The 72,089-nt window shown below is 46.4% G+C and overlaps 1 protein-coding gene and 1 long non-coding RNA gene across 2 annotated transcripts; both read right to left on the reverse strand.

Moving 5' to 3' along the window:
• Positions 1–33,546: 33,546 nt before the first annotated feature.
• On the reverse strand, positions 33,547–37,878 carry LOC120698808 (uncharacterized protein At5g19025-like). Its single transcript, XM_039982547.1, has 2 exons — positions 36,942–37,878; positions 33,547–33,928 (listed from the first exon to the last, which is right to left on the reverse strand). Exons 1-2 carry the CDS (start codon positions 37,679–37,681, stop codon positions 33,889–33,891), a joined length of 780 nt encoding a protein of 259 aa, XP_039838481.1. The 5' UTR covers positions 37,682–37,878; the 3' UTR covers positions 33,547–33,888.
• Positions 37,879–47,513: 9,635 nt separating this feature from the next.
• On the reverse strand, positions 47,514–48,812 carry LOC120701374. Its single transcript, XR_005686067.1, has 4 exons — positions 48,671–48,812; positions 48,361–48,577; positions 48,094–48,271; positions 47,514–48,013 (listed from the first exon to the last, which is right to left on the reverse strand). It is a non-coding gene; the product is annotated as an uncharacterized LOC120701374 (long non-coding RNA).
• Positions 48,813–72,089: the final 23,277 nt, after the last annotated feature.

Consider the following 72,089-nt stretch of genomic DNA (forward strand, 5'->3'; position numbering starts at 1 on the left):
CAGGTATTGGGTATATATAGACATCCCCTCAAAAACTAGCCGTTACACTCTTTTCTGTGAAGTCGCGAACCGTCCGCGGTTCAAAAACCGGACCGTCTGCCGTTATAAACCAGTGAGTTAGAGTGCATTTAATGCATGTCAGAACTAGCCGTTACAGCCCCGGCGGACCGTCCGCGCCCAAGGGGCAGACCGTCCGCAGTTATGTGTTCCACACCACCAACCACCAGAGACGAACATCGTCTTTGGTACTACTTTGAAATTAGCCGGTGGATCGTCTGCGTCCCAGGGGCGGACCGTTCACCGTTCATCCCTGAAAACTACTAGAGACAACAATGTCTCTGGTACAAAATTGAGATAAGTCGGCGGACCGTCCGTGCCCCAGGGGCGGACTGTCCGCAGCACAGATCATAAGCCCAACCAGAGAAAACACCCTCTCTGGTATAATTTGAGTTAGAGCGGCGGACCATCCGCCCACCTGGGCCGGACTGTCCACCAGCCAATTTAAATTCCCACTCGAGTTCAGCAGGCTCTCTAGTACGGGTGCGGACCGTCCGCGCCACAGAGGCGGACTGTCCGCCCTTGTGCAGTCAGCTCTCAAACTTGATCTTTTTCAAATTTTTTCAAAACGTCGTTAGCCCTCATGCATGCATCTAGACATTTTGAGCAAAATGGCACTAAAGACCCATCAAGCACGAGTACACAACCCCTCTTGATAGTACGGCTATCTATCCAACAAATCCGGTGACTTTTCATCCACTAAACGCCTTGTGACCGGTAAAATACAAAAGCCCTATTTTATACCTTTGCCTTGAGCCCGAGCTTTGCATATCATCTCCAAACTTCACACGTTCACAACCAAATCCCTTTCATCCGTGGATCAATCTATGCTCATTATCTCGAATAAAATTGTTAATCCACAAATTGTTGTCATTAATTACCAAAACTCATATTAGGGGCCTAGATGCTTTCAACGACTATGAGTGCTACATCCATGACGAGGATGGTGGTGCTCCTCTGATGCGATCTGATGGTACGGCACTCCCTGTGTTTGATGAAATGTGTCCCTCAGTTGTGGTTTGGGATGGGGACATCGGGCATGAAGTCAACTGCCATGGGGGGCTACTGGATCTGCTAGCTCATGGAGAAGAGCACTTGGTTGATAAGAAAATGATGTCAATTGCCAATCCAGACATCCATCACGAGCCACCTCATGTAAATGGCATCCACTTTCCTTTTGAGCTTGGTGTGGATGCTGCGTATGATAGTTTGAGGGAATGTCTCCTTCACATGTGGTACTGAATGACGAGATGCCGTGTGACCGAGACTTGCACGATGGCTTGCTGCAGCAGGTGGTATGGAGTAGTGAAAGTAAGGGTGACGAGGTTGTCAAGTGGGATGATGAATTGCAGCACGACCTTGAATCATATTGTTTGCTGCAGCACTTGGATCAACATGGAGATTATTTGGTTAGTGAGAAGAAGAAGCTAGCTGTTGAAACATTCACCATTGAATTGCACAGTCGGAACCATGGCATGGTGTTAAATGATGCTACAATAGAAGATACAGCCACATTTAGTGAGTACCATGGAAATTCTGAGGTGCTCCAAATCATCATTGATTTATACAAGAGGATTGGAGCATTGGAGAAGAAGCTGATTGGGTCAGACAGAAAAATATTTTCATTGAGGATAGTAGTTAAAGAATCAGAAAGGAAAGTTCAGCAACAAGAATACCTTGTGGATGAGTTACAGTTCAAATTTGATTGTTCACTATCTCATCCTAGAAGAATGTTCAATACTCTAGGCCAAGCCATCATATTCCTGATTGGTGGTTATAATGGTGTGACCTGGTTATCATCTCTTGATTCTGTTTCTCCAAAGAAAGGCTCCTTCGTGGGTCTCACACCAATGATTTCTCCCTTCTCATATGCATCTACTGTGGTTTTGGCTGGTCATGTATTTGCTTGTAACATGGTCGAGCTCAATGCTAGTGAGGTGCTTACCCATGTTGGGGATAAGATGCACGCCACTCTTTGCATGGATGGGGACTGTACATCTGGACTTGACATACATGCTAATTTATTATTGCAGCAATTAGCCTTGGGTAGAGTGGTCCTTGATTATGAAATGGGAGAGTCTATTACTGAGTCGGTCCTTGGAGATGTTTTCACGTATGATGGCAGCTTAACTGTTACCATTGATTCTGAAATGCAGCTCAATGATCAGGTTTGCAAGTCACAGCTATTTGTCGATGCTTATCTAATTGAAGTGAAACACAAGGAAGCAATCATTTCTAGGAGCCGATGGGATCCTGGAATTTGGAGCTGTCTTGTCATGGGATCGACATTGATATTGGGTGAAATACCAGTCCTAACTATGTTCAGTCCATGGAGCAAACATACTCCTGTCCATAAGCAGCAACAACTTAAGATATATAGGATGCTTGAGAGACAATGGGATCCAGATAACATGGGAAGGATGGAGTTCAGCTTCTTATTGGATAGTTATCTGGTAAATCTTCAACACAAGAAGACACATGTTTGTTTTCGACAGTGGGATCTGGGCATCACGCATTGGACTGGACATGAATATAATTGCTGCAATGACAGTTTTTCATGGATTGCAAACTTCAATGTTTTGTGCAAGCAATTCATGAGCACCACAGCTTGGGGACAAGCTGTGTTTTGCGGCGGGGGTAATGTCATACCCTGCATTATCATGGATTGTGCCCAAGTGCCAGTCCAAGACTAAGGCTACAAAACAACAGGCACACGCACATCATCAGGCATCGAACAAAAGTTAGGAATATTTCCCAAAACGTCGTCCTCTTCCTTGGGAAGGAGTGGCTAGGTGAGCTCGTCGAGATCCTCACGCCTCGGTCCTCACCGCCGGTGGCCACGGGGTGTGACAAGGAGTTGGAGCTAGCCAAAGCCCGAACAAACGGGCCCTTAATGGTCGCCTGTGGTATCTTTTACGGTCTCATGAGGAATTAATGTAATTGATTCATCACCAAATGTATTTCCATATCATTTTGTAGTATTGAGTATGGTAGCATATCATTAGAACTGACGATATGAAGTGTGTATTTGAGAGACTGTTTGATGTCTAGAGCAACTAGAACAATAAGCGTCAAAGAGAAAAGTGGTACTGACAACTCAAGTATTTCTGTGTTTAAACTTTAAACTTATGTAAATGAGGAAAAAAGAATTACATATTGCCATCAATAGATAGCTTGTGTGATGTACTTTCTTTGTTTTGCAATAGTGTAGATAGCTGCCAAAGGATGCTAGCCCAGTTGGTTAGTCACTCCGGCGGCACCCCTCAGGTCCTGAGTTCGACTCCCCGTGGGAGCGAATTTCAGGCTGAGGGTAAACAAATCCCCTCGCTGGCCCCGTGTGCCAAAGCACTGGTTGTGAGACGACCCAGGCCGGCCTGAGGACCCTTACATGGCCCAGGCAGGTAGTTCCCAGGGGTTACGTCTCCCAGTGTCAGGGCGGGGCCAGTGTCCGAGGCTTCTTCTTAAGCTAATACCGGTGGGGCTGTCTTTCCCCACCCGGCCGAGTTCTTTTTTTTTTTGTAGATAGCTTTGAAACTTTGCGTACAGTGACTTTAGAAATATTAAATTGAAACTTCACAAATAAAAATATGTTATAACAAAATTAGTATTGAAAATGGATTTGGGAGACCTAGTGTGCGATGTCATAATCAAAACAATCTTTTATGAACAGAGAAGGGTCAAACACTCCATCCGGGTGCCTTTATCATACCCCTGCCAAGTATGAAACAAAGTTAGTTCTACAATTTGGAATGGAGGGAGTAAAAGCAATTGGTTTCCCGTGATTACAATTTGGAATAGAGGGAGTAGAAACAATTGGGTGATTGGATGCCTGGTTCCAGCACCAACTAGGCTCTACGGATGTAGACTCTGATTGGATGCCTGCGCTAGCAATTGGGCCTGGCTGAACGGATGCAAAAGAAGCGCCTGAGCCTGGCTCCCGGGATGCAGAAGTTTTCCGCGTTTCTGCAGAGTCAGGCCCTCGTATTGCACTGGTGGATCGAGTGGGTATTTGCGTGGTGGCAGAAATTGCTATGCACATGCTACAATCTGATCAACCAAACACCAGCTCGCTCTGACCAGGATATACGTATGCTGTCATCCAAACAAAGCTGACTTGCATGAACTCAGCCAGGCCAGCGGGAGCCTGGTTGCTAGAAACGAGCCAGGCCGGCTAGAGAAGGAAACCAATCAGACCCTTTGAAGTTTGAACTCATCCGGATGTGAAAATGGCGGAGGTAGCATCCTGTTTTATCGTTGCAAAAGATTGGAGAGGCAAGTCTATGATCGTGAACCAGGTGAAGCTGCGAGCCAGCAAGCATTTGTCGAGTGTTCGTGTCGGATGCGCAGAACCAAACATCAGCAATGGGGAGATCTACATTCTGTCAGGGATCAGCTACCAGTCTACCACAGAATGGGCTGATGACAAGCAAGAGGCCAGGAAGCCCAAGGCAATATTCAGAGTATCGGTAGTGCCTGCGTGCTCGTACTTGGGCCCAGCCCATGTAATAGTCTATAATAGTGTTCCGATCGAGAGAAGAGGACATCAGAGATAATGTATGAACAAACACTTCTTCCTCCTCAAGAACAAACGGTCCTTGTGCCGTTCCCTGTCTGCTCCTAATCCCCAATTCTTGCTATTCCTCCCCAATTCCAATTCTCCTTTCTAGTCTCCGCTACCGTGCTGCTAACATCTGGTATCAGAGCATCATAGTGGTGCTACTTCATGAGTTTCTCCACTTCAAATGCTATATGGTTGATCAGATTCCTGATGCTATGATTCCTGCAAGACTAATAGGAAAGTTCAAGTGCGAAACCAACCTGCTTCTGTCAAATTATTTGGTCCTGCTACAACCATGGTCAGTGCTTATGGATTCTCAATTTCCAATGAGTACTAGACATGCAGTTCTGGTTCCACTGAATATTTCAGTTTTGCTTGTCTTCTGGGAGCTACTCCAACGACCTTTTGGTGATTCGTGGTGCAAGATGCCTGGTTCTATCCTTCTGTTGTCTATCAGCTTTCCTCTGACCAAAGTGCAAGTGATAGACTGGCATCCATTGCTAGTTGTCGAATCTATGTTCTGATTGCAAGTGCATCTTCTAGTAGCTGTTTCCTATGTGGTGATTCAGATGACGAATGTGACAAGCACTAAGTACTTGGAATCTTCCTGGGATCCCTGTTGAATTGATATTATGCATCGGCTTGGGGGCAAGCCGAATTTTAAGAAGGGGAGAATGTCAGGGATCAGCTACCAGTCTACCACAGAATGGGCTGATGACAAGCAAGAGGCCAGGAAGCCCAAGGCAATATTCAGAGTATCGGTAGTGCCTGCGTGCTCGTACTTGGGCCCAGCCCATGTAATAGTCTATAATAGTGTTCCGATCGAGAGAGGAGGACATCAGAGATAATGTATGAACAAACACTTCTTCCTCCTCAAGAACAAACGGTCCTTGTGCCGTTCCCTGTCTGCTCCTAATCCCCAATTCTTGCTATTCCTCCCCAATTCCAATTCTCCTTTCTAGTCTCCGCTACCGTGCTGCTAACACATTCCAAAGAGTCAGGAGTTTTTATACATGGAAAAGCCCACAAGACAATGAACACAAGACACTTAAATTAGTGTATCTGCAAACATTCATGTTCCGATTAGAAGTGACTTGTAAAATGTATAGTGGCATCAAAGATGATTATTGCTACCGTGCACCATGTGCGAGCTGGACGAGATGGTGGAATTAATGTTTGAATTATTGCACAAGCAATTTATAGGAGCAGATGAATCCTATTCGCCTTCTAGCTAAGATAAAAGGACAACATACAAGCTATGCGAGTTCATAGGAAGTCGCCAGATCAGGGGGAAACCGGCAGCCGCAGTTTGTGTCTGAAACTCGTAACAGTGACAATAGTTTGCTAGATAGTAATAGACACGGGAGACATCTGGAACATGGGACCAACCCACAATGCTGTGACTGGCGCCACATAAGCAATGTTATCTTTTTTGTGTCACAAGGCTCTCCAACGATATAACCCTATCTGGAGAATATACATAAGACTGGCTTCAACATAGCTATGCTATAGAATAGCTATGTATTGTACTTAGAAATTTTGCTCAATAGACAAATATTTCATCCTCAATATAAGGCAGTCTAGCTATGTACCTGGATAATATCCAAGATGTACCAATTCAGTATCAAGCAATCTAATCACACGCAGCAAACTGAAACTTCTGAAATTTAGTTTGAAAATATAAATGATGACCTGTCAAGCTAACATTAGTCGTTCTCTTTATTCGCTAGTGAATCGGATACATCCAGGACGCTTCTACAGGTGGGTCATGTGAATATTGTATTGCAGATGTATCTTATATCGAATATGGAGTGTTTTCCACTTTACTCCCTCCGTTCCAAATTATAATTCATTTGTTTTTTTTAATCTAAAGTTTGACCACTCGACTTATTCAAAAAATTTGTACAAACAATTAAATTTAAGTCATACTTGAAAAACTTGTATTAATAAAGCAAGCTACAACATATTTTACACAAATTTTGAATAATACAAGTGGTCGAACTTGAGGTCAAAAAAGTCAAACAAATTATAATTTGGAGCAGAGGGAGTACCATACTGTCCACACACGTGTTTCCAAATTTTTGCAAGTGCACAACTTGACATCAGGTAAATGTTCCACATTCATGATTATTGACATAAGGAATTCTGCAAGTTTATTGTAGTTGCCAGTTAATCCACATGGCCAGATTACCTCTAAAATCATCAATTCAATTGTCTGAAAAGTATTGTAATAATACTGTAAGAGATCGACCTATGGATCTTGCTTAGCAATATTTTCTCAAAAGCAAACATGTTACAAAGCCATATTATGTGTCTAGAATGTACAGCAATGTATGGTAAACCAATATTGGCTAAACTTCATCCTCAAAATTTTCAGCTTATCTCAACGTTTTCTTTTTGAGAAACTATTGGCGGTTGAGGGTCCTTACATGAATAATTTTCCATTGATACTAGGAGAGCGGTAAATGGAGGGCGCCAAGCGCCACTACATGGTTGGACCAACCTGATGACTTGGGGAACCTTGTACTTAGTCATTCAAACGTTCCAGATGTCTCCCATATCTATATTCTTCTAAGGAACCGCCCCTTGCATTGGGTTGCCCATCACACGTACGAGTTGCACAAATTGAGATCCCTCTCCACCCATCCGGCCTCCCCGCACTGCCGACTTTCAGCTCATGTTGCTTGCAGCCATCTCTCTTGCTGCCTTTTATATTGCCTGGGCAAAGTGTGCATTAATTCAAGCGTCCCACCATCAGGGTGCGGAAAGCACATCGCGTGAACACCATGTTTGATGCCTCTTTACTTTGCCCAACCTACTGCTGTTCAGAACATGCACAACTCCAGGTACTTCCACAGTTTTGTTTTTGGCAATTAATTAATATTCAGTGTTCTTGGTCTTTTTTATTTGTGCAGTCTGGGCACTTGGGGACTCAGAATTCACGCCTTCCCCGCACTTTGATTCAAATCCATTTTTGCACCACTTTTTTAAGGTTAATCTTACCTTCTTGACCTGTAAAGTACTCACGCCCCTATCTATTTATCGAAAAAAAATTTTTTGACTAAAGCTGCAGCTATTGGCTTGACTTTCCTTAATCCGATAAAGGAATTGAAAGACTACACCAAGCCACGTAGACTATTCCCTTCCACGGACATTCTTTTATAGTCCAGAAGGGAAGTAGCAAAGCTGAACGCCAACACATGCAAATTGCAACTACCTCATCACGATCTTGGAATATCAGAACTCACCTTCCCTGTACTTTGATTCTGCGTGTAGAACGCAGTGGAGTGGAGCTTGCTGGCTTGCAGCTTCACCTGGTTCAAGGTAGACTGCCCCCTTGCCGCTACTTTGTGAGAATGAAATTTGATGCTACCTCCACAAGCATTTGTCGAGTGTTCGTGTCGGATGCGCAGAACCAAGCATTTGTCGAGTGTTCGTGTCGGATGCGCAGAACCAAACATCAGCAATGGGGAGATCTACATTCCAAAGAGTCAGGAGTTTTTATACATGGAAAAGCCCACAAGACAATGAACACAAGACACTTAAATTAGTGTATCTGCAAACATTCATGTTCCGATTAGAAGTGACTTGTAAAATGTATAGTGGCATCAAAGATGATTATTGCTACCGTGCACCATGTGCGAGCTGGACGAGATGGTGGAATTAATGTTTGAATTATTGCACAAGCAATTTATAGGAGCAGATGAATCCTATTCGCCTTCTAGCTAAGATAAAAGGACAACATACAAGCTATGCGAGTTCATAGGAAGTCGCCAGATCAGGGGGAAACCGGCAGCCGCAGTTTGTGTCTGAAACTCGTAACAGTGACAATAGTTTGCTAGATAGTAATAGACACGGGAGACATCTGGAACATGGGACCAACCCACAATGCTGTGACTGGCGCCACATAAGCAATGTTATCTTTTTTGTGTCACAAGGCTCTCCAACGATATAACCCTATCTGGAGAATATACATAAGACTGGCTTCAACATAGCTATGCTATAGAATAGCTATGTATTGTACTTAGAAATTTTGCTCAATAGACAAATATTTCATCCTCAATATAAGGCAGTCTAGCTATGTACCTGGATAATATCCAAGATGTACCAATTCAGTATCAAGCAATCTAATCACACGCAGCAAACTGAAACTTCTGAAATTTAGTTTGAAAATATAAATGATGACCTGTCAAGCTAACATTAGTCGTTCTCTTTATTCGCTAGTGAATCGGATACATCCAGGACGCTTCTACAGGTGGGTCATGTGAATATTGTATTGCAGATGTATCTTATATCGAATATGGAGTGTTTTCCACTTTACTCCCTCCGTTCCAAATTATAATTCATTTGTTTTTTTTAATCTAAAGTTTGACCACTCGACTTATTCAAAAAATTTGTACAAACAATTAAATTTAAGTCATACTTGAAAAACTTGTATTAATAAAGCAAGCTACAACATATTTTACACAAATTTTGAATAATACAAGTGGTCGAACTTGAGGTCAAAAAAGTCAAACAAATTATAATTTGGAGCAGAGGGAGTACCATACTGTCCACACACGTGTTTCCAAATTTTTGCAAGTGCACAACTTGACATCATGTAAATGTTCCACATTCATGATTATTGACATAAGGAATTCTGCAAGTTTATTGTAGTTGCCAGTTAATCCACATGGCCAGATTACCTCTAAAATCATCAATTCAATTGTCTGAAAAGTATTGTAATAATACTGTAAGAGATCGACCTATGGATCTTGCTTAGCAATATTTTCTCAAAAGCAAACATGTTACAAAGCCATATTATGTGTCTAGAATGTACAGCAATGTATGGTAAACCAATATTGGCTAAACTTCATCCTCAAAATTTTCAGCTTATCTCAACGTTTTCTTTTTGAGAAACTATTGGCGGTTGAGGGTCCTTACATGAATAATTTTCCATTGATACTAGGAGAGCGGTAAATGGAGGGCGCCAAGCGCCACTACATGGTTGGACCAACCTGATGACTTGGGGAACCTTGTACTTAGTCATTCAAACGTTCCAGATGTCTCCCATATCTATATTCTTCTAAGGAACCGCCCCTTGCATTGGGTTGCCCATCACACGTACGAGTTGCACAAATTGAGATCCCTCTCCACCCATCCGGCCTCCCCGCACTGCCGACTTTCAGCTCATGTTGCTTGCAGCCATCTCTCTTGCTGCCTTTTATATTGCCTGGGCAAAGTGTGCATTAATTCAAGCGTCCCACCATCAGGGTGCGGAAAGCACATCGCGTGAACACCATGTTTGATGCCTCTTTACTTTGCCCAACCTACTGCTGTTCAGAACATGCACAACTCCAGGTACTTCCACAGTTTTGTTTTTGGCAATTAATTAATATTCAGTGTTCTTGGTCTTTTTTATTTGTGCAGTCTGGGCACTTGGGGACTCAGAATTCACGCCTTCCCCGCACTTTGATTCAAATCCATTTTTGCACCACTTTTTTAAGGTTAATCTTACCTTCTTGACCTGTAAAGTACTCACGCCCCTATCTATTTATCGAAAAAAATTTTTTTGACTAAAGCTGCAGCTATTGGCTTGACTTTCCTTAATCCGATAAAGGAATTGAAAGACTACACCAAGCCACGTAGACTATTCCCTTCCACGGACATTCTTTTATAGTCCAGAAGGGAAGTAGCAAAGCTGAACGCCAACACATGCAAATTGCAACTACCTCATCACGATCTTGGAATATCAGAACTCACCTTCCCTGTACTTTGATTCTGCGTGTAGAACGCAGTGGAGTGGAGCTTGCTGGCTTGCAGCTTCACCTGGTTCAAGGTAGACTGCCCCCTTGCCGCTACTTTGTGAGAATGAAATTTGATGCTACCTCCACAAGCATTTGTCGAGTGTTCGTGTCGGATGCGCAGAACCAAGCATTTGTCGAGTGTTCGTGTCGGATGCGCAGAACCAAACATCAGCAATGGGGAGATCTACATTCCAAAGAGTCAGGAGTTTTTATACATGGAAAAGCCCACAAGACAATGAACACAAGACACTTAAATTAGTGTATCTGCAAACATTCATGTTCCGATTAGAAGTGACTTGTAAAATGTATAGTGGCATCAAAGATGATTATTGCTACCGTGCACCATGTGCGAGCTGGACGAGATGGTGGAATTAATGTTTGAATTATTGCACAAGCAATTTATAGGAGCAGATGAATCCTATTCGCCTTCTAGCTAAGATAAAAGGACAACATACAAGCTATGCGAGTTCATAGGAAGTCGCCAGATCAGGGGGAAACCGGCAGCCGCAGTTTGTGTCTGAAACTCGTAACAGTGACAATAGTTTGCTAGATAGTAATAGACACGGGAGACATCTGGAACATGGGACCAACCCACAATGCTGTGACTGGCGCCACATAAGCAATGTTATCTTTTTTGTGTCACAAGGCTCTCCAACGATATAACCCTATCTGGAGAATATACATAAGACTGGCTTCAACATAGCTATGCTATAGAATAGCTATGTATTGTACTTAGAAATTTTGCTCAATAGACAAATATTTCATCCTCAATATAAGGCAGTCTAGCTATGTACCTGGATAATATCCAAGATGTACCAATTCAGTATCAAGCAATCTAATCACACGCAGCAAACTGAAACTTCTGAAATTTAGTTTGAAAATATAAATGATGACCTGTCAAGCTAACATTAGTCGTTCTCTTTATTCGCTAGTGAATCGGATACATCCAGGACGCTTCTACAGGTGGGTCATGTGAATATTGTATTGCAGATGTATCTTATATCGAATATGGAGTGTTTTCCACTTTACTCCCTCCGTTCCAAATTATAATTCATTTGTTTTTTTTAATCTAAAGTTTGACCACTCGACTTATTCAAAAAATTTGTACAAACAATTAAATTTAAGTCATACTTGAAAAACTTGTATTAATAAAGCAAGCTACAACATATTTTACACAAATTTTGAATAATACAAGTGGTCGAACTTGAGGTCAAAAAAGTCAAACAAATTATAATTTGGAGCAGAGGGAGTACCATACTGTCCACACACGTGTTTCCAAATTTTTGCAAGTGCACAACTTGACATCATGTAAATGTTCCACATTCATGATTATTGACATAAGGAATTCTGCAAGTTTATTGTAGTTGCCAGTTAATCCACATGGCCAGATTACCTCTAAAATCATCAATTCAATTGTCTGAAAAGTATTGTAATAATACTGTAAGAGATCGACCTAGGGATCTTGCTTAGCAATATTTTCTCAAAAGCAAACATGTTACAAAGCCATATTATGTGTCTAGAATGTACAGCAATGTATGGTAAACCAATATTGGCTAAACTTCATCCTCAAAATTTTCAGCTTATCTCAACGTTTTCTTTTTGAGAAACTATTGGCGGTTGAGGGTCCTTACATGAATAATTTTCCATTGATACTAGGAGAGCGGTAAATGGAGGGCGCCAAGCGCCACTACATGGTTGGACCAACCTGATGACTTGGGGAACCTTGTACTTAGTCATTCAAACGTTCCAGATGTCTCCCATATCTATATTCTTCTAAGGAACCGCCCCTTGCATTGGGTTGCCCATCACACGTACGAGTTGCACAAATTGAGATCCCTCTCCACCCATCCGGCCTCCCCGCACTGCCGACTTTCAGCTCATGTTGCTTGCAGCCATCTCTCTTGCTGCCTTTTATATTGCCTGGGCAAAGTGTGCATTAATTCAAGCGTCCCACCATCAGGGTGCGGAAAGCACATCGCGTGAACACCATGTTTGATGCCTCTTTACTTTGCCCAACCTACTGCTGTTCAGAACATGCACAACTCCAGGTACTTCCACAGTTTTGTTTTTGGCAATTAATTAATATTCAGTGTTCTTGGTCTTTTTTATTTGTGCAGTCTGGACACTTGGGGACTCAGAATTCACGCCTTCCCCGCACTTTGATTCAAATCCATTTTTGCACCACTTTTTTAAGGTTAATCTTACCTTCTTGACCTGTAAAGTACTCACGCCCCTATCTATTTATCCAAAAAAAATTTTTTGACTAAAGCTGCAGCTATTGGCTTGACTTTCCTTAATCCGATAAAGGAATTGAAAGACTACACCAAGCCACGCAGACTATTCCCTTCCACGGACATTCTTTTATAGTCCAGAAGGGAAGTAGCAAAGCTGAACGCCAACACATGCAAATTGCAACTACCTCATCACGATCTTGGAATATCAGAAGTCACCTTCCCCTGTACTTTGATTCTGCGTGTAGAACGCAGTGGAGTGGAGCTTGCTGGCTTGCAGCTTCACCTGGTTCAAGGTAGACTGCCTCCTTGCCGCTACTTTGTGAGAATGAAATTTGATGCTACCTCCACAAGAAGACGCTGCCACTTTCCATTTACTTGAGCTCAAACTTCAAATGCGTGAAGCAGTAGAGATCGAGCTGGGTTTGAACCATCCAGGGACTGATTATATTGTCTTCTATTAACACTGCAAACATAAATCTTTACATATCTCTACACAATCAAATGTACCCGGACGGTCAATTATCAGAGAATTAATAAGGTACACCATGGAGGAGGTGTTCGAATAATTGTTGAGTATTACGGGGAGTCAGCGCCTTCTAGATTCTATGCATAGAGCATAATCGTTCAAATGGTGCTCTTCAGTCCCTCACCATTTCAAGCAGGACGCCAGATAAGCAGTGATTCCACTTGACGTGTACTCTGCAGCTTCTCCTGCTGCTTAAACATGTATGCAACATATTCCGGGTCAAATCCATGTGCTCATGTTACCTGAAGTCATCTCTCCCGTTGCCATTTTATGCTGTAAAGCCAAAAGGATACTGTCCTATATATGCCGGTGCAATAGTGCAGCACCATCAGCTCAACTGAGCACACGAAGTACAGCCCGTGTATGATACCTATGCGCATGCCAACCTACAGTTCAAAATATGCACAACTCAGCACTTGCGGCCTTGGTGTTTCTTTTGGCATACAATGGTTGAACTGGAGGTTGCTTCCAACGGGAGACACTGCTACTTCGCATCCAGTATCAGTTCAAACTTCAAAACTCAAAGTTGAGTGCAGTGGAGTTGGACCATCCAGTTTCAGATTTTGTATGATAGTGCAAACATACATCAGTATCTCTACACATACAAATGTACACTAGTGCCGAAGCTGACTCTCCCTACCCAGAACTGAACTGTTAATGGTGTCAAACTAGCTGAAAACCAAGATTCAAGCCTGAAGGAGGTGCTCTGTAGTATTATGTGAAGTTAATTGTTTCTAGCTTCCCTGAAGAGGGCATAATTGCTCGATTGCGCTTCTCAGTCCTCACCATTTCAGGGAGGATGCCAGCTCCAGGAGAGATTCCACTTGCCGTATAGTCTGCAGCTTCTCCTGCTGCTTCAGCATGCTCGCAACAGATTCAGGATCATATCCGGTTTCTAGCCTATTCTTTTCTTGCTCAGCCTGAACCTCTTTAAGTAGCTCATCGACTTCCCTGACAAAGTCCACCCTCAGAAGAAGATCATCGTCCTGAGGTGGCAGCTCAATTCGCCCTTCATGCTGGCACAAATAAAAGGAAGTAATATAGAAAACAAAACATTCAGGATGTTTCTGTAGCATCTGAGGACGAAGGCAATATGGAAAAGTAATTGTGAAGGAAACAGTATATCCTGAATCAAACTATTAACTGAAATGGAGATATGGATTTTCTATAGACTCAGCTAATTTTCTGCAGTGGATGTGATAATATTTTCTATATTGGTTATCATAATTTCATGTATGCTTCGCTTCAAAATGAATTTGTGTTGCTTTTGATGTCAATTATTTCAAAAATTTCCAAAAAAAAAAGACTAAGAGATGGGTGGCTTGTATTATGCTTCCACTATATGACATATATATTTTTTTTTAACACAGATAGGACAGATGAGGTGATGTTTCAGCACAAGTTCAAAAAATGAAGGAGCGATGCCTAAGAGCAATAAAGTTGTTGCTTGTTAGTGCCCCTTGCCTAAATTTATTGTGCTCAAGTCTTGACAAATCTATTCTTGAAAGTCTTATGAAGACATGGTAAGATCATTTCTACTGAAATAACATACCTTCTCCATGTTGAAACTAGCAGGAAAGACCACAGTGAATGGGTCCTCTATTGGAAAAACTTCCAGCATGCGCTTTCTACATTTCTTTAACCACTTATCATCATCACCTCCATCGTGGAGATTAAGAAGCTCATTGAGTAATCTCATGGCAGGAGTTGCTTCACTCTTTAGAATCTCCGCCTACGTTCAGATTTCTGATTAGTACATCACACACCAATAAGAGAATTGGAAGCAAAGATGGAATATCTGAATATTCGACTTACATGAACACAAACTCTACGATTGAAGGTACAGCTATGTCACTTACCTCGACCCTTCTATATAAGAGATCAAGACTTCTGATGGCATCCCGCTCATCCTGCAGGTAGAACAGATGTCAGATATCCAAAAAGTACAATCCGTTGTTAACTTACGAGCAAAGGAACATCTTAAGTATCTTTCTACTATGCAGAGAAGTTAGGAAAGCATCAAGATAAACTGGTGAACAAAAAAAAGTTGTATGGAAATGAAATAAATACAGTTTACAAATTAAAATATTTAGTACAATGGTAATGCTACAAAAGTTTAAATGGGTGACAAATGAAATGGTATTTAAGAGCTCCCAACAAATATTCCTATTTAAGAAAATCTTTTAAACTCCAAAATGTAAGAACTTGAACTTTAATAAGGATAAACAATCCATAGAGTCTATAGCTCACGATCTAAAGAGAAATTTTACATACATCACGCCGAGCAACATCAAGTCGATTCCAAATGACCATAAGAACAAGTTCAGTAAGGTCTCCTCTTTCAGCAGCCTTCTCAATTTCCTGCATACGAGTACAGTAGCAGTTCATCAATAAATAAACTTTTCTGAAAATGAATTTTTAGAAAACAGTGTCCTAGATAGCAAACTGCGAGTTTAGGGAACTCTAGTAAATTTCATTTTGGTGGTAGTTTTAATTGCTATAAGAGAATCATGGAACAATACATTGATGCTCAGACCTTGGAGTCAACTTTTGGTAAGTCGGATGGTAAATATATTGACAAGTGAAAGTAGCACAGTTGCATGGATTATTGATTTATTGTGGATGCATTTAGGTGACAGCAGTAGGAAAGTAGGATGTGTGTGCCGCTGCGCCACTAGGGCACGTCCGGCGGCTGCACGCCGCCCCTCCCTCGCCGGTCCAGCTGCGCCGCCTGTGGCCACCGTTGTACCCGCTGGGGTGGCGGCCCGACCTCGCAGAGACAGGGGGAAAAGTGAGGAGGGCGAAAGCTCATCGGGGGCGGAGTGCACCCAAGCGGCGCTCCACTCCGGCGCGCGGACGGGCAGAGAGGAGGGCCGGTGGGGAGGGGTGGCGCTCCGACGGCGCGGCGGCCCGCCACAGAAGGCGGAGAGATGGCGCGGTGGAGCAGGACCAGGCGGGGCGCCGCAGCCCGACGACGACGACAGCAGGCGGCGAGGTCGGGCCGCCACCCCAGCGGGTACAATGGTGGCCACAGGCGGCGCAGCTGGACCGGCGAGGGAGGGGCAGCGTGCGGCCGCCGGACGTGCCCTAGTGGCGCAGCGGCACGGCGCCCCCCGATCTCCTCCGCAGCCGCGGGTTCGCGCGCAAGGGCAGCGACACCGCGCTCTGGGCAGCGGTGGTGACGGCGCTGGAGGAGTAGATGGGGGCACATTGCCAGATGCGCTGGCAGGGACGACGAGGACGGCGGTGCTTGCGGCGTATCCTGGCGACGACCAGCGAGGTGAGTCCCTTTGCTGCTGGTTGACGACGACAGCGGCGCGGATCAGAGGGATCCGCGACGCATCCTAGGAGGGCGCAGCCCCCGGCGGAGATCGATCTCCCCGGGGGCGGCGCGACAGCAGCGGAAGCGGCGGCGGCTAGGTCAGGATCTAAAACCTAGGCGTCTGATGCCAAGTAGGGAAAGTAGGATGCGTGTAATGCGGTAGATGTATTGCATTGAGCCCCTTGGGCGGTATATATAGGAGTACATGGCTTGGAGGGCAAGTAGCCTCTCCTAGAGATAAGGAAGGTTATCCTGAGATTACAATCAATCCTAAACTAATCATATCTGGAGTTGCCTAATATACTCTAATAACAACAGCTACTAAAGAGAATAGATCTTATGAGGCTGGAGCACGGTGCTTGGTGCAGGAATCTGTGAGTTGCAAACTTGCAATGAGTAATCTTTAAGACTTTAGTTTGTGACAGCTGAAATGCCCTATATCAGAATAATTTTCAATTTCAAAGTGTTGTCTAGGTCTCTAGGTCACTGAAACACCCAAGAAATCAAGAGAGCAATATTGTTCGGTCACATTTGTCACACACTGTTACAGTATCGTGCTATTCACTAACAGTGACTACTTTCCATAATTCACCAAAACTACAGTTAGCTGATGTACCATAAAGATAAAGGGACAGAACACGGGATAGTAAATCGTGGGAATTATTTGCATCTTAAAGAAGGCACAATGAGGTGTTTAGCTACCTCCTCGACATCTTCACCAGCTCTTATGAAACTTGAAACTAAAATTCTAGCTTTATGAACTTCTTCCTGTGGGTAAGCTTTCAGGCGCATGCCTATTTCTCGGTATTCACTTGTTATTCTTTCCTCCTCAGCCTCCTCTTTCTGCCGATATGCATGCCATTCCTTAGTCCTCTCCCGCTGACGGGCTTGCCACTCCTGCATACAGAAGTATATGTGACATCTTGTTGCAGAATAATAGTTGTTTCTGAAATTAGGTAAAATCATTGATACCATTCTTCGACAAATATAAAAATAAAAATAAATGAAATACGACAAATGATGCTGTTTAATGAGAATGTATACATTAAACAGATAAGATACATAGTAGCTTTGAGGAAGTAAGCAGTTTTCAGACATCACAGTACAGGTACTGCTTCCAACTATAGGTCACAGGGAATGGAGATGGATGCCTCTGGTAGTTGTAAAGTTATTAAGTCAACTCGACAAAGACTGAGCAACTTGTGAGGAAGACCCATGCCGATGATAAATTGGTCCTACAGGCTAAAAGTTGATGGCAGCAGAATGATTCAGAAACTGTATGCGTTTGGTATACCTACCAAAGACAAAATTGTGATTTTAGTTGTTTGCTAAAGAACAATACTGAGTACTAAGATAATAAGGCTTTTGGCCATCTTTGCTCACAGCTCGCGTTGCCGTTGGGGAACGAACGGGTCATCCATGTTACCGTGGAGGAAGATGACCAAAGACACTGAAGGAAGAGTCTAGATATATATATATATATATATATATATATATATATATATATATGTACAGAGAGGAATATGGGCCATGTTACCGTGGAGGAAGATGACCAAAGACACTGAAGGAAGAGTCTGGATATATATATATATATATATATATATATATATATATATATATATATATATATATATATATATATATATATATATATATATATATATATATATATGTACAGAGAGGAATATGGGCCATGGGCCTAAAGTAGACATGCTGCTTAACACCCCCCCTCAAAATCAAAGCGGAGGTGGAGGATCCGAAGCATTGAGTTTGAGCATATGTAATCGATGTTGCTCTCGAGTTTGTGCTTTAGTAAAGAAATCTGCCACTTGTAGTTCTGAAGGCACATACTGAAGAGCAATCGTGTTTTGGTGACAGTGAGACCGAGTGAAGGAAGCATCAACACTAATATGCTTTGTAAGTTTATGCTTCACAGGGTCTTTGGCAATCTGTATGGCTCTAGTATCATCACATAGAAGAGGTGTGGGAGCATCACAAGAAACGCCAAAATCAGCCAATAGCCATCGAAGCCATATAATCTCAGAAGTGGTGGTAGCAAGGGCCCGAAGTTCTGCCTCGGTACTAGACAGAGAGACAGCTGACTGCTTCTTGGATTTCCATGCTAGAGGAGATGATCCAAGAAAAATACAATAACCAGTGACAGAACGGCGATCAGTTGGATCACTCGCCCAAGTGGCATCGGAATAGGCATGAAGACAAAGCGGACTATTATGAGCATAGAATAAACACTGAGATGATGTCCCCCTCAAGTATCCTAGCACACAAAGCAAATGTCCAAAGTGAACTGACGTTGGGGCACTCACGAACTAACTTAAGATATGTACGGCATGAGCAACGTCAGGTCTGGTGACAGTGAGATAAACAAGACTGCCCACAATATGCCGATATCGAGAGGGATCCTCAAGAGGAACACCATCTGTAGGACGAAGCTGCAGGTGAAGGTCCATGGGTGTGGCAGCTGTTCGACTGTCAGTAATGCCAGAGCGTGCAATAAGGTCTCGTATATACTTGGATTGAGAAAGATAATAGCACTGGGAAGAATGCAAGACCTCAATCCCTAGGAAATAACTGAGAGGGCCCAAGTCAGACATCTGAAATTGATCGCCAAGTTGTTGCTTCACATGAATAATATGATCAACATCATCGCCAGTAATTAGCATATCATCAGCATATAGAAGCAGCAAAGTGCGACCACGTGAGGAGAGATGAACAAATAGGGCAGGATCATGTTCACTTTGTGAAAAACCAGCAGCTCTTATCACTGATACAAAGCGTTCAAACCAAGCACGGGGAGCCTGTTTAAGACCATATAAGGCACGACGAAGACGGCAAACATATCCTGGAGGTGCATTAACACCTGGTGGTGGCTGCATATAAACTGCCTCATGTAAATCACCATGAAGAAAGGCATTTTTAACATCCATCTGCGAGATATTCCAAGACTTAGAAGCAGCCACAACAATGAGAGTACGAACCATGATCATGTGAGCAACGGGAGCAAAAGTCTCATTATAATCACAGCCCTGAGTCTGCTGAAAACCTCTGGCAACCAGACGAGCTTTATATCGCTCAATAAAACCATCAGATTTGGTTTTAACTTTGAAGACCCATTTACATGTGATAGGAACTGTATGAGGTGGTAATGGAACAATATCCCAAGTACCTGTGCGCTCAAGTGCAGCGAGCTCCTCAAACATAGCAGCCTGCCATTTAGGAATGATAGAAGCCTCATGATAAGTGGATTGCTCATCAAGAATAGCACTTGCACGTGGAAATCCCAATTTATCAGGTGGCTGAATATTGGCTCACGTTGATTGTAGCTAGGCCCAACCTGTGACTCATCAGGAGCATTAGAATCAACCAAAACAGGAGCATCGGGACTGGCCGAGGAAGATGGACTAGATGGAGGTTGTAGATGAGTGGCAGAGCGACGCGTGTAAACACGTGTTATGGGTGGTTTACATGGTGGAGAGGGGACTGATGGAGGGTCGTTAGGAGGTGGTGGAGGGTCATCAAGAGGAGCTGGTGTAGACGAAGGTGGATCATCACTAGATAAAATAGGAGGAAGGTAGAGAAAAGATGTAGATTCTGTAGAAGAAGATGAATGGGTAGAAGGGTTATAAAAGAAAGGACGATCTTCAAAAAATGTCACATCACGAGAGATACGCATGCGACGAGTGGAAGGATCATAACAATGATAACCCTTATGCTCAGGACTATATCCTAGAAAAACACATTCAGCCGACTGAGCTGTCAACTTAGTTCGTTCACGAGGTAGAAGCAAAACATAGCAGGTACATCCAAACACTCGAAGATGATCATAGCAAGGAGGAGTGCCAAAAAGAACTTCACCAGGACACTTACCAGAGAGTTTGGATGACGGGTGTCTGTTGATAAGATAAACAGATGTTGAGACCGCTTCCCCCCAAAAGTGAGAGGGAACAAAGGAGGCAATTAGAAGAGTCCGAGCAGTTACAATGATATGACAATGTTTGCGTTCAGCTACATCATTTTGAGTATGGGCTCCAGGACATGACAGCTGAGGAAGAGTACCTTCGGAGACCAGAAACTGGCGAAAAAGATCAGACAAATATTCTCCACCAGAGTCAGAACGAAAAATTTTAATAGAGGTGGAAAATTGAGTATGAACCATGCGAGTAAAAGACTGATAAATAGAATATAACTGGGATCGGTGTTTCATGAAGTAGAGCCAAGTGTATCGAGAATGATCATCAACGAAGATAACATAATATTTATGACCACCTATAGTAGCAAAAGGCGTTGGGCCCCATACATCTGAGTGAATAAGATCAAAGGGTTTAGCAGAGTGAGAGACACTAGAAGGATAGAGAAGTTGAATCTGTTTTCCAAGCTTATAACCCTTACAATGAAAATTAGACTCGACAGATGTATGACCTAAATAGCCCTGATGTATTAACGTCGACAAGCGAGACCCGCAGAGGTGACCAAGTCGATGATGCCACTTCGTGAAGGATGATGGAGATGATGATGAAACAAATGACACACGAGCAGCGGAAGAAGAAAGACGCAAGGTGTCCAAAATGTAGAGGCTAGAAGCACCTCTACGGCGATGGTCAGTCCCAATCACAATCCCGCTTTGACAATCCTGAATAAAACACGATGAGTCATCAAATCCAATAAAATAATTATGATCAGCAATTTGGCCCACTGAAAGAAGATTCATGGATAACTGAGGTACAAATGAGACATCAGGGACAGAAAATTTGGTATTACAAAGAGAACCCCGATGAGTAATATAATAGGATGTACCATCAGCTGTCTGAATAGATGCACCGTCAGTGATTGGCTTGCAAGTAACCAACTGAGACTGATCAGATGTCACGTGAAAGGAGGCCCCGGAATCAAGAACCCAAGCCGGCTGAGAGGCATCAACTGATGAAGCAGCAGCAACAGAGACAACCATCTCGAGTAGTAGAAGAGTGTACCTCGGCTAACAAGACCATCTCGAGTAGTAAAAGAGGTACCACGGCCACGAGCAGCACGAGAAGCTCGACGGGCATGATAGTCAGCTAGCTTCTCAGGATATGCAGAAAAACAATTTGCCGATAGATGAGTAGTCTTGCCACAATGCTTACATGGCTCTGAAGATGTACCTCTAGGTACAGTGATCCGCTGAGAGGCTGCCAGCACACTATGGGGCATTGTCAAAGTGGATAAAGAAGACATCGACTGCAGGCGTGTCTCTTCAGCAAGTAATTCAGCCAAGGCTTGGTCCATGGTTAAAGTAGATGAATTATGAAGCAGCCGAGTACAAATGGAATCAAATTCTGGCTTCACTCCCATGACAAAACGATATGTCAGAAATTTTTCAATGAATTTGTGGGCTGGGCAGTCAGCTGCTGTGCACTCATTCACTATGGAAGTCAATGAACCCATCAAACGATCATAAGCAGAATAATAGTCATCAATAGACATATCACCTTGCTCAATGACATGAATTTGCTGCATGAGATTATGGAGAAAAGCACCACTGTCTTGAACATAACGCTGCTTTATAGCAGACCATATTTGCTTTGCTGTTTTAAACTTTCTGAGACTCATAATCATAGATTGTTTAATACTATTAACCATGGCAGCCATCACCCTCCCATCATTAATTTGCCATGTGTTGACAGCACTAGCATTCTTGCCATCAGTTTCAAGCTCAGGTGGATCATCAGTTAAGTGAGAATAAAGACCGTGACCCCTTAAAGCAGTTTCAACACAAAAGGACCACTCCGGATAATTGGAACCATCAAGAGTGATATTAATAACGATGGGACTGAGCTGAGTCATAGTGAAAATGGCAAGAGCTGAATTGAACAGACAGCAGCAAATAGCAGAGCCACAATTACAAGCACTTGAGCAGCTGCATAAGCGACGGACAGCCAGAACAGAGCAGCAGCAAATAGAGGTGGACGGCAACCACCAGAACAGAGGAGACACACGCCCCCTCCCCCCCTCGACGGCTACCAGAACAGAGGAGCCGCACACCCCCCTGCTGCAAAAAACAGAGGAGGCGGCAGCAGCAACCAGCAGCAGAGGAGTCACGACAGGAGGCTGCGACGGAGGCGCGCGGAGGGACGACGGCCGCGCGATGGGTGCGGCAGATGGAGCAGAGGGTGGCCGCGCGACGGACGGCCGCGACGGAGGATGGGCTCCGCGTGACGGGTGCGAACGGGTCCCCGGCAGCGTCCGCGACGGGCGGACGGCCGCGCGGATGAAGGCCCACGGCCGCGCGACGGGCGGCACGGAAGGCGACGGTGGCGGAGAGGACGACGGCGTGCGCAGGGCAGGCGCGGCGGACGGGCGATGGCCGAAAAAAAAAGAGATCTAGGGTGGATGTGGAGGTGACGCTCCTCACCCTAACCCTACCTGCTCTGATTCCATGTTACCGCGGAGGAAGATGACCAAAGACACTGAAGGAAGAGTCTGGATATGTATATGTACAGAGAGGAATATGGGCCATGGGCCTAAAGTAGACATGCTGCTTAACAATCCACACCCATGGCCGCATATTATCCGTCCCCAATTTATCCATCCCCGTATCAGCGAATAATTATCCAATGGGTACAGGTAATCCATGGGTAAACTCCGTTGCTTCCTGCACTCGTATTGACTCATCGCCGCAAGTGCAAGGCACACGCTCTTGTGCCTGGATCGCTAGACGAAGAGCTTGCATAGTTGTACACGCAACTGAGCCTCGAGCTCGACGTCAAAGTCGTAAGTTCCCGGCGGCCTTGACCCGGCGGATCATCTGGAGAGGGGTGGCGGCGGCGGAGGAGGGGGTGTCGTTGTCGGCGAGGACGGTGCGCGGCAGAGCAGACATGTTCTGTGGAAGCATGGAACAGGCGTATGCGACTCTTGTCGCCGTCGCTGTCTGCGAGCTCCGTGATGCAGATTAATGTCATGAACCAAAAGCCATCTGCTATCCCTGGTTCGTTTGTTGCTTCTGAAGCTGAGCAAGACTTGACTGAAGAAGCTGCGACTCGATGGGCTCCATGCGACCGACGGCCCAACAACAAGTACTTCGGCCCACAGTGGCAGCCCAACTGAGAACGCTGCCGTGCGTGATCTATAACGTGAGCAGAGACGTAGATGAGAGGGCAAGGAAGAACAGAGTGGCCGGCTGCGTCCGGTGGAGTTGGCGGCGGAGATCCTCGGACTCCGATTGTATCGGCCGGTTAATTCTGGTTCTATCGCTGAATTCAGCTACTCGATTGAGAGATCCCTGAAATCTGAGTGAAACCATACACCTACATATCTCAATCGTGTCAATTGGTAATCAGAGCTCTCGATCCCTGGGAGTGGCGGCGTTGATTTTTCTTTAACTCCGACAATCTCGCTATCGATCTTGGCAGAAGTTCCCGATTACCTCTTGCGGCCGCAGTACCAGACGCGGGAACAGAAGAAGCTAGTGCAGATGGAGAAGAGTATCGCCGATCTCACGGCGGTACTGAAGGAGATGCAAGCCGACTGCGTCGAGGAGGAAGACATTCGACTCAGTGTGTCTAGCGCTGGAGGTGAACACAGCTGCGGTGAAGATCTCGGGATGGCGTCCTCAAGTCGAGTCCAAGGTCGACGATCTTCGCTCGGGTCTGCAAGATCTTCAAGGCAAGGTCGATCGACTGGTACTGTCGGGGAAGGAGCCGCATCCGACTGATGGTACGAGCGTCGCGTACAAGGTGTTCGACACCGAGGACATCGACCTCACGAAGCCGACGACCACCCATCTAGTCGTTCCCTCTGCGGAGGCAGCTTCAGGGCAAATTCGCCACGGCTCTGCTCATCATCACCGGGGTTCTGGCTATGGGGTGGTCACCACCCTAACGCCTCCCCCGGTCAAAGGTGAGAGATCGTTTCTTGACCTCACCACTGCACCGTTCTCCCTTGGTAATGCTCCACCTCAAAACTGGAGTTCTCTGTTGCCTCAGCTGAGCTTTCCTCAGTTCGATGGTACTAGTCCCAAGATTTGGAAGAAAAAGTGTGAAAATATCTTTGACATTTACTTAGTGCCTAGTGACATGTGGGTTAAGTTAGCCACCATGTATTTTACTGGTTCAGCAGGCTTTTGGTTGCAAGCCATCGAGTCTAAGACAGCAGATGGCTTCTGGTTCATGACAGTTCATTGGAAATCAGCTAATATTACCACTGCCATCCCAGAGAGCCTTCCCATGAATCTGATTGAGGCCCTATAGATATAATCCAGCACAAAAGGATGAGATTGAACATCAAGTATCTGAGCTGCTCAAGAATGGGATGATTCAGGCTAGCACAAGCCCTTTTGCATCTCCAGCGTTGTTGGTGAAAAAGAAAACTGGAGACTGGAGACTATGTGTGGACTTTAGAAGGCTTAATGCTCTTACCGTCAAAGATAAATTTCCTTTACCTGTCATTGATGAATTCATGGATGAGCTTCATGGTGCAAAATGGTTCACCTCCTTAGATATGAGATCTGGTTTTCATAAGATTAGAATGAAGGCAGCTGATCAGTTTAAAACTGCATTTCAAACCCATCATGGGCATTTTGAATATAAAGTGATGCCATATGGAGTTACTAGAGGACCTGCTAATTTTCAGAGAGTTATGAACAATGTTCTTGCACCACTGCTTAGGATCTGTGTTATAGTTTTTATTGATGACATCCTTATTTATAGCAAATCCCTGGAAGATCATGTGACACATTTGGCAGCAGTGTTCACCATTTTGCAGCAGCATCAGTTCACAATTAAGTTGTCGAAGTGTTCTTTTGCTAAGCAACAATTGCCTTACCTAGGACATCATCAGTGACAAGGGAGTATCAACAGATCCTAGTAAAGTATTGATCGTGCAGAACTGGCCAGCACCACAGTCTACAAAAGATTTGAGGAGTTTCTTGGGGTTAGCAGGCTATTATCGAAAATTTGTCAAAAATTTTGGTATTATATCTAAGCCCCTCACTAACTTATTGAAGAAGCATGAGCAATTTATTTGGACCTCCGTTCATGAAGAAGCCTTTAATGCCCTCAAGTCAGCTTTGGTGTCTGCTCCTGTTTTAGCTCTCCCTGATTTCACGCAACAGTTCATAGTTGAAACTGATGCATCAGACAAAGGAGTGGGGGCAGTCCTTCAACAAAATGGACACCCAATAGCTTTTGTCAGCAAAGCGTCAGGGCCCAGGAATCAAGGCTTATCTATCTATGAAAAAGAGTGTTTAGCCATTTTAATGGCCATTGATCATTGGAGGCAGTATCTGATGCAAGGAGAATTTCTTATATTGACAGATCAGAAAAGCCTCATACATTTAGATGATCAGAAATTAACAACCCCCTGGCAGCACAAGGCCCTAACCAAGATGTTGGGTTTGCAATACAAAATATGCTACAGAAAAGGTCATGACAATAAGGCTGCAGATGCTCTCTCAAGGTTACCTCCCACAGCTGGTCAAGAAGTTATAGCAATGTCTCATGTACAACCAGTTTGGCTCCAACAACTTGCTGATGGCTATCTCTTACATCCTGAAACCAAGAAACAACTTGCAGCATTGTCTCTCAAAAGTCCTATCGATGATTACTCCCTCAAAGATGGTATTATCAGGTATAAATCCAGAATCTGAGTGGCTCACAACCCCACAGCTCAGAATAGTATCTTGCAAGCATTACATTCTAGTCCAGTAGGTGGACATTCTGGTATGCAAGTTACATATATCAGAGTCAAAAATCTTTTTGCTTGGCCAGGATTGAAAAAGATGGTTCAATCTTTTGTTGCCAATTGTCAAATCTGCCAGCAGGCCAAAACTGAAAGGGTCAAGTACCCTGGTTTACTACTGTTATGAATAGCACTTGTATTCATTATGAGGGCTCTAGGCCCAAATATATACATATACAGGTATTAAGAAATATGCACAAAACCCCTTATACAACGGGAAAACTACAAAAGATACATATGCATCTAACACCCCCACTCAAACTCAAGGTGGATCCATGACACTGAGTTTGGAGAGATAAAACCTGTGCTGAACTCTGGTTGTGCCTTAGTAAAGAAATCTGCCAACTGAAGCTCTGAAGACACATACTGAAGAGCAATAACATCATCCTGTACCTGTGCTCGTGTATAAAAAGCATCAACACCAATATGCTTAGTGAGCTCATGCTTCACCGGATCATGAGCAATGCTAATAGCACCTGTACTGTCAGACAAAAGAGGAGTCGGCTCAGAAACAGAAACACCAAAATCCTCAAGTAGCCACCGCAGCCAAGTAACCTCTGCTGTCACAAGAGCCATAGCTCGCAACTCAGCCTCTGCACTCGAACGAGAAACTGCTACCTACTTCTTAGTCTTCCAAGCAATGAGAGAACCACCAAGAAAAACACAATAAGCAGAAAGAGATCGACGATCAGTGGAATCACTAGCCCAAGTAGCATCAGAATATGCATGAAGTCGTAAAGAGCTGGAGCGAGGAAAGAACAAGCGACGAGATATAGTCCCACGAAGATAACGCAGAACACGAAGAAGATGACTATAGTGGATCTGAGTGGGAGCAGAAACAAACTGACTTAGGATATGTACAGCATATGAGATGTCAGGACGAGTAACGCCAAGATAAACAAGACTCCCAACGAGATGACGATAATGAGTGGGATCGGCAAGGGGCTCCCCATCAGTGGCATCATCGTTTGGGACATCTCTGTGGCTCGCGTCTGTCTATGCTCGTTCGTCGTGGTCTTTTAGGGTCAGTCTCTGGTGATGTATCTCTAGAGCAGTGTCAGGGTTGTCGTCTAGGGAAACAGCTCCAGTTTCCTTACTATTCTAGTGAGTCGGTGTCGAAACATCCTTTTGATCTTGTTCATTCTGATGTATGGGGTCCGGCTCCCTTTGTCTCGAAAGGAGGTCATCAATATTATATTGTTTTTATAGATGATTTTTCTCGCCACACATAGGTTTATTTTATGAAAAATCGTGTGAGGCTTTGTCTATCTATAAAAATTTTGCCACTATGATCCGTACTCAGTTTGATACCTCTATTAGGGTCTTTCGTGCTAATTCTGCTGGGGAGTATTTATCTGGAGCCTTACCACATGAGTCTTCTTACCACAATAGTTACAATGAAGACGACCACCCCCACCTCCCTCAGAAGAAGACGCTGCTGGAAGAGGCGCCTGAGGTGGAGGGGCAACAGCTGGAGACGAAGAAGACCGAGCAGCCAATACTGAAGACGAAGAAGAAGAAGACTGCAGTAGACCAGCATTCTGAAGACTCAGCTCCTCATTACGAACAGCAGCAAGAGCCTCCATCAGAGAAACACAAGGCACACGAGAGACCAACTGAGCTCGAAGCTGCTCAAACTCATCACGAAGACGGGTCAAGAAGTCATGAGTGCGCCTAGTCTCGAGAGCAACCTTCTGAGCCTTACACGAGTCACAAGTGTTGGGTGATAGTGGAGGACCAATAGAATCAAGCTGGCGCCACACGGCAGACATCTGAGTATAGAAATCATCAACTGTAGAATCACCTTGGCGCAATAGCTATTCCTGACGTAGAGCAGCAATATAGGTACACTGACCAGTAGGCTCATAATGCTCACGAAGAAAAGCCCACATCTGATGTGCATGGTCAAAACCAACAATATCTGCAGAAAGATGCTCCTTCATACTAGCAGCAAGAACAGCACCAGCACGAGCATCCTCATCCAACCATGTCCTGTAGGCAGCAAACTGAGACACATAAGACTCCATACTAGCATCATACTCATCAAGCAGCTTCGTCTTCTCAGCATCAGTAGCCTTATCCGAAATAATAGGCCTGACAGGAACAGAAGGAGGAGGTGGGCAGGGTATATCACCAATAAGGAACTCCCAAAGACGAAGACCACGCATGTGCCAGCGGAGACGAGGAACCCAGTCGCGATAGTTGGTGCCATTGAAAAGCACCGGACATCACGTAATCTGCACACCACCGGATGACGGAACGGAAGAAGACATCATCCTAAACAGCAATAGTCGATGGCGAGAGTGCAAATGAAAAGCGGCGGGCGACGGCGAGAGCGCAAATAAAAAGCGGCGGCGGCGGCAGCAGTTTTTTTTTTGAGTACCCTACTGATTAAACCGGGACAAAAGAAAGCAACAAAGAGTGTCGCAAGAAAGCCACCAGAATAAAATAGTAGTCCTTTTTTTCTTTTTTCTTTTTTTTTACACGAGGGGCGTTCTCGACTCAGAACAGAGCACCCCGACTCGTGCGTGGAAGACGGCGCGGACCAGGCGGCAGGGCCCGACCAAGCGGCGGCCCGAGGCGGGGGGCGCAACCCAAGGCGAGCGGCGGCCGGAGGCGCGGCCCGGCGGTGCGACCAGAGGCAGGGCGGCAGCGCGACCCGAGGCAAGGCGGCGGCCGGAGGCGATGGACCCGGCCCAAGACAGGGGCACGGCGGCGGCCGGATGAGGCAGCACGGGCCAAGGCAGGGCGACGGCGCAACCACGGGCGGCAGAAGCACGGGCAGCTCGACGTAGCAACGAATCGAGGCAAGAGTGCAAGACGAGGCAGCGGAAACGAGTAACGCCCCCTTCAGCCGATCTGAATCACGATGAGAAAGCCAATTTGCTCAAGATGAAGAGCAATCGGCGGACCGTGAGAGGATCAGTCAGAAAAAAAGGGGACGATGAGCAGGCGCAAGTGCAACGCCGGAAGGAAAAGGAACCCTAATTTTGGCTGTGATACCATGTTATGAATTGCACTTGTATTCATTATGAGGGCTCTAGGCCCGAATATATACATGTACAGGTATTAGGAAATATGCACAAAACCCCTTATACAGCGGAAAAACTACAAAAGATACATATACATCTAACAACTACAACCACTTCCAGTACCTGATTATGCCTGGCAAGTTGTTACACTTGATTTTATTGAGGGTCTTCCTACTTCAAAACATTTTAACTGCATACTGGTGGTTGTAGATAAATTCTCTAAATATGCCCATTTTATCCCTCTATCACACCCATTCACGGCGCTGAAAGTAGCACAAATGTATATGGAATGTGTTCAAGCTGCATGGTCTCCCTCAAGTGCTAATTTCAGACAGAGACAAGATTTTTACTAGCACTCTATGGCAGGAGTTATTCAGATTGTCCGGTACCGATTTGAGGCTTAGTTCTACTTACCATCCTCAAACAGATGGGCAAACAGAGAGAGTGAATCAATGCTTGGAAGCCTACTTGAGATGCTTTGTTCATGGTTGTCCATCCAAGTGGAAAGACTGGTTATCTTTGGCTGAATTTTGGTACAACACTTGCTATCACTCATCTCTAACCAAATCCCCTTTTGAGGTACTATATGGCCATGAGCCTAGACATTTAGGTATTGACAAGATTGAATCATGTGCCGTTGATGATCTCCAGGAGTGGTTGTCTAATAGGAAATTGATGACTCAACTTATGCAGCAACAGTTGGTAAGAGCTCAGCAACGCCAAAAGTATCAGGCTGACAAGAATAGGACTGAAAGAACCTTTGCGGTGGGTGACTCAGTTTTTCTGAAACTTCAACCATACATTCAACAATCTGTCATGCCAAGAGCTAATTACAAGCTGTCTTTCCGTTATTTTGGACCATTCACTATTCTGGAGAAGATTGGTGCTGTTGCATATCGCCTACAGCTGCCTCGTTCATCATCCATACATCCTGTCTTTCATGTTTCGTTACTCAAACGTGCCGTGGGCTCTAACCATCAGGTCAGTCCCACGTTACCTCCCAACTCCAATCAGTTTCAAATTCCCCAAGCTATACTTCAACGTCGCACAATCAAACGTGGCGATGTTCAGGTTCCCCAAGTACTGATACATTGGTCATCTTGGCCTCAATCCATGTTCACCTGGGAGGATGAAATGGAGCTGCAACGTCAATTCCCGGCTGCACCGGCTTGGGGTCAAGCCGGATCTCGTGAAGGGGGAGATGTCATGAACCAGAAGCCATCTGCTGTCCCTGGTTCGTTTGTTGCTTCTGAAGCTGAGCAAGACTTGACTGAAGAAGCTGCGACTCGATGGGCTCCATGCGACCGACAGCCCAACAACAAGTACTTCGGCCCACAGTGGCAGCCCAACTGAGAACGCTGCCGTGCGTGATCTATAACGTGAGCAGAGACGTAGAGGAGAGGGCAAGGAAGAACAGAGTGGCCGGCTGCGTCCGGAGGAGTTGGTGGCGGAGATCCTCGGACTCCGATTGTATCGGCCGGTTAATTCTGGTTCTTTCGCTGAATTCAGCTACTCAATTGAGAGATCCCGTGAAATCTGAGTGAAACCATACACCTACATATCTCAATCGTGTCAATTAAGCACTCCGGCGCCGGCGGCCGGACTGTCATCACCATCGAACGAGGAGAGACAATTGATGATGCGCTCCAATTCCCGCCGGCCCTGGAGCTAGGCGACGCTGGAGACAACGAGGCTGCCGAGGATGGGTATGGGTAAGACGGTTATTACCCGCATTTTATCTACCTTACCCAAGTTTAGATGGGCAAATCCATACCCTACCCAAATACAATGGGTATGGATTTGGGCATGGGTGATGGGTACCCAACGGCAACGGGACTCACAGCCCACAGCACCAGATAGACTAACAGCAGGAAGAGCTGAATGCGGCAACAGAGAGTATCTAGTGGTACCATGAACATTGCAGCCCTAGTGAATTTGACAGCGTATCTAAAGACGAGAGGGAAAAAAACACATTTCTATTTCTCCAGAACGAAAGGAAATGTTTCTAACACTAGCATATGGTCCCTCCGTCCATGTCACATTTCCTGGTTCACAGCAAGCTTGTTGATCCTACATTACAACCACCAATTCATCGTAACGAGATGGAATTAAGCTCGCACATCACCCGCTCGATGAAATGGCTCAGCGAACTAACCATGAAATCCACCCATACACGCGCACAGATGCGCACATACCTCGTCGTAGAACTCGGGCGGCATCCCCTCCAGCTCGGCCTCCTCGGCAGCCGCAGCCTCCTTGGTCTTCTCCACAGCTGCAGCAGACGAGGCGGTCCTTAGTCACCAACTAGGCAAGGCCCGCGACGCGAGCAAAGTACAGAAGTGCAAGCACCAAACGAACCTGAGATGGGGAAGCGGGGCCTCGCGGGGCGGAGAGGGCTCAGGCGCAACGGAGCGGTGCGCCGCCGGCCGAGGACGCTGGGCCCGGGGGAGAGGAGGCAGGGCGACGCCTGCCCCGCCCGGAGAGAGGTGTGCATCGGCAGCGCGGGCGCCACGGCGGCCATAGCGCGCGCGGCGGCGCGACCACCGCCGACGAGTGAGCAGAGAGGGATTTTGGGTCGACGGAGGATTTTGCGGGCGGGCGGGCCGAGCCGGCCAGCACAGTGATTTGTAAGGCGCAAAATTACCGGCCGAGCTCTATCCAACTCCGTACGCTCGTGGGCGGTTTGGCGCTAGCAGAAGGCCCAGCTATGGCCCGTGGGCGGTAATGCGTAGCGGAAGGCCCAGCTATGGCCTGCCACCACTCGCCGCACCATGACAGGGAATCCTATATATCTTCCGGTAGATTTTTTTTCTTCCTCATCTTTTAGAGTTTAAAATTCGTGTAACTATCTACAACCGTTGGATCAATACACCCAAACCCTGACCCCTCACCCTCTCTCTTCCCGTGCCCCCGCTGCCACGCGCCACCCCACACAGGCCCGCGCATGCACCGCGCGCGCGGCCCTCCCTGTCCCGCCGCCGCGCCACCATTGCTCCGCGCGGGCTCGGCGGCCGCCGTTGCCTGCTCGCGCCGCCGCCGGCCCACACCTGCCCGCGCCGCCGCCGGCCCTCCCCTGACCGCGCCGCTCCCCCGCAAGATAGTGGGCCGGAAGTTTCAACTCCTCTGCAGGACCCGGTGGCCAGGGTTAGGGTTCCGGGAGAGTAGCCGCCAGCGAGGGGTGGGAGGTGGGGAGGAGTGGTTGGCGGTGGGCCGGGTGGTGGTCGAGGCAGCGGTTAGGGTAAGGGTTTTAGGTTTTCAGGATTAGAGGCTTCCATGGTCAGTGGCTACAGAGGGGAAGGTCAGGGGTGGGAGCGCCCCGGCGATGGTAACAGTTTGGCTGGTGGCGGAAGCAAGGCGGGAAACGGCGGAGACGAGGTGGGGTCCGACCCCCGGTGGGCAGTTGCCTGGCGACGGGGGCAAGAAGAATGCTGGGGTCAAAGTCGGTGGCACAACAGCCGCTAGTGAGGGCTGTGGACGTGGGGGCGGAGGTGGGGTCATTGGAAGGAGGGAGACGAGGGGAGGTGGAGGAGGCGGTCGGTTTCGTGAAATCTCTTCTGTCTCTTCTGTGATAAATCAGATCGCAGTCACACGCATTGTCCCTAATAGCCCCGCTTTGGGTTTGCCTCGGTGCCTCTGCTTGGCTTGAAGCAAACTTGGCTCGCCAAATCTTTGCACAAAGCAAAATGCTTGGAACTCCTTAGTTCCAAATCATAATTCATTTGATTTTTTGACCTTAAGTTTGAACACTCATTTTATTTAAAAAATTTGTGCAAATATAGTCAAATTTAAGTCATTTTTGAAGAATTTTTATTAATAAAGCAAATCATAATAAAAGAAGTGATATTTTGAACAAATTTTTGAATAAGACGAATGATCAAACTTGAGATAAAAAAACTCAAATGAATTTTAGTTTGGAATGAAGGGAGTAGATCTGATCGATGCTACCATGATTTAGAACATCAGACGTGGCGTAGAACCGAACACCAAATTATTCACAAACCCAATGTTAACAAGATTGAATGGGATTTATTGTTTGATAAAAAAAAAGATATATGCTAGTCACACAAACGCAAAACAATGCATGATTTGATTCCTTAAGATTAGCCTCAGCAGATGAACGAACTGATCTGATACTGATTCGAGGCATAAGAAATGTTTTAGATATTGGCACAAACTCAAAAGCATAACCTTGGCAACAAGTCATTTTAATACTCCAAAGATCTAAAGGAAATTTGCTTCAGAGTTTTTTTTAAAAAAAAACAAAGCTGCCGCATAACTTATTTAATCACAACATGGGGCATATAATATAGTGTTCATGCCATTAAGCTTTAGGCAAATCAACAATGCCCAACCACATGTATCCCTTGCATCCGGTGCGAGAAAAAGAAAGGCAAAAGGGCCCACAACGGGACAAGCATGACAATCACGTCGCCAATGTTTACGCTTTATTGTCCTTTTAACAGTTCTTTATTCTTGCATCGTTTGTCTTGTATCAGTATATCTGTTGGGGTTCAGCGGACCCCCTGTAACAGTACAATCATGGTGCAACCACTTGTAATTGTTGTATCTTTCACCAGAAGTATTATTCAACAGCACGGCAAGTCTAAAGCAACACCGTTGCCATGGGTGCTATCAGACTTCTGTTCACCTCAACCCTCGGTCATGTAAAGAACCTTGCGTGCCCCTGCAAAAATTATAATTCAAAAAACGAGAAAAAAAACAAGCAATTAGTAGTTTGGCAAAACGAAAAAAAATAATGTGTATGTTTGTATCATGCATGCCAATATTAACACAGTAAGCAAAGAGCAATAAGCGATTACATCAAAGGATGAACTCTCATAACATTACTAGAAATGTACAACATTATACTCAAATCAATTTCCCAGAAATGGACTAGCCAATTTGATGTAGAAATATAAGTATATAACATCTGCGGAACAAAACTAAAACAAAAGGACACAATTTCTACTGGGCAGTAAAAATAAAAAGAACAATACTACAGTAACAAATTTTGCAAAGAAAAGGCATTGACAAATTTTCTACTTTCCTGTACAACTTTAGCAATTAGAACTACTAATATACTCATACTTGGAAAAAAAATATACATACACAAACATAAAGACAAACATAACATAATATTTCATAAGATAGAGGAAAGGGAAAGCATGAACAAGCAATGTACTGGAACATAGTGGAATTGGTAAAAAAAAATGCATCATTTAGCCCATGATTTCTTTCTAGAAGCTAAGATGTGATTTATCTGGATATCACTGTCAACACATGTTTCCACAAGAAAAGGCATCATCAAATCAAAAAAAGCAAAAACACTAATACATTAAGTCTAATGGAGGAGGTGATTTACATGTCAAATCAAATCAATTAAAGATTCAGAAAACATAATAACCTAACTAAACACCAACATAGTTTTAACTGAACTAATCTGTCAGAATTCAGAATCAATCAACATAGAAAAATGCATTCTTCTGCAGCAAGAGCTGAAACCAGGATATCACCTCTATTCTATGTGACCTTTTCTTTTAGGTATTAATGAGATGGTCTTATAAATACTTCTTTAAAAACATCAGTACTAGTAAGTTGGCAAAAATTGAAAGATATAGCATATGGTACATAAGCAAACTAAATGAAAAATCTACTGATATCATTTCTACATGATATATCAAACACTTTCATGAATCAATAGCAGAAGATTAAAAGATAATTCCAAATGTAAAACTTTGCCAAAATGCCAACATGGAAAGAATTTTCAAAAGATCAGGAACCCGTGTCCAACAAAATAGTAAGCCTCCTTGCAGATGAAAGCAGGTATTATGCAGACTTTTTTTTAGCAAAGGTATTATGCAGACTTTAGTCAAGCAGAAATGATCATAAGTATTAAGTAAACAGTTTATCTCTTTATCAGCCCAAACACCAAAATACAGCTAGACATTTAAACCATAACCACAAATTATTAAGCATTATAGGAAAAACCTCAGCAAAATGCAACAAGTTGTACAATCAGGCAGGTCTAATATAGGAAAAATGGTATACAGTATCACATCACCACCTGTTAAAAGAACAGATAACAGCAAGTTTGACCCATACCCTTGATTTTCCCAGCCAAATTAAAGAGAAAGAACACAACAACAGTTTAAATATGAACCGAAAGAATCCAAATTTCTCTATTGGTAATTACAATTTTTTAAAATTTTATGGTTTATTCGACAACATTAAGAAGTGCTAAATACATCTCTACAATCCCACACCCAGCATTTCTTAGGCCAGTAGGTAAGTGTATGGTTCACAGGGACAGATAACTCACTGAAACAGATTTCCCAATGAGGTACCACACATCGCAGAGAGCTAAACACCCTTGCGACACAAACAAAGGAAGCTGTCCTATAATTGAGTTCGATGAGATGACAAAGCGTTGATGTCAAATCCCACAATCCCACACCCAGCATTTCAATGTTATCCATATCATACTGCAGTGTGATGTCCCAGTATTCATCTCTACAATCTCTAGCCTAGAAATAACATATTAGATTAATCTAGAACCATTAAGCATAATTCCAAGCTGTTCTCATGGTTCGTCAACTTTCTCGCCTCAATAGGCCTACTGAAGTAACTTCTTCCTATCTGTGATCAAATTATAAAATCACCATGTTGCAAGTCCTGCAGGTCACAAACTATCTATCTTACAGGTGATGCTCAAGCCTTTTAGAGGTAAAGAACCTCCCAAAACCTCTTTAGACTGTAGGTCCCTTCACCTTACATTTTATATCAGCTAAAAAACATCAAAGATAATCAAATTAGAGATCACCCAAGGTCATTTCCGTTAAGAATGCCAACCTCCTTCAACAGCAAAATCAATTCATGTGGAATAAACAGTAGTGCATTTCAATTGAAAAAGCTATTCCATGAGAAAAAAAAATACACCTATCCTATCAAGAGACAAAATAGAACATGGAGGTGGCTCAAAACATCATTGACAAGCCCACCAACTTAGAAAGATAGCTGGTTTCTATTCCATGTCTCTGTCAATTAAACTTAGTCACTTTGACAACTATGGCCTTCATTTGGCTCAGTACCTAACTTCTGGTAACAGCCCATTCACATCTGAAGACGAATTCATTTTCTTGCAAACCCATGACAACCAAGATGTTAGAACGGCAAGCTATGGTACAAAAAGTTGAGAGAATCATGGAAGGAATAGAAGTCAACTGAATTCAGAAAATGAAGCAGTCTAGACTAAAATTCCCACTACTTGCTTCACAGTTAACAAACAGGGTACATCCCTGCTTCCCAGATGAGTCACACAGTTAACACAATACAGTTACCTATTTGCATACAGAGATGTACTGATAGACCGTGATCCATCAAAATGGGAGCATGCTTGATTGTTTGCACATACAGAAACAGATTAACAGGGCAATCAATGGATGAGACGGCCTCAAACTAACAAACATAACTGGCACCACTACGATGGACCAGGGAACACCATGGGTAACTACTGTGTCAGAGAACCGTTAAATTCCTATCATCTGATGAAAATTGCGAGGCAAGACGAAGTTTAGCCGGTGTACTGAAGTCATCGAGAAATTTGCAGTGGTCAATGTTTGCAGCCCTAATATTGCAATTTTTTCGAAGTCATCTGGTAGAATTTGCAATGAAATAAAACATGGTCAACGAGCACTCACTTCTTGTTGCGCCTCTTGCTCTTGGGGGCGCCCCACCCCTCGAGCTTAGCAACAGGGCAGCCACACCTGTTGCGGAAGAGCAGCACGGCGCGGCCGTTGGGCGGCGCCATCCGGCGGAGCTCGGCGCGGAGGCACTCGTAGTCCGGGTTGTTCCCGCCCTGGCCGCCCTTCCACGGCAGCGCCTCGATCTCGCGCCACATGGCCGCGTCGGCGCTGCCGACGGTGCTCCCGGCGCCGGCGCGCACGGCCTCCTCGGTCTGCAGCTGGACGTCGAACTCGAGCGCCTTCCGGAGCCCCCGGCAGCGCGGGTTGCGGCAGCGCCGGCGCGGGAGCCGTCGGCAGGAGAGGAAGGCCGCGGCGGCGAGCACGGCCGCCGCCGCGAGGTAGGGCAGCGCGGCCGCGGCGTCCGCGAGCGCGGCGGCGACGGGGGGCGTGGCGAGCAGCGGGGAGAGCGAGCGCGCGACGTGCGCGACCGAGGAGGCGAGCAGGAAGGACAGCGAGAAGAGCACGAGCAGCATGATGAGGAGATCGAGCGTCGCCGACGACGGCGTGTGCCGGCACGTCGCCCACGCCGACCCCGACACGGAGACGCTGTGCCCGCCGTGGTGGCCGTGGGCCCCGTCTCCACCGGCCGAGGACCGGGAGGAGGACGCGGGCCGCATCGCCGCCGCTGCGGCTGCGGTGGAGGCAGGAGCGGGGGCGGCGGCGGGGCGGTGGGGGGAGAGGAATGGCCGGAGCATGCCCGCGGCCGGCGTCGGGGGGAGGGATTAATCGGTGCGCGGATTTGGGGCGAATTAAATCGGGATCGGATTCGTTGCGTGCCTTGTTTATTGTGGTTTTCTGCCTCCCGGAGCGGGGTTTTGCTGCCGCCGCTTGGACTTTACCCTTTTTTCCCCCTCCTTTCCCCTAATCACGATTAGTCCGAGGCGGCCGGCTGCCGATCGCGTCGAATCGGGTCGATCGGGGAGGAAGTGGACGAGTCGGGGAGTGGGGGGTTGGGTGGGTGGAATCCGGTGGGTCAGGACCCGTCACGCATCAAATCAGCGGGAGAGGATGGGGTGGTGCACAACTTGTATTTGGATGAATGGGATGAGCCACTCTAAATCAAAGCAACCTTGCACTATTTTTTTTACAAATCATGGTCATTCGGAGAGGAGCATGTGTTCAGATCATCATCATTTGTTTTGGGAATCGGTGTGCGTTTCGGCGTTCGGTTTAGTTTAAGAGCAACTCCAATCCACCCCTCTTCGCACCTCCTATTCTGGTTTTAGGAGAGAAAAACCAAAAAAATCCCCTCCAACTCATCTCTCATCACGTTCCTAGCGATAGGAGACCTCTCATCCGCGAGCTCCGACCTCCTACATCTAGGAGCTCCGGTCCGGACTCTCATCCGCGTGGAGGAGCAACCGTCGCCCCTTCCCGCGCCGACTCGGACGCCATTCTCACCAGGTATGCTCCTTCCCGACGTCTCCATCCATTTTTTTGCAATCGACGCAGTGGATCTAGGGTGAGAGAGGAGGGCCGGCACTGCCGGCGGCTGGTCTATCGAGCGGCCTGCGGCCGGATCTGCGCCCCCTGCGGCCGGATCCGCGCGGGCCCTTGCTCTGAAGCGGCTCGTCGGCACTCACTGAGGCCCCTGCAGCGTGCGGGTCCAGGAGATGGCCGGACTTGCGCGAGCGCCGTGCGGGCGCTGGGCCCACCGCCAGGTGCCGCCGCGACCGCCGGGGGCTGCCACGCGGGCGCTGCGCCGGCTTCCCGTGGCATGTTTCCATCGAGATGACGAGGGTGTTTTATGGTTTAAGAACCGACTAGTGGTACCTAAAGACTTGGAGCTTCGGAAGCAAATTCTCGATGAGACTCATCTCTCTAGGTATTTCATTCACCCGGGCAGTAACAAAATGTATCAAGATCTCAGGCAGCGATTTTGGTGGACAAGGATGAAACATGAGGTCGCCAAATATGTGTCTGAGTGCGATATCTGTCAAAGGGTCAAAGCAAGTCATCTCAGACCTGCTGGCATACTGCAGACTTTGGATATTCCTTCGTGGAAGTGGGAGGATATTAGTATGGACTTCGTCGTTGGTTTGCCTCCCACATCGAAGGGGTATGATTCTATTTGGGTTATAGTTGACCGCCTCACTAAATCTTGTAACACCCCGGTGTTTAATTTAGGCTTAGTTTGCTAATCCTAGGTCTAATCTTGCTCTTAGCGATCACTCAACGCGCATCCTAGAATTTTTCTTTAATAGGGTTCTACCCTATTTTTTTCTTCCGAATCTAAGGCTCAAATAAATTTTTGCCCAACATCAAAGTTGTAGAACAAATCTTTCTCTACAACTTCTATTTTGGCTAAATTTCAAGTTGTTCGAAAATTTTAGTTTTGGGCGCTCCAAAAATTGAACCTGTTTTGCCCCAAAACCCAGAACTTCCGGGTTTGGAAACTGGAAGTTCCGGTTTTGCTCTGTTTCATTTACTCCGGCGCCCATACCGGCGACTGTGCCGCCAGCGACGCCACGCGTCGCCGCGCCGATGGAGTCCTCACCGCTTAAGCGGCGCAGCCACGTCACGAGCGAAACCCCGTTTCGCTTCTCCTTCTTCTCCCTTCCCATGCCCCGTGCCCGCGCGAAGCCGGTAGGCGGAGTGGAGCCGCCGCTTGCTGCAGCTCGCCGCCGCTCGTCGCGCTGGCCGTCTCGCCGCCGTTCTTCAAGCCCGAGCCCTCCCCGAGCCACCTCACCTCACCCCACACCTCCAAAGCCAAATCCCGAGCTCGATTTCGCACTCCCCTGGCCGGAATCGAGGCCGCCGCCGTCGGTCATCGTAACCCTAAACCCAGAGCTTCGCCCCTCCTCGCCGACATCCCGTTTCCGCCCCCTCCTCGAGCCGGTTAAAGGTAGCCATGAGCTTCCCCATACCCTAATCCACGTCCCCGACATCTTTTTCCTCGGGTTCATGAGCTACCCTCGCCGGGAACGCGTGTCGTCGCCGTGCGCCGCCGCTTGCCGCCGCCCGCTCGTCGCCCCGCGCTCTGGGCCGAGCTCTTGTGCCGCTTCCGCGCGCACGGAGGCCGCCTAACCCTGCTGGACCCTCCCCGCCCTTCCTTTGCCGCCGTCTCGAGCCTCACTGGTGGGAACGCCGCCACCGCCGTGCCGCCACGCGCCGGCCATGGCCTTGGCCTGGCTGTCCCCTGTTTTTGGTCCAAAAACCGGAACTTCCGGGTTTGGAAACCGGAAGTTCCGGGATTGGAAAACCGGAGGTTCCGATTTCCAGTTAAATTCCAGTTTCGGTTTTATGTTCTGATCTTCCAAAATTCGTAGAAAAATCCTAAAAATGCAAAACCAGTTCCAGTAGCTTCCTGATTTTATGTTCTATCTGATGGAGCTAGGAAATGATTAGTTTAGTCACTTTTGCTAGATGGTTTTGCTTGCACTTGTTTATCCATAGCTAAAACCTAGAACACATCCTTTCGGCCTTAGAGCTGAGCCTGTTTTGATCAAGTGTACCCTCTAGTTTTCTTGTTGGAGACACTTCAGGCTAAAAGTAATTAAGGACTAAAATTCCATCTCAGCACTAAACTATCCTTGAACCATAGCGAAGGCTGCTGTTTATCAGTTTTATTCCTGCATTTTGTATTAGTGCTGCATTGCATTGCCTTGCATCTTTATGCATCTCATGCATGACATATTTTACTCGTGTAGCCACTAACACCGAAGTCGCCTACGAGCTGGTTGCCGAGCCGATCCAGGAGCCACCAGCAGGAGAGCAGCAGACCGAGGAGGCCGTTGAGCAAGCTCCGGAAGACGTCGTTAACCCAGCTGACTTGCAAGGCAAGCCCCGGAGCATATCCCTTATTTTTAAGTACTCCATGTTATATCTAAAGTATTGTGCATTTACGTTCAAGGAATTGATTGGAACCATAGATGCATAATCTCTTTTACCCAGTGTCTTACTAGTATGTTGGATCGATAGAACTGCCACGCTTAATTAAGATCCGGTAGAAGACGGGTGATTTCCTGTCACCCGCGAGATATAAGTTTTTGTTACTTCAGAAGGTTATTTTGAGAAAGAGTCCTATAAGAATGAAATTTGAGACCGGGTGGAGGAAAGTTGGGCATGATTATGGAATAAAGGAAATACAAGCCTCCGCCTGTGTCGATTGAGGACCATGCCATTGTTGGCCCTTTGACTGAGGATTGAACAGTACTAACCACATGCCGGAAGTAGGAGGTAGTCGAAACCGGTAAGCTAATTACCTAATTGCGACGGAATCTGACTCTCCATCCGCTACACTGGCGTGGTGCGAGGCCGGATGATGTAGTCGTCCACAGGTTCACCGGGTGTTCGCACGTGTGGGACTCATCATCCGAGTGTTTGCGGCTGCGCGTCAGATTTCGAGGTAATTATGGGAATAGTTGCTCGGTGTGACTCGACGGGGTTGCACTAGGCGTGTGAGTTAGGTCTACCTTGCAAGGTTAAATCGGATCGATTCGCCGTGACTCGCGGATATGAGAGCATTGGTCAATGAGTCGCATCGTAGTAAAGATTGGAAACACAGAAAGATGAAAGTTGGGCTTGTGGCTATGATTTTCTTGTTAGGATGGTATAATCAACCATGTTTGCTTTGGAAATTCAGGCAAACCTAGTTGTAGCTGTCAACGCAACTTGTGCTAAAAGAATGAAAGTAAGGACCCAATAATAGTGGCTTTTCAGCAAAAGAACTACAAAACCAAAAAGCCCTGCATATTAGGAGTCGGCTAAGTATATACCAATAGTCGGGTAAGCCTTGCTAAGTATTAGAATACTCAGGCTTGTTGTTGTAATATATTTCAGCAGGATGCGTTCCGGAGGACTTCGAGGAGGTCTGCGCCTCGTGGATCGGTCAACCACTTCCTCCGAGTTGGTCGGTCGAGTGGGTCCCGTCTTCTCCGTGAAGTTCGGGCAGGTGAGCCTCACATCAGCGGCAAGATGTGAAGCTCGTACTTTGTCATCGATGCTATCTATCGTATTGTATTTTGGGATCAGGTTTTAAACTCTAAATTATTTTCCGCTGTGTTTGAACTCTGAGGTTTGAATTGTAAAACTGGTTTGTAAGCTCTTATTGTAAATTAATTTGGTACTTCTATTATAACCTCTGGTTGTAAAGGAATTTGAACACTTTTGTTGCTGGTAATCATCTGTGCTCGTCTTTTGGCGAGAGTTCCTGTGTAATCGATCCTGGTCACAACAGGCATTCCGAGTGTACTGGTTGAGTGCAGTAATTCTGGATTAAGTTTAAGTGTTAATTATTGCACTTGATTGGTATTATTTGGACTGTTCTGTGACAAATCCGCTCATTTTCTTCCAGTGAAGACCCGTTATTCATCTCATCAATATGCTGAGATATATATGCCCCACATTGTGAGTCTTCATGGCGTACCCAAGACCATCATATCAGACAGAGGCTCACAGTTTGTTGCACATTTCTGGGAACAGTTGCATGAATCTCTGGGTACTCAGCTTATTCGCAGCTCCGCCTGTCATCCTCAGACCGATGGTCAAACTGAGCGAATCAATCAAATTCTGGAGGATATGCTTAGAGCCTGTGTACTCTCTTACAGCAAGAAATGGGATGAGTGCCTACCTCTGGCAGAATTTTCTTACAATAACAGTTATCAAGAAAGCTTCAGAATGGCCCCGTTTGAGGCACTATATGGACGGAGGTGTAGAACTCCAGTGAATTGGTCAGAAGCCGGGGAAAGGAACGTGTTTGGCCCTGATATGGTCAGTGAGGCAGAAGAACAAGTCCGGTTTATACAGGAGAATTTGAAAATAGCACAATCCCGGCAGAAAAGCTATGCGGACAAGAAACGTCAATCAGTATCGTTCCAAGTGGGAGACCATGTTTATTTGCGGGTATCGCCAATGAAAGGAGTCCAGCGGTTCGGAGTAAAGAGAAAACTCGCACCTCGCTATGTTGGGCCTTTTCCTATCATTGAGCGATGTGGGCCTGTAGCCTATCGCCTAGAACTTCCTCCACATTTATCCGCGGTTCATAATATATTCCATGTCTCCCAGCTCAGGAAATGCCTCCGTGTCCCAAGCAAAGTGATTGACATAGAGAAGCTACAAGTGGAACCCGATCTCTCGTATCCTGAACATCCTATCAAAATTCTTGACCGCAAGGATCGAGTTACCCGACATCAAACTAGAAGGTTTTATAAAGTGCAATGGAGTAATCACTCCGAAGATGAAGCTACATGGGAGCAAGAGGATTTTATAAATTCTAAGTATCCGGATTTTATGAACATGCATCAAGGTACATCACATCTCACTCTCTTTTCAACCTTGCACCTACGTCATAAATCTCAGGACGAGATTTCTTTTAGTGGGAAAGATTGTAACACCCGAGTGTTAAACCTGGGAATTAACCAGCTAATGAGTGACCTAATTCTTCGGTTACGAATTGAGTCAGAAATCGATCCAAGCTCAGTTTCGAACTCGGGAGTCAGGGAAAAACCAGAACCTCCGGATTTGGACCCGGAACTTCCAGAAATATCCGGATACTCCGGTATTTCACCCGGATACTCCGGACCTGGAAGTCTATATCACACGTTTTGATCCTTTTTGCTGTTACCAAACGTTATTACACCATTTTCTCTCCTTTCCTCTCTCCCTCACGAGCTCTCCCTTTTCCCTTGGCCCTAAACACTAAATCCTTCGTTCCAAATCCATTCCAAGGCCTTAGGGAGCTCCAATCGGTGTGGGGGATCCGCTCCTCCAAGTATTCCACCTTGGGGTGGTTTTGTTTTCGAGTTTTCTTGCAAGGGAAGCTTACTCAAGGTACCAAAATCTAGGGCTAAATGGATTGATCGTTCTAGGATGTTCTAAGCGATTTCTTTTGGGTCAATCATCTTCTTATGAATCACTCTACTAGGGTCTAGGAGGGTTTCGATTTTTATGGGTTGGTTTTGTCTCAATCAAAATTTCAGTTTTTGGAGGCGAAAATTGTGTAAAACCCGGAAACTCCGGGTATATGCCCGGATACTCCAGATTTGGAACACTCCGGGGAAAGCTCCGGCTATAGGCCCGGAAACTCCGGACTTGGGAGTCTGGATACTCCGGGTATTAATCCGGATACTCCGGAAATTCCGGATGTTCCGGATTGAAGTCTGGATATTCCGGGTTTGAAGAATTGAGGACGTCGGGTTGTCTCAGGTAGTGGTGCATGTATACAGTTTAGGCTTGTTTCAAAGTTACAAATCATAATGCATGCATTCTCATGTCATATGCATACGTGTAGACACCGCCGCCGAAGGAGCCGTGTACGAGGTGATCGCCGGGCCACAGGAGCAGCGGGGGCAAGTTCAGCAGGAGAATTGTGAGCACCCGGCCCAAGGCCCAGCTGAGCCCAGTGTCGAGTAGCAACCCGAAGGCAAGCCCCGGTGCACATCCTATTATTTGAAATTATGACACCTATATATGTATTTATTACTCGTGCATTACGTTTCAGGATTTGATTGGAACCCTAGTTGCATGATCCCTAGTTTTCCTTGAGTTTATACTAGTATGTTAGGACGATAGTAATGCTATGCTTAAGAGTTCTCGGTAGAAGTCGAGTGATTTCTTGTCACTCGCGACATATAGGATGTTTAGAAGTCGAGTAACTTCCGGTTACTCGCGAGATATGAGAATTATTTATATTTCGACACATGAGTTGTTGAATGGATATAGAATGCATGGAAATTTGAGATCGGACGGGAATTGACAATGATGTATAGGTATGGCAGCAGGACAGGGTTCCTGGGTGTCTTAGTCCCGTTTGAGTCGGTTAAGGACCGTACCGTTGTTGGCCCTGCTGGTCATGTTTGAACTGTACTAACCGCATGCCGGGAGTAGGAGGTAGTCGAAATCGGTAAGCCTAGTACTGCCTCGCTTCGAAAGTATAGAACTTCATCACCACCCCTTAGGGCGAGTCGAGTAGTCGCGGAGAAACGGGATGCATATGTTTACTTTTGGTGGTCTCTCGTTGAGCTCGGCTGACTATATGTAGGTGGGGCGGTTCTGTAGTTCGAGGCGGGGAGGGGAATGGTGGGCATGTATAGTCCGACGCGGCAAATGCGTGCCGTGTTGGTTAGGTCCACCTTGCAAGGTTAAATCGGATCGATTCGCCGTCAGTCGCTCTCGGATATGAGCACCTTGATCATTGCGTCGCATCGTAGTGTTATGACGAGATGATGAGTATATTCATATACATATGATGATGAACACCTTGAATTATTGTTAATTTCACCACCATGTTTGCTATAGTTGGTTCATGCAAATATTAGAATAGAGTTAATTTGTATAGAATCTGGGGCTAAAATACTGAAAGTAAGGAATTTCATTAGTCGCTTTTCTGCAAAATAACCACCAGCCAAAAGCTTTGCATGTCTAGATACGTGGCCTAAGTTATACCCACTGGTCGGGTAAGTCTTGCTAAGTATTAGTATACTCAGGGTTTTGTTGGAAAAATGATTTCAGGACCCGCACACGTAGACTTCTGTCCGTGTTGTGCCAAGTTCGTTCGACTGGACGCGGATGGGTGGAACGTTGAGGACCCAGGCGCGTAGCTTTGGAGTGTATGGAATTGCACACTTGTGGGCTGAGTGTGTAATTCATTTCCGTTCTTATATATTGTAGTGGCGGATTCCATGTTTATCAAACTTTGTATAAATGGTAGAAACACTTGTATATTATTATGTATTTCAAACTCGGTTTGTAATTTAAATGTTTCATAGCATGTGGTGTTTGTATTTTTAAGTATTGTGTGGTGCTCGTACCATCTGCGCTCACTTTCATGTGAGAATACCGGTGTTGTTTCGATAGGGCCGTGGGTTGAGAAAGGATCGCTAAATTAAACCATTAAGCTAATGCGCCTGATGTGTTCAAATGACGGCAATTACGCTTAATTTGGAGTTTTAATTTGGCAGTTCAGTCACAGGCTGGTCCACGAACAATGGCAAAGCGAGCTTGTAAAACTCCAAAAGCTCTTTCCACATCTTTCCTAACTGCTTCTTGTGCTTGGCAGAAATATTTTTTTTATTGCCAAGCGGGGACTTCATGCTCTTCACAAATGTTGCCCATTTCGGATAAAAGCCATCTGCAAGGTAGTACCCCATTGAATAGCTATGACCATTGATGGTATAATTTACCGGTGGAGCTTATCCTTCAGCTAACTTTCCGAACAGATGTGAACGGTGAAGAACATTGATGTCATTCACTACCGGAATTGGCTAATTCGCCGTGTGCACCAAGCACACAGCCTAGTGCCAGGAAAAAGGCATTGACGTCGTGACGACGGCCTAGCGGCGTGACAGAAGACTTCGCCGTGTGCCAGGAAGTAGGCACACGGCAAACTTGGTCACGCGGGGCCCAGCAGTAGAGCTCTTCGCCGTGTGCCCTGGGCTTTTGCACACAGCAAAGTGTTTAGGTTCGCTGTGTGCCTTTTTCCTGGCACACGGCGAACAATGGTCAGTTCGCCGTGTGCCCGGTCTTGGCACACGGCGAACTTGCTATTTAGGGCTGGCCAAATTGTCACTTTGCCGTGTGCCTAGTCCCTGGCACACGACAAAGTGACCAAACAAATCCTTTTTTTTTTGTTTTTCACGTTTAAAGGACCTCATATCACAATATATATATCACAGGCATTACATATCACAACAAATGTCACAGACATTATATATCACAATATATATATCACAACTAGCCACAAATAACATCAAACACATCCAGAAGTCCAATGCAAAGTCCTGCAAGTTCACAACATATCCAGAAGTTCACAAATACATATCTAGAAGTTCACAAGTCCATAAATATTGAAATAAACAAGTTTATGGCTACGGTGGGTCGTCGAACAGTGGTGGGCCGCCGAATTGAGGTGGGAACAATTGTTGTGGGAGCGTCGGTGAGATGCCCGGCGACAAGTCTGGCATATTCGATGCCGCCGATAGATTCTGCAAAAAATGTAAGACAGTAAATTGCAGGTGAGACAAAAACCAAGTTCTCAAGTTATAATCTAAGCAAGTCTAAATATGTAGGTCCCCTAAATCGTTAAGTGAGTAATGTAAGTCACAATCTCTAAGTCTAAAGTTCTCTAAGTATCTAATACTTCAAAAGAAACTAAAGGGTTTTCAAGATACTCATCGGAGGAGTAGTAGGAGCAGGAACCACAGGGAAGGCTAGGATGGGATTACCCATTTGGACAGAAAGGCTTCGAATGTAGTTGTACATCTGGGCCATCTCGGCCGCCTTCTTCTGCTCGTTCTCTTGTCGTAATCTCCTCTCTTCGGACAACGCCGCCTCGTATGCCGCCTTTTGCGCTAGCATTTGGTTCTACAATATTTCATGACAATGTTACAATGCAAATCAAATATATGTACAAAACGAATGAACTATGAATAAATAAGAAATAACCTGAATTTCCTGCACTTGGAGCTGCGACGCGGACAACCGTGGGCGTATGGCCGGGCTATTGGCCGTGCTCCTCACTCGAATCTGGGAGAGGGTGAGAGTGCTGGCCGTGTCTACAAGGCCATCGCCAATATAGTAGCACCCATGTTTCTTGCCTCCTCCCACCCTCATAATGACTTCTCCATCAAGGGGCTGGGTCCTCGGATCCCAGTCTGGCCCATGGACATGTCTTCCCATCTCTGTGTACGCCTGGATACGACTATGGACGGACGGGTTGTTGTACGCCGAGGGTGGGTCGTCAGGGTTGTAGGTGACGTTGGATGTCGCCTTGCTCTTGCGGGCCAGAGCCCATCCCACGAACGGGGTGCACTCCTGGCCTTGGTGTGAGGACGACTGCGAAAAAGGAAGAAGTTGATTACAAATTATGCTGAATTGAACGTTAGATTAGAGAAATGAGTCTGTGTAGTGTGTACCCATCTAGCCCTGTACTCGTCGTTGTTGAGGCTGCCTTGATGGTGCGCTGGACCTGGCATTAGCAATTGCCGCTGATGGCCAGCGTCGTGCTTCTCCTGCCACTCCGGGTCGAACCACTTGTCCACTATGCGCTCCCAGCACACGGTATCATTACGACACCACCACGCAGGAACCTACACGTGATCAAATGCATGACAAGTAAGTAGAGAGACATTTAATTATGTTTTTAATCTTATAATAAATTTAAACTTACCTGTAAGTATTGCTCTCGGGTCAGGCTTCCCGTTCTTCTGCTTTAGGAAAAGTGCACAAAAGTTGATGACGCACTGGACTTGCGCCTCATAATGCATGTCCTTGACGAGTTTAACGCATCGATTGTCAACCACAATTGCCGCTCGCTCCTCGTATCCCTCATCACACCTATAAAAATTCTGCATATAAAGATGATGGATCATGTCATCATTGAAAAAATGTTGAATGAATATGATGTATTCACCATTTTTTGGCGGGAAAAACTTACCCAGAGCTCGCCCTTTACCCGCTCCGCCTTGTTCTCAAAGGCTCTGTCGCTCCGATCCAACTGATCGTTGTTGGCGGCGATGTAGTGGTCTCACGTCCAGGCCGGCTCGTATCGTCCTTGATAGTGGACCAGGCCTGGGAAGTGCTCCCTGCACAAAAGACCCAGGATGCCGTTGACCTTGCGTTTGTGAGCACCGCCACTGAGAACAGCCCAATTCCTGCAACCATTGATTAAGAGAAAATATTAGTTTGTACTATAATTTTTGAGTTAGGAAATGAAAAAGGTAGTTATAACATGTCAAATTACTTACATATCCCCGCACGGTCGAATCAGCGAGCGCAAGGCAATAGGTATCGGCCTATCTGGGAGTCGCGAGGGACCTCGCAACCAAACAGCAGGCGTAGAGGTATCCTCGGCCGTGTCCTCCTCCTCAGCACTAGACGACTCCCCCCTCCTCCTACGCGTCTGCTTGCCACTCCTCCTCCTCCCGCTCCTGCTCCTGCTCCTGGGCAGTCTCCACCACCACCTCCTCCTCCTCCTCCTCAGACGGCGGTACAGGCGAAGGCTCTCGACCCCTCTTGGGTCCACCCTTCCCTCGACCCTTGCCTCGCCCCAACCCGGAACTCCTATCAGAGCCCTCACCAATATCCGAGTGTGGCATCATTCTTCTGTACAGTGAGGCGACCGATCGTTGAAGTCCGCCGCCCGGCATCTTTCTTCAATCACCTGCAATTAAAAATAGTAAACCAATCAGCACATATATACAAAACGATCGTATAAAGAGAAGAAAAATGCGACATAATTAAAAAATAACATTAATAAATCAATTAGTATGGATCATACATGTATTAGAAATAATCATCTTCATCGAGATTAGCTGGATCATATGTCTCATCATCACTATCACGCAACTCGGGAAGTTCAAGCCCGTGCTCTAAAGGTGGAATTTCATCCTCATTGTCATCGCCTAATTGTAATCGCTCAAGTAATTCTAGGTCCTTCGCATTATGAACCTCCTCATCAGCGTCCTCGTCATCAACTATTTCATCATCATGTACTTCCATTTCGATCACTCCGGTTAAGTCTATCTCAAAATGCCCTTCAAGCCCATCTTCTTGAAAGAACTCCCCGCCATATGTGTTTGGGTCTATGTTGTAATCCTCATTATTTGGAATAGGTACTTTACCGTGTGCTGATACCTTGTACACCACGTCCCAACCCGTAAGGCGATCGTCGGTTTTGCACGGATATGAGAGATAATAAACATGCATGGCTTGTTGAGCCACAATATAGACATCGTCTCCTAGATACACTGATGACTGGCGAATTTCAACTAGGCCGAGATGAGGGGTCCGTCGCACTTTGTTAGGATCAAACCAATGGCATTTGAACATGACAGGCTTAAGAGGTTTGCAACCATGAAATTTGAGTTCATAGATTTCTTCAATTATGCCATAATACTCGACCCCATCAAGGGCTGTCGTACAAACTCCGGAATTTGTGATTCTTCGATTGGGCCGACTCTGCTCGTGGCTTTTTGTGTGAAAGCGATATCCATTGACATCATAACCGGAGTATGACAAGACCCTATAGGCACAACCATTGGCAACTTGTCTCAACTCGGGACACATAGACGCATCATTTTGGGCCTGCAGGTAGAAGCATGATGGTTTGTTATACTATTCGCATGGACAAGAAACTTCAAATGTCTAACAAGTATGAGGATTTGTTATACCTTGTGCTTGAACCAAGAAATGAAATCGGGAGCTCTTTGTCCCGCACCGGACTTAAGAAGGGTGTCAACTTCGTGCTGGGTTGGAACTCTTCGGCGATGCCAGAATTGTTGAGTAAATTCCCTATATAAACGAGAGGTAAAGGGGGTTGGATGCAGAATAGTTAATACTCGAGGAAATAGTTTGTTGAGAACTTACTGTATGTACAGCTCGACTTCCACTAGGTTGGTCAACACATACATCATGATAGTGCGCAACTCTTCATTGAGCAAGGCCTTAGGAGTCGCACCACTTGCACTTCCAAGTTGCCCTTTGAAGAGGCTGAGGTTCGTTTCATTTTCGGCTTCATTGTAACAAGTGGGTGGATTGTGCACGCTTGGAAGGGTTTCACCATAGTATTTTGTTGTGTAGTTGGAGACCTCATACAGAATGTATGCTTCTGCAATGGAAGCTTCTATTTTGCATTTATTTTTGCATTTATTTCGAAGGATCTTTTGTTGTCCCTCAATCGAGAAGCACCAACGTCCCTGAACAGTGTGGCAGAACCACCTGAATTATCCCGGCTCAAGTGCGCAGGGCATCACCATAAAGGCAACACTAGCTCAAACGCACTTCAAATGGAACAATTCTTGGTCTGTCGGGTAACGTCCCGATACAACCACCGGTTTACAACATAGGCAAAGTAGTGATTACAACATGTTTCAAGGTACTTATTACAAAACCAAACTTTGTAAACAGTTATACAAACCACAACTTTAACTTCAGAGTTTGAAAAGCAGCGGAAAGAGACAACAACGGCTACAACACGTCGCAAAGGTATACCAAGCTAGCCCAAGCAAGGTATCACTCGTCATGGTCATTGCCGGCCGAAGACATATCCCACTCTACGGACCAGCCAGGAGGCAAAGAGCAGGGCCAAGGCAAACTAGCGACCTGGTCCTCAAAACTCATACCTGAAAAGATTTCCAACAGCAAGGCTGAGTATTCTAATACTCAGCAAGACTTAACCGTCAACGGGTATAAGTAGCCCACTTTAGCTAGACTATGCAAAGTTCAGTGAGGCTCTGGTTTTCCTTTTTGCTGAAAAGCAATAAAGAGTAGGTCCTTACTTTCAAGTTTTAGCTTTCAAGATTCTAGTTGATTAACCATTCTATGTAAGCAACTACTATCCAATCATGATAGAAAACTAAGCAAACATCAAGATTGATAAATAATATTGTTGCTCTTATTACTCTGTGTGGCAAAGGGATCAAGCAGTCTCATTTCATCGTGAGAGGCGGATGATTCTGAATTGAAATTCAACCTTGCAAGGATAAACCTAGCACACACGTCTGGAACACCGTCGGGTCGTTCCCAAACAACCGTTGACCTTTCTTTCCGGCTTGTGGATAGGGTCACTCTCCCCGACTACAGGGCTCCAAGGTCCACCCTTCTACGAGGTCCACCCTTGTCCCTTGAAGTCGCAGTATTGATCAACAATAACATTTAAAAACCTATCTCTAAAGAGAGAGTGAAAGGTATATCCACTCCCCGGTCCAATCGGCTACTAGGCTTGCCGCGTACCATATTTACGGCATGTGGCTAGTACTTTCAAAAACTTAACCACCTCTACCACACACCGCGACCTTAGCAAGTTCATCAACACAGACGGGGTCTCACATAAGGTCATGATATCGAACACAACCCCGTCTGTCGTCCTTATATTGATAACAGAAAGTAAACAAGCAGTTCCTATAAAGCTCGCGAGTGACAGGCAATCACTCGACTTTTACCGGTCCTATAAGCTTAGCAAGTAGTCGAACTCAAGTCTAGTGTTCAGTACATAGGTTCCTAGGATCATGCATCTAGGGTTTCAATTCAAATCCTAAGAACTGTAAATGCATAAGCAAGTAATAACAGTAAATGATAATAATTTGAAATATAGGTTATGTCCGGGGCTTGCCTTCTCGGTAGTCGCTAACTATTTCAGCTCTAGGCTCTTCCGAACTTTGGTTCGGGGCTTCAGTCAGTTCAGCGGCGTTCACCTGGACTTCTAGATCACCTCCGTCAGACTCCGGGATCAGCTCGTACGTCCCGTCCGACAAAGTAGTCGTATCTATATGTAATGTAAGAACAGTATTATAAACACACATGGGCAATCGTTTATAGAGTAGTAACTCAACAAATTTAATTACACAAGGCATCATGATCAACAGCACAAATGAAGTTTATTAACTTCATAACCAAGTGGGGGTGATTTCCTATAACAAATAAGTCATGGTTTGCAAATAAATAAACAACTCAGAGCACATTCAGCAATAAAACCAGAAAAAATTATCCTAAACAGAACATGAACAAAATAGGCTACCCTGTAAAATTCATGCCAAAACATGAATCCATTTAATCACAACAATTCATTCATTCAGATCACACCTAAAACAAGCTTGAATTATACAGCTCAAACTAGAGCAAAGAAGATCCTCAAAATTTAACAGGAGGTCTACACAGAAATTAACTAGCCACTGTGAATTTTTCATGATTTTATCTACACAGAAATAAATATGAGAAAATAAACAAAACAGAACAACAGATTAGCAAAATTCATTTTTAGCTCCTATTCTAGTCATGAACTAGGGCTCAAACTTCATGTACAAGCTAAACTATAAAAAAAGGTCACTCACATATATTTTCATGATTTATCATCAGCATAAACTATTTATCATAATTAAATCTACTAAACAAGGATTAAATCAAAGAAATAGCTACACATGAGAACTGCCCACAAAATTTTTATAGAAAAACTAGTGTCGCATGTGTAAACTACCATAAAATTTTTAGAGCAAGACAAGCTTTCAATCATCAGATAAGAAAAAGATAAAACATTTGGCATTTATTTACCTAGTGACACAAAACTATTTATACAGCAAAAACTTTCAACAAAAGCCTAACATATTATGATTATACTGCATAGAGCTAATCACAAGGATTCCAAAACATCAAAGTTTATATTTTTTTTGAATTTCCTATGAATTTCTATGGAATTTCAAAGTTCTCGGCAAAAATTACAAAGTAGTCCCTAAAGATACTATTCATATGTGTCTATGGCTATTCAAATAACCCCCTGGGTTTTTGATTCCTCTCACCCAAGGTCCCTGGCCGGGTCAGAGCAGGGGGCGATGGTTTGACCGGCCAAAACCGACGACGGCGATCGCCGGCGGCGAGGGTGGGGTGGGGGAAATGGAGAGCAGGCCAAGGCGGACCCAGTGGTGGTCTTCTTGGGGCTCGGGGTGGTCGGATTGGGGGTTCCCCGCGGAGCAGTTGCTCCGGCGGCGGAGGAGGACGGCGGAGGCGGCGCTCCGGTGAGGACTAGGCGAGGAGGAGGGGTGGGTGAGCTTCGCGGGGCCAAGGCGGAGCTGCTGGAGGGGTTGGGTTGAGCGGAGGAGGGCCGGAGCTATGAGCTCCACAGTGAGCAGGTGGCGGCGGAGCTCTGAGCGGCGGCGGAGCTCGAGAAGAGGTCAGTGAGCTGCGCGAGAGTGAGGCGGATCGATTGGCGGGGTTAATTGTGGGCGGGGAAGGGCGGAGGATGGCTGTCCGCGGCGAGCTCCGAGCTCGGGCGGTAATGGCGGAGACGGTGGTGTTCTGGGCTTCCGGAGCGGGGATCAAGTGAAAGAGCGCATAGAATAGAGTGCTGGGGTTCTCCAGATGCTGGGGCGCGCGCGAATTGGGGGCCCGGAGTGCTGCGCTGCACGGGCCACGGCGGTGTCGCGGTGGCGGACGCGCGGGTGGCTCTGGGCGGCGTGGCGAAGGGAGGGGGCACCAGCGCGCAGCAACGGGCGGTACAGAAGCTCCAGAGCAACGCGTGGGCGCCAGCACGAAGTAGAGGGGGCCGGAGATGAGCTCGGCCAGAGAGGAAGGCAAAATTGGGGACGGCGGCGTGCTCCCGTGGGTGGCCGACGAGGTGGCAGTGCGGGTGGCGTGGCGTGCATGCGGCAGGGCAGCGGAGCAGCTTGGGTGGCGGTGGGGAGCTTCCAAGCGACGTGTGGAGGCGGCACAGGCGGGAGGTGGCGCAGGGAGGTGGCCCAGAGCGGCGGTGGGTGGTGCTCTGCGCGGCGCAGAGGAAGTAGGCAAGACGAAGAAGAAAATGGACTGTTTTGCAAATTCAGAAAATTTCAGGGACCCGGATGTAAATCAAAGATAACTTTTAATATAGAGCTCAAATAAAAAAGTGCCCAACATGAAAGTTGTTCAATTTTTCAAAATATACAACTTTGATGTTATGCAAAAATTTATTTGAACAAGGATAGAGAGCAAATTTTGAAAACAAAGAAGGGAATTTGAATTCCAGGAACTTTGTCAAATTCAATGCAATTTCACTTTAAACTTGGGCTAATTTGAAAAGTTTCCTACCATGTAATGATTACACCACATTTTGCAAAAACACCCTCCACAAAAGCTATAATTGCACACCCAAATCAAATATATCTGCAGAAAGGACTTTGCATAAAATCATAATTACACATATAACCTTTATATTTACAAAAAGATCCTTTTTCAAACAATTCACACATGAAGCATAGCAAACAAATGCAGTTTTTATTGTGCAGACACCTAGGGTGTCACAAACAGGCCCCCCAACCGTGCCTCATACGGGAGGTGCAAAATCATATGCTGCATCGAATTGAAGAAACCAGGTGGAAAGATTTTCTCCAACTTACAAAGCAACACAGGGGCCAATTTTTCCATTTGTTCAACCACAGCCCGTGACAACTCCTTAGCACATAGCTGGCGGAAGAAAGTGCTTAACTCCGCCAGCACTTGCCAAACATGGTCAGGGAGATAGCCTCAAACCATCACCGAAAGAAGCCGCTCAATCCATATGTGGTAGTCATGACTCTTCAGCCCATTGATTCGCATAGTAGATAAGTTCACCTCTCTCCTTAGATTCGCTGCATACCCATCGGGGAACATTAAAGTTTGGAACCATTCTAGTACTTCTTTCCTTTGGTGCTTCTTCAGGACGAATTCAGCTGCAGGCTTTTTCCATTTCTTACCATCTTTGGGTGGCGGAATATTCAGTTTTGGTCTATCGCATAAACTAGCTTGATCCACTCGGGCCTTAACATTGTCCTTTGTTTTATCAAGAATGTCCATGATTGTACCCCAGAGTGCCTCAGCAATATTTTTTTTTCCGAGTGCATCATATCAATGTTATGAGGAAGAAGAAGATCATCCATGTAGGGGAGCCTCCACAGGCCCAACTTCTGAGTCCAGGCATGTTCTTCGCCATAACCCACAAAACCACCACCTTCTTTAACCCTCAGCGACTGTAACCACTCACGGACCACGACACCTGACATCATCTGCGGTGGAGGTTCATCAACCACGACACCTTTCGTAAAGTTCTTGATGTCACGTCGGAATGGATGGTCAATAGGGAGAAATTGTCGGTGCTTGTCGAATGAAGAATACTTGCCACCCTTCGCCAACCAGATGAACCTCATAGCTGCCTTGCATACTGGGCAAGGGAACTTCCCGTGAACACACCAGCCGCAGAATATCGCATACGCTGGCAAGTCATGCAGGGAGTACATGTACCACACTCGCATTTTGAAGTTTGTCTTTGTAGCTCGGTCATATGTCCATACACCTTCCTCCCAAGCATGGAGCAAATCATCAATAAGAGGCTCCATATACACACTCATATTATCCCTCGGATATCCAGGAATTATCAACGACAAGAATATGTTCTGCCGTTGCAAGATAACTCAAGGGGGGAGGTTGAGGGGGATAACAAACATGGGCCAACAACTGTACGGGGCAACCGTCATTTCATAAGGATTGAATCCATCTGTTGCCAACGCAACACGTACATTTCGAGCCTCCAGAGCTTTCATTGTGTGACGCCTGTCAAAATGTTTCCATGCTTCACCATCGGATGGATGTATCATCTTCTCAGGACGGTAGCGATTGCTGTTTTTGTGCCATCTCATCTGCTGTGCTAAATCCTAGGTCATGAACATACGTTGGATTCTCGGTATGAATGGAAGGTACTGTACGATTTTCACGGGGATTTTGAGCTGTTTCTTTTGACCATCACCAGAATCTACCTCCAGCCACCGAGATGATTTACATTTTGTACAGTAGTTTGCGTCTGCATGTTCTTTCCTAAACAACATGCATCCCTTCGGACAAGCATGTATCTTCTCATATGGCATCTTAAGACTACCAAGAGGTTTTTGTGCCTCGTACATGCTCTTTGGAAGAATGTGTCCTTTCGAAAGCAGACTACCAAAAACCGTCAACATTTTGTCGAAGCCATCTCGACTAATGGCACACTCAGACTTTAGGGCCAGTATGCGTGCAATAGCATCAAACTGAGAAACATTGGTATGCTGGTGAAGTGGTTTCTGTGCCGCAGACAACATGTCATAATACTTCTTTGCCGTAGGCTCTGGCGGCTCCTCTCTAGGTCCTTCTTCGAAGTGTGCTTCATGAAAGTTAGCTAACATGTCTGCGCAACCGGCATCAGCATCATAATCATCGATGTGTTGTCTGACTACCTCTTCTCTCGCACGATGGGCTTCACCATGGCAGATCCACCGGGTATAGTCTTCCACAAACCCATTTGTAATAATGTGTTTACCCATAGTGAGTTGTGATTGATGTATCCTATTTTGACACTTGTTGCATGGACACGACATTCTACTCTGTCCTCTATCAAATGCCTTTTCCAAAAAGTCATTGACCTTTAGAGCAAACTCAATATACTCTTGTTCGCTCTGCCAGCCCTTGTACATCCACTCACGGTCATCCATCCTTTAACATACGAGCGAGAAATTTAAAAATCGATTTCATATACATGATATCTAACAAACTCTAATAGGTAAAGATAGGTCCTAATCCCACCCGAGGATGCGTAGATATGGTTGGTTTCCATGATCCACTCCTAACCGAGACAGAATTTCAGCAGCACCTCCCCGCTGCTCTCCAAATACACGTCCTATCAAGGAGATTGTGTATCCGGAGAACAATAGGGAGGTGATGCCGAAACTCTGGCACGGATCGGAGTTGACCATGAAAATTAACCATATCTACGCACCCTTGGGTTGTCCAAATGACGTGGACAATTCGAAACACATGCGGTTCCATATATGCAAAGAGCTGCATATTTCGAACCGTATCTCTTTCGAACGGGAGACACCTAGGTTACGTGAAGCACAAACAAGATAAGTAAATGAAAGTCTGTGATGACTCACCTAACTGTCCTGCAAAGTGACGAGTCAAGAACGGTGCCACAATGTCTCCTAAAAAAACAACTACATAGTATCAATAATTGAACATTTCAGTTTTAAATTTTGCAAAAATAAAACAGCACAGTGGTCGACAACCAACAAACATGCCTCAGATATGTTCCCTTTCATTTGACCTTGAACTTGAAGCATAAGAAACCTAAAATAAATTCATGACTGCCATTAAACCATGTGACACATCCAGCCCAATCTTAACATCATCGCACCCGAGTTGTTGCTTGGGCATGGATCTGTCATATGGTTTCATGACAACCATGATAAGCATATCCATAGAACAGAAATAACACACTTCGACTAACACTCATGCTCAAGCTCAAGGTATATATATATATATATATATGTATATATATATATCATCACAGGCAATACAATTTTCTATCCAAAATACTCTCCAGTGGTGGCGAGAGCGGCAAAGTGAGATACAACTACCTACCAGGCAATCGAGTTTTCTATCTAAACTAGTGACATACAACTACCTACCAACAAACTAACTAAAAGCACTACCAAAATACAGGATGCGAATTTTTTGTTCAAGTCCTCACCTAGGAGCTTAACGGCGAGCGACCTTCTTCTTCTCCTGCAACGGCGAGCGGCGAGAACCTCCGATCTTCTCCTCTTCACGGCCGGCTCCTCTTCCTTCTTCTCCCCACGGCCGCCTGCTCTGCTCTTCTATCTACGGCCGGCTCCTCTTCCTCCTCTCCTCCTCCTCCTCCTCCTCTTCCTCCTCTCCTGCACCTCCTCCTCCTCCTCCTGGGCCCGACAGCAGGGGCGTGCACCGCGCGCCTCCTACTGGCCCCGTAGACGACGGGGGCGTCGGGCGGCCGGGGGCGCGTGCGGCCAGGGCGGAGCTCGGCCGGCGGGGGCGTCGGGCGGCTGGTGCGTCGGGCGGAGCTCGGCCGACGGGGGCGCGTGCGGCAGCCGGGGGCGTCAGGCGGCCGGGGGCGCGTGCGGCCGGGCCCGGGGCGGTAGGGGGGTGGGGGCGGAGCGCGACTGGCGGGAGCGTCGGGCGTCGGGCGGGCTCGGCCGGCGGGGGTGCGTGCGGCCGGTGGCATCGGGCGGAGCTCGGCCGCCGGGGGCGCGTGCGGCCGCCGGGGGCATCGGGCGGCCGGGGCAGGGGCAGGGCGCTTGCGGCCGGGGCGGAGCTCGGCCGGCGGGGGTGCGTGCGGCCGAGGGCGTCGGGCGTCGCGCGGCCGGGGGCGGGGCGCGTGCGGCCGGCGGCGTCGGGAGGCGGCGCGTGAGCTCGAGGGCGAGCTGAGTGAGAGAGTGAGCGGGCGCAGCGCAGGCGAAACTGCTAAGTGTCCGCTCGTTCGCCGTGTGTCAGATCTAGGACACATGGCGAACACGGGGGCACACGGCAAAACTAGTGTTCGCCGTGTGTCCTGGATCTGGGGACACGGCAAACTTTTTTTTTATTTTCAATTTTAAATCAGTATATGGAAAAAAATACGGCAAAACACCACTTTGGCGTGTGCCAGGGTTATGGCACACGGCAAAGAAGTACTTTGCCGTGTGCCGCATACCTGGCACACGGCAAACCTTCTTTCTTTTCATTCAAATTTGGTAACATGTTTCACTAAATTTAACGAAATGTATATTGCAAAGTATTATCAAATTAACTAAACATATCACTAGAAGTCCTTATTTCAAAATTTTGTATTTTTCTATGCGTGTATATCTCAATTTGAATATTCCAACTTTAATTCTAAGGGTACTAAAAAATTCAAAAAATGGCAAACAAATTCAAAAATTTATCATGATTGAACATGAACTACTTTTATGTGGTGTATTGCCCATATAAAAAGTTTAGAACTCAAATTAATACTTGCAAATCATTACACATACACACAAAACTTAAATCTTTAAAAGTATATGGATCTTTTCCGGAGAAACAACAGTTTGTAAGCAACATTTGTGAAAAAAAATGAATAATCCAACCATATTTTTACCAGAGACTCTATATATGATGACATGAGATCGTGACAAATTTCATAATTTTTAGTTCACGTTTCGAATTTATATAATTTATAAATGTTTATCCATAATATTTCTATTCATGAGCTAGTTCAGTGGTTCGTGCTGTTTACTTTTATTTTGCCGTGTGCAATAGGGCCAGCACACGACAAAACCTAATGTTTGCCGTGTGTCTGTCTCTAGCACACGGCAAACACTAACATTTGTCGTGTGCCTAACTCCAGCACACGGCAAAGGACACGCCGTCCACGAGCCATTATTGAAGCGTCAACGGGTCCATCACGTCGCCGTGTGCTGCCCCGAGGCACACGGCAAAGAGTAAGGTTCGCCGTGTGCAAACCTATGGCTAACGGCGAACTTTGACAGCGTTGAGCCGCAACCCACGGCCGTTAACGTGGACGGCCGGCCGGCGCACGTGGAGCCCGCTTCGCCGTGTGTCGTGGTTGGGGCACACGGCGAACTTAATCTTCGCCGTGTGCCAGTCCGAGAGCACACGGCGAACTTAATCTTTGTCGTGTGCTTTTGTTTCGCCGGGTGTTTCATTTTCTACGCACGGCATATTGTCTCTTCGCCGTGTGCCCGAGAAATAGCACACGACAAAACTTTAGGCACACGGCGAACTCGCGGTTTCCAGTAGTGATTATGAGACCCCGGCAAACCAAAAAATGCATGCCAAATCCATAAATCTTGTGAGGCAACTGCTTCCAGAATGATTGTGGGCTTATGAACATGACCAGTATACTGACCTTGTCATGCTGTAGGACAATTTTTCCACTCCCAATGCATACAGTCAATACTCCCAAGCATCCCTGGAAAACCCCTACGCCCACCAATTGCAAGTAGTCTAGCAGTGTCTTGCTCATTCGGAGATATCAAGTACTCATCTCCAAAGACCTCGATAATGCCAATGACAAACCTTCTAGGACTTTCTATAACAGTACTTTCACCTATACGAATATATTGATCCATAAAATCTGCTAGTACACCATAACTTAACATCATGTATGCTGCAGTAATCTTCTGCAAAGAAGATAACCCAAGGCGACCATTTGACTCCCTCTTTTGCACAAAATAATCATCATGTTGCTCTATAGCTTGCACTATGCGCATAAACAGAGAACGACCCATTCTAAACCTGAGCAACAAAAGAAATACACATAAGAATCCCTATGTAACAGAAGAGTTAAATTAAAACCAAATTGGATGCACTAGTTATGAACCTGCGACGGAAGAAAGTTGGACCATAGACTGGATTATCCGAAAAATAATCGTTGAACAACCTCCACGCGCCGCTCAATCTATCACGATAGATATATTGTCGACCAACCACAGAGCCACCCTGTCTTGGAGCACTCGTACCCTCGTACTGCGTGTGAGCTATGTGTAGTGCCGAAAGGATCAGTGGATGACGATGATGATGAGGAGTCTAAACGAAAGAGCGAGCTCATTTCAGCAAGACAAGGGAGAATGGTTTGGTGTGGGAGCCAGGGATGCATCCATATATAGATGTGTGGGACCGAAGCCGGCGACTAGAGGGGGGTGAATGGGAGCCGATCAAAATTTCTTCCGAAATTCAAACTGTCGGCCTATATCCCGAAAATCACCCAAGCCCTCAAGCGTTCTGACCAAAGTTTGGAATAGCCATGGAAAAGCTAAACCAACACAAAAGGCCTCGAACGAGCTAGCGAAACCACGAAGCAAATCGGAAGCGAATTGGGAAAACTGCAGAACTGATCTGCCTGGACCGGTCTGACCGGTGCGCTGGACCGGTCTGACCGGTCGTGCCTACCGGTCTGACCGGTAGCACCCAGAAAACCCCCGAGAAATTGGATTCAAACGGTGAATCTCGAACAAACGACCACGAAAATCGGTGAAACTTGGGGGATTGCTTCGCCCCTATCCCGTGAACATATCCCCAAGAGATCTCGGCCTAAAGATCAACGAATCTTGAGAATTATGGGGAGATCAAAAGGGATTGGGGTTTTCTCAAAAACTCAAGAACTCGAATTCGAACCAGCTAGTGATTCCAGAGGGTTTAAGACTGAGTTAGAAGCACGGGAATCACAGCACAGAACTCATAACCTCCTCGCAATCAAGTGCACCAAAAACGAAATCGAAATCTCATCAAGCAAGGCACAAAACGAGGAGATGGATTGATTCCAACCGCCCGGAGGGCACGAGGAGGTTAGGGCCTCCTTTCCCAATCAAATCCACAAGAGTTCTCACACAAACAACATTCAAATCTACCCTAAAGAGATAAACAGGGAGAGAGAGACGCAGGGGCGGCGGCCTGGGGAACAGAACAATTCACGGACGCAATACAAAAGCCGCACTTGACCTAACACAAGTGAAGGGGTATTTATACCCGAGGGACCGGTCAGACCGGTACGCTGGACCGGTCAGACCGGTTGGTTAGACCGGTCAGACTGGTGCCAGGGACCGGTCAGACCGGTTGGCCTGCAGCACCCCCTGTACACGATCTCATCCGACGGCCGAGGTTCTTTCTTCGAAACGAAGTCTTCTCCGCGATGCCGCCGTCTTGATGAAGATCCAGTCCGCGGTTTTGGAGGGTCCGCGAAACCCGGGTATGTGGCCGGTTTTGAGAAAACCGCCAAAACCTCACGCGCGGGAAGATTCCCGCCTCCGCGCCGTGGCCCTAGACGCCATTCCCGCCTCGGCCTTCTGACGGCCCTAGACGCCGCCCGACGCCCACCACCTCCTCGCCCGCAGCGAGGCCCTAGACGCCGTCGACGCCCGTCGCCTCCGTCAGTCCCCAGACCGACGCCCGTCACCTCCACGACTCGACGTCTTCAACCGCCATCCGCCTCCTTGGTTTTGTGGCTCAAACCAAGAAACCCGCCTTCCGTCGCCGCTTGCGCCCTCGATCCAGGAGTGGACGCCACAGCTACCGCCCGGTCCGAGCTCCGGTCCTGGCTGCCCTTCACCGCCGTCCACCGCACGGTCCATCGGCCACAGCACCTCCACGGCAGCTCCCCGTCGACACTCGACGCCCGTGTACCTGCAATCCAAAGACCAAGCGCACAATCACACCGCACGGTTGACAATTCACTCATCACAAGCAGGATAGAGTACTCAACATTCCTCAATCTCCCCCTTGATGAGTGCATTGTCAACACACCACAAACGAACCAAGAGAAGTGAAACCAGAAAAGAACAAAGAAGCACAAGCAAGTGACAAAAGGCTCAGAAAGGCAGGAACAGTCACTCACTCAAGCAAAATCGATCCCCTAAGACAAGGGCAACGGCTCGACGCAATCGATCAAAAGCCAAAACATGACTCCTCAAAGACAGAGGTAACGCTCGACGCAGTCATGCAAGAAGCAGAGGGAAAACGAGGAAAACCCGGAGCCAAGAACAAAGCAGAAACTCCTCAAGCAAAGCTTTTCCCTCTCACAAGTGCAACTCTCCCAAAATGATGCACTCTCAAAGCAAGGCACCTCCGTCGCCGCTTGCGCCCTCGATCCAGGAGTGGACGCCACAGCTGCCGCCCGGTCCGAGCTCCGATCCCAGCTGCCCTTCACCGCCGTCCACCGCACGGTCCATCGGCCACAGCACCTCCACGACAGCTCCCCGTCGACACTCGACGCCCGTGTACCTGCAATCCAAAGACCAAGCGCACGATCACACCGCACGGTTGACAATTCACTCATCACAAGCAGGATAGAGTACTCAACATTCCTCAAGATGTAAGAAATGTAGCCGTTTGAATGCTAGCCATTGAAAATACTAGCCGTGGGATAGGAGGCCAAAAGTAGGAGGCGGGTTGGAGTTACTCTTAGGCCACGTTTGGTAGGTTCTGGGCTTCTGGCCATGGGGCAGCGCATTGTTTAAGGGAAATCGGGCAGAATTAGCGCGTGGTTTCTCTTGTGATAGTGACGATTAAGGTTAACGGTATGCGGGTGGGCGCGCCTTGTTTGCCCCGTCCGCCGTTGTAGTGTCGACAGCTCTGGTCAAATGAAGGCAACGTTATGTTTTACTGCATTCGTTAAACGGCGGCGATTGCTACCACCACGCGCTAATTTTCCATTCCGGGGCTGGTGCTGGTGTTTTGGCAGCATTCGAATCGGTGCTACCCTGGCTCGCGCTGTCACCAGCTTTGGTAACGTTCGCTTTCATGCACTTCCCAATTGGCCAATGGTGGCAAATTTCTCAAAAAAAAAAAGAATGGTGGCAAATTTCTTTACGAAGCTAAAGTCTCCCCGTCGGACCTTGTGGATCGGGCTTCTTCGCTTTCGTGTAGCGATGAAGAAAATTATAGGCCGAATGGGCTTCAGATAAGTGCGGTCCGGGACCACGTAGCCCACGAATCTGGCAGCCCATGAAATGTCGATTCGAGAGGGTTACACGGCCCGCTTGGGCTGGAATGTTACAAACTTATAACTCAAACCAGAATAGAGAATATCCTTTAGCCATGGACGCGACAGCGACGACGCGGGCGCGTGGTGGCATCCCTGCCTCCGCACGCAGCCCGTCTCGAATCACCTTTCGCGACCCTCACCTTTCTTCAATCTATGGCTCGTACTGAAGTAGCTCCGGTTGTATTTTTTTTATGAAGTTAAGATGAAGCTATTTGAAAAAAATATTTGGTAAAACAATTTTATCCGTTTAGGATCATAGTAGCCGCAGAAGCTACATTTTTTTTCTTCAGCCACATAGGCAAAGCCATTTTACGGCTTATTCACGGCCCCCATAATAAAACCATTTACGGCTTATTCACGGCCCCCATAATAAAACCATTTTGAAAATGACACTTTGACAGTGGTGAAGTCGGCTAGAAAGCTATGCCAAACAGGCTCTTAATTTTGCTTGCTTGTAGTTGTTACCTCTTGAATAATTTGGTGAACTTTAATTGAAAGTGCAACGTGAGCTACTAGACATTAGGCTTGGGGTAAAACTATTTAGCTAATTATAATTGGTGCAAAGAATAGGGGAGATTAACTATTTTTTGCACCAGGGGGGGTCGGCGTGGCCCCTACTAGAACTCCCTTGGCTCCGTCATTGATCCTTCTTTAGAGTGATCTTCCTCAAGATGTGAAATGGCATGATTGGGTGCCTTCTTCCGCTGCAGCCAGGCTCTCGCTGGATGACGAATCTTCTTGTTCGGTCATGGGCACCCATCCCGACATCCGCCCCGCCGCTAGAACCCTAATGCCACCCTGCTTTACCCACCGCGCCTGGGCGGCCTGGCATCCCAAGCACCTTCTCTTCTAAGCCCGCCGGAGCTGGGGAAGAAGAGAACTCCAGCGAGCTCAAACATCGCGAGCTCCGACAGGGTTTGCGCAAGTGGCACCGCTCCACCGAGCATAGCTCGGGCCATGGACGCCCTCGCCCCGACCTAGCCCGACCGTCGGAATCCTAACCACTCTGTTCGTTGTGCTGTGGCTGATGGCTGGTGCTGATTTGTTGTGAGAAAATAAATACTGCTGGCTGGCTGGTGGCTGCTGACTTATGCTGGTTTGGTGTAAGAGAAAATACTGTTGGCTGGATGCAGCAAACATAGTGAACATCACCTTCCTGCTGTCCCCATCGCCTGGGCAGCCTGCCTCCCCGAGCCCTTACTCTTTAAAGCCTGTCGGAGTTATGGGAGAAGAAGAGAACTCTGGCGAGCTCATACATTGGCCCCAAGCGGAACTAACGAACAGGACTGCAATAATTGAGTCGAACCGGGCACGGTCCAACTCCGTCAGTACACAATTGCGGTACCGAGACTACTCCTTTGGACCATTGTCCCTCACACTGCAAGCTATTGGTGCGGGTTGACATACCGGTATTATCCATGCCATCACTGGGTTCCGCACATGAACATCGAACGGCCACGATAAGAGCAAGTATACTAAGTCCCAGTCAGCAGGCGAAATAAATCAACACATGAGCAGAATCCCATGTGGACAGAGAGAGAAAACAGGAGAGAGACGCAAGCGGGCGACTCGCTCGCCGCAAGCATCAGAACCGAGACAAAACTCACTCTCACCCAGGGTTAACCATTTCGTTTTCGTTGCAAATCCCGGTGTTTAGCGGAAACGAAATTTTGTTCCGAAATTTCGGTAAATTTCGGCGAATTTCGGTGAATTTTGGCCGAATTTTTTTGAATTTTGAATTTTCAAACGAAATTTTCCGAAAAATACCGAATTTTTTTTCCCCGGTAACTAACGAAAACGAAATTTTTCGCCGAATTTCGGCGAAATTTCGCCGAAATTTCAAACCCTGCTCTCACCCCCATTGCATGTGACTCAAACAGGACGTCCCTCCTCTACCATTGGCTCACTGGACATGCATGCATTTATTCTCCTAGCCAATGTCTACGCCAGCTCCATTATATATGGGGCCGTTTAGTTACCAAAAATTTTCACCTCTCCTTTAAACACATGTATGAAGTACTAAATATAATTAAATAATAAAACTAATTACACAATTTGGTTGTACACGACGAGACAAATCTTTTAAGTCTAATTAGTGCATGATTAGCCATAAGTGCTATAGTAACCCACATGTGCGAATGATGCGGTCAAAGGCCTCAAAAGATTCGTCTCGTGGTTTCCAAGTGAGTTCTGAAATTAGTTTTTTAATTAGTGTCCGAAAAACCCTCCCGACATCTAGTCAAATTATTAACGTGACATCCAAATTTTTTTCCGTTTGCAACTAAACGGCCCCTATATCGACTTTTTAGAAGGCTCGAAGTGACCTGGCATCCTATTTCGTCCATGACAGGCGAAACTACTGGCCAGGCTCTAAGCCGTCCGGGGCGTGCACGTGGTCCTGAATTTTTGACCATTCTCATGTGACTGACATCTGGCATCTGAATTCAGGAATGTGGCCATTTTCGACCATCGCTGCCACCTGCCACAGAATGATGGAAGCCGGGGGGTTTTCTTTTTTATATTTAAAAAAATTAAAATTTCAAAAATATATGTCCATTTTAAAAAATTTCAAAAATACCCCCGGTCGCCCTATGGGGGGCGACAGAGGTCCTGTCGCCCAAGCAACGGGCGACAGGACCCTAATGTAATTTTTTTGTGGAAATTGCAAAGAGGTCCCTGGCCGGGGGAGGGGGCCTGTCGCCCCTCCAACGGGCGACAGGGGTATAAGCCCTGACCGCCATTCCCTTCTCATTTGAGCCTAAAAATTCAGAAAAAAAGTGAGGAAAAGAAAAGCGGCGAAGCACTGCCGAATTCCGCACTTGTGATCTACCGGTAACATCCGTATGAATCCGTTGATATTGTATAAAAATTTAATTTAATTAGCGGATTAGCTGAATTAGATTTGGTGCTTTAGAACACTCGTTTAGTATTACAATTTCGGTACTATTACATACTTGTTTTTAAATTAATTATGAATTAGAATAGAATTATGACAGTACCTTATTGATATTGCAGTATAAGACAATAGAATTATGACAATACCTATATTTTCACGCATCGATTTGGTATACGATAGGTGCATTATTGAAATCATTGTTCGTCATTTGGTGCACCACACTATAGCGCCAATATCTTCGTCAGGATCAACCTACATTCCGTGGAGCAAGTGTGAATCCACCGTACCCGAAGGAATTGATGTGCCAATGTGCTTCTGCGGTTCGTTATGCAAGTTCATGCAATCTGAGGTTTTAGGAGATGACTACGGCATGAGGTTCTTTATGTGTGAGAACTATGAATACGATCCACCTAAGCGATACGGCAAAGACCGGGCCAATGTAGCGGGACAACAGACGCTATTTTTCTTTGTGACCTAACATTGAGTTATGATTCTAATTTTTGTTGGACAAAATCTCCTCCGCCTCTTTGTGATTTTATGCAGTGGTTCGACACCGTGCAGTCGCAGCAGGCAAAGGATTTTGTGGAACAACAAGCAAGGTGGGCTGCAGAACGTTGGCGCCGAATGAAGCACGAGGAACAGCAAGAGGAGAAGCGCAATAAAGAGCAAGAAGAAATCCGCAAGAGGATGGAGGAGGTGGATCGTAAGGCGGCGGCGGAACGTGAAGCTGACAGGGAGAGAAAGCGAGAGAGGGCACGCCGTGCGAAGTAAGCCGGGCCCGAAGCAATTAGGAAGGGCAAATATCCTCGGTGCACTCAGTAGAGTAGTACCATGTAATCCGAGCATTTTACATTCCATAAGGCATTGTAGGTTTAGATGCAACAAGAAATTACCTTGTCGCGTGCACATGCCACTGCAATTAGTTGTTTATGTTTTCAGTTGAGAGCTTGACTCTGTATGTTTAACTTTTACCATTAATTTGCATTTACCATTAATTTGCATTTGTAGCCGGGAATCTATGAAATCTTTGAACTTGTCCTTAATATTTCCGGAGCTTTTCATGTCACTAGAATACTAAGAAGCACACATTTAATTAATATAACGATAACAAATAAGAACTAAGAAATGCATTACATAATGTGAACCATCAAGTTTACATCATAATACAACGGTAATGAAACACATATCACACATGCAGTGGCATGGCAGAACCCGTTGCAAACTACGGTAAATAGATTCTGGACTAACCTAATATTCCTTAGGTAATTTTAAAAAAACACACACAACAAACACAATGATGCAGCAAGTCACTAGCACTAGGGTACTCCTAGTAGTCGTACCCCCACGTAGCAAACTGTGTTGAGCCTTCTCCGCAGTATCCACCCATTGCAGGTGGTGCAGGCGGTGGTGCCGGAGGCGCAGGGCCCTTCTTTTTGTGACAAGGGCAGTTGCAGTAAGGAATAGTGCATGGTTCATCCTGTGAACCGGCAGCATTGCTGGTATCATCATCTTCATCGTCTTTGTTACCCTCGCTCACTTTCTCATAATGGTTCACCTTGCATTCCAGATCAAAGATCTTTATCTGGAGGTACTCGATGAACTCCTGAACAGAATCGATTGGTGCAGGATCGACCCACGTAGTAAAACCACAGTTTTCTGGAGCATCGGAAGACTGCAAAACAAATTTCATATAAGGTGTCTCATTGAAGATAAAGAAATGAAACAACCGAGTATTACCCATGTGTGTGGACATTTAAAGAAACCCCGACCGCCATCCATCCCGTCGGTGCACATCTGCACTAAGCAGTCCTCACCATGTCTGCATTTTGGCCATGGTTCTCTACGGTTATCATATTGTCGAAGAGGAGTTTCATTGGTAAATTCACTATTGTACTGTGGCGGAAACTCAAACACTGGTTCCGGAAAGGAATCAGGCCCAAGAGGCCCCTCCCATATTATGGGGTTTCCCTTTCTTCCCCCTTTTCCTTTCCCAAAACCGTAGTAATTCTTCCCGCTAGACCCACCTCCAGACATTGGGTATACAATGAGCTTTGGTGTTTGAGTGCTGCTGGGAGTTCACAAACTTCGGAGTATTTATAGGCGCACAAAGGTCTGATACCCGGAGTGTGGAGTGTAAATGCACCTAAAAAGCCTACATGACAACACAGTGAAGAGGCTAGCTGACCTAACACTGAAAATGCTAGATTCAATTCTCGAAATGACTACTCGATGCATCTCTTTGCATGTAGAGCATCTAAGTGCATGCAGACTCACAACACTGCATTGCTGTCGCTTGGTCGATCGCACCTAGATGCCGCCTTCCCCACTACACGCCACAGACCTTCGCTGTAGAATGACAGGTCCGTCGTCCTCGCCAGAGAGACTGCTTCGAAGGTGAGCTGGTGTGATTACCGTGTTGTCACATCTTTTTGAAATGGTGGAAGGGCACTGCTATTGGGTTGTCGTCTTTTGTCACGTATGTCTGGGCAAACAATGCGATATTTGGGAAACCCGTGATCGCCGTGCTAAGCAGCGGCAACCTGTGATCTCATACTCGCAGCTAGATACACTATGGTCCCTACTTTGAGCTATTCGAGCGTGTCACAAAGTTTACACTGTATGCGGTAGTCGTCATCATCGTCGGCGGGATCTCGGCCGCTAACTCCTACTGCACCTAACTTGTCCTTCATTAAATCACAGAAAAAATTCGCAAAAAACTTCCCTTATTTCACGAGCATTATGGAACCCACAAACATAACAAGTTCACATCAATAGTATCTATAGAAACAAATGACAAGTAAACTACCACAATCATAAACATCAGATACAAATAAGCGGTCCACAGCTATCTCATTACAAATAAACATAAGAGATACAAACATTGGATATATCTAACCACCCCTAGGGCGTCGGACCCTCTTAGCCCTTTGCTGAGCACGGACATAGCCCTCGAAGTAGGTGTGACGATCCGGAGACCTCACCTGTCGCTCAGGACGCAAAAGGGGTTGCGGTGTCTGCTGCTGAGAGATCCCAAGTGGTGCTCCTCCTATCTGTGAATACCCCAAGACATCGGGGTCACCGTGCGCGCCAGGTGAGTCTGGAGTCAGGCTGTCGAGTTCGTCTAAGGTGAAACCCTCGTTATCTGGAACGAACGTACTCGAAACAAACCTTGCGTAACATATAAACGTAAACCAACATATGTTGCGTGGTAAATTAGTGAGTGCATTGAGAGAGTGTTATGTACCAGGTCGAAAGGAGGAAGAAGAAGGTCCGGCGCCCGCATCGGGGTAGAATCCTACGCATAAAATGCGGATGTTAGCGTACGCTCGTGTCTTTCGTCATGACATATAGAAACCGAAATACGAAACATAAACTAACCTGTGTAGGCCGGTATCTGTGGCCTCGGAACCATCCCTGGATACGGTCCGCCAACTGGTGCTGTCCCTCTAAACATTCCAGTATGGCCGAACACAGTAGCTGGATCGTATCCTGTTTGCGATATTAGTAAATATATAGGAACACTTGATCTACTTTTAAAGAGATATCTACGTTACCTGCAGTTGTGAAGAACTGCGACGTCGGCCCGTGCACGGTCGACGGACACGGGAACGGCGACGAGGCCTGGGACGACCCGTGGCTGTCTTCGTACTGCACACGGCTTCCCAAGTTGTGCACTACCTGACGCAACTGGTCACGCTGCCTCGACCATGCCTCCGTCTGCTCAAACTGGGTCATTGGGGATCCGGCACGTATCCTCGTCAGGTAAGTCGAGCAGTCCATCTCCATCATGTTGCAAAGGCGAAATTGCATCCATTCAGTAAAGGAACAGTTAGAAACACATGAATTATCTTATGAATATATATATATATATATATATATATATATATATATATATATATATATATATATGCAAATATGATCAAGAGACTCACCGCGCCAGCTAGTGCCTCCACGTGGTGCCGGGCATAGACATCCTGAGGCCTCGCCTGGTGTGGCTGCGGGTGAGTGTCAACATAAACCAGACGAGCCAGAGTCCGGGGTAAGTACCAGGTGAGATAAGCCCTAAAGGAGCTGTTTGTGTGTGGTCCTGTTGGATGGACCAAGTGCTCGTCTTCTTGTTCCCATTGGTCCACCCACTGCTGCATCTTGGTGAGCCAATCATCAGAGCATGGCAACCCACTCCTTGACAACCTACAAAAGTGGACCACGAAGAATCGTTAGATTCGACACGAATGTATGAGTCAAGTTCATTCATAATTACTTGTGGTCCTGACGACTGACACGCTCCAACGCGGTGGGCACCGGAAACTCCTGGCGCTGCCCAAACTGTCTCCTGACTCTCCAGGGGCAATATGCCTCAGCCGCGATGTCATAAACCAGGACGGCTGTAGTAAGTCACAGGCTCGCATTCGCAGAGCGGTGCGAAGACAGGCCTGCTGGTGCACGGGTAGCCACAGCCTCTGGGCTGTAAGGATCCCAGACAACGTCCTCGAGCGTCAGCATGTCGAGCTCCAAAACAAACTCAGGATATGCGCGTCTAACCTGCGCATGCGCCCAGGACCTCTGCAGTCCAAATAAGTAAAATTAAAAGTGTACTAATGCATCATGTAACAATGAATAACAAAATTAGATTTGTTGCGAACGTACCTGACGCCAGATCCAGAGAGTTCCCATAGTGGGCCTGTCGTCCTCCTCGTCGCCGTACATGGCCCCGTGGTAAGGCTCGTGGCTGACGATGGGCCGACCAACGGCTAGCCTCTCGTACGACTAAAGTTGTAGCAGTAGTGGGCACCCCGCCAGAATAGCGTTCCCATGTGTCTTCATGCAGCCGTTGTAGAGTCCACGGTAATTGTCTGTAAGTACCGCCTCACCCCAGCTGTAGGCCGGTACGTCCTCATCTCCATCCGCAATCTCCCGTGCATACGGAAGTAGAATCCTATCGACCGAGTTACCATGAGTGTTGTTGAACATGATGTAACCAAACAACCAAAGTAGGTACGCCTCCAGCGATTTGGTCACACTGTACTCGTCGGCATCCGCAGCCAACAGGGCAGGCTGCATAAACAATTAAGATTAATGGTTTCAACTGATAATGCAACATGTGAATTGTAACAATTAAATTTAAATATGCAATGAATACGTACTGTAAAATGTAGAAACCAGGTCTTCGAAGGACCTGCTGCTCGCGGGTGCGAGTTGATCGGACCTATTTCTTCCACGCGGTCAACCAGGGCAAAACGGGCCTCCAGGACATCCTTCCACGAGGCCGCCACCACATGCGGACCTACAGCCTCCCTGACGATAGGGAGGCCGAGGAGGTAGGCCATGTCCTGCAGCGTAGGAGTCATCTCCCCACACGAGAGGTGGAACGTGAGTGTCTTCGGCCTCCATCTGTCAACGAGCGCCGTCAGGAGGGATCGGTCGAGCTGAATAGGCCCACCCTCGACAAGACGGCCCAGAG

This window comes from Panicum virgatum, chromosome 3K (genome assembly GCF_016808335.1).
Source record: "Panicum virgatum strain AP13 chromosome 3K, P.virgatum_v5, whole genome shotgun sequence".
In the NCBI taxonomy this organism is placed as follows: domain Eukaryota; kingdom Viridiplantae; phylum Streptophyta; class Magnoliopsida; order Poales; family Poaceae; genus Panicum; species Panicum virgatum.

What these genes read in the sequence shown, in the direction of transcription:
- LOC120698808 (XM_039982547.1), bottom strand. Translation starts at nt 37,681, where the DNA reads ATGCTCCGGCCATTCCTCTCCCCCCACCGCCCCGCCGCCGCCCCCGCT. An exon ending in AGCAAGAGGCGCAACAAGAA is followed by an intron (nt 33,929 to 36,941) that starts GTGAGTGCTCGT and finishes TAATTTTTGCAG; the next exon opens with GGGCACGCAAGGTTCTTTAC.